A 72089-nucleotide genomic window follows, 5' to 3' on the forward strand; every position below is an offset into this window, starting at 1 on the left:
TACCATAGGAAACGTAAATGTTCGAAAAGCATTGATTTATCTCAGTTCTAACATAAAGCTTTTATCATTATCAGTGATTAAGCAGATAGGAAATCTTGACATGAAACATAAAAAGATGACATTACAAATAGCAGAAAAATCCATCACTCGTCTGTCAGGGATAACAAAAGACATTTTGGTTAAAGTTGACAAATTTATGTTCTCTATAGATTTTATGGTGATGAATATTGAAGCAAATGATGAAGTTACTCTAAATTTAGGCCAATCCTTCACGAAAACAACAATATTGATGGTAGATGTTGATGATGGATTAATGAACGTTATAGTTCAGGATGAAGAGGTCAATTTCAGTTTGTTTGAAGAAATAAAGCATCCAAATAACAAGGGAGTATGTTTCAAAATTGATGCTGACGATGAAGGAAGCATTTATATAAGAAAGCAAACTGGGGAGAAAAATAAAAATAAAAGGAGATTGGGGAGTGTCTAAAAGGACTTGACATGTCAAAGGATGTTTTCCCACTGGAGCCTAAAATAGAGAAAACAACAGTTGAAGTGAATGAGAAACTTCTGTTATACAATAGGCCTAAGTCTATAGGGGCAAGGGGCAGGGGGTGAATATATCCCAAGTTAAAAATTTATTTGAAAATTTGATTTAGAAATTTTTTGGCGCGGAAGCAAGTTTTAAATATTTCCTGGTTCCAAAATCGTCAAACTGAACCTACAATTGAAAAGCCTAGATATGCGTAACAGTACCAGTAGAATGATAATAATCCACAAGTCAATCAACAACAATTAAGCACAACAAATTGAATACTCTATAAAAGTAAAAGTCTATCTCCAATGATATCCACACACAAAAAACTAAGTCAAACAATTTGTCGAACATTTGGTGTGCAAAAAACAAAGTTTGGAATTTTATATGGTGTTTGTTGTTCTAAGAAATTCAATCACAACCAAATGGTTAATTATCAATACAACAAACACAAGATTCAAAATGTAATGAAAATTATAATGCAAACTATGTTGATCCGGTGATCAAAGCAGTCAACAATTTGCGAGTAAAAATAATATATATATATATATAGAGAGAGAGAGAGAGAGAGAGAGAGAGTACACAAGGATTTGATTAGGCAGTTCCCTAATTGACCTTGATATGGGTACGCCTGCCCTTAATTCGAATTCAAATTGAGATATTAATATAACAAATCTTACTTTGCAAATGTATGAATACAAGAGAAGAGAAATCAAATTCCATAAACCCTAAGTTTGTTCTTGACTCTATCACCTCCAAAAACCTTGATCGGTCTTGATCAAGTAACTAACCATGTCGCTTCAATTGACTTGTTGTTGCTGCTTCCTTGCAAGGCACCCTTTGTCCCTAAGATTTCACCCGACTAAATTAATTCCAAGCACATGATCATGTAACCAACAATGCCGCTTCAATTCACCTTTTGTTGCTACTTCCTTGCATGACCTCCTTGTCTCAAGGCTTTCAACCAGATGAATTAATCCCAAGCGCACACTTGTTAAACCCATGATTTGTTAACTTGATCCACCATTTCACGCTACTCCCTTTTCGACACACCTAGTCTCAAGGCTTTCACTCGATCGGATCCGAATTGCACAATCTTGTCAAAAACCTTCAAACCCTAAATATCTTGAAGGAAAACCCTAAATCGATTTTCTTATTTGAATCCCTAAAAGATCGCAACACAATATTCTTGGTACAACAAACCTAATTGGACGTTACCAATCCTAATCTAGATGGCACCCAATCAAAAAAATGATTATGTGTAATTTGATTGTGTGTATGCATAGATTGAATTGAAGATGGTGAGATGCTTGGAAATCCTGGATTTATGTAGGCTTTAATCACTCTAGAAACCTTACTAGAGAAGGATGCATGTATGAAGTATTTATATGCATGAGTGATTTAGGGAAAAAGCAAATGCAAATAACTTGGAGAAAATATGAATTTTTTTAAAAAATTATCGTATAGGTCGACCTATAGGATCAGTGCGCCAACCTATAAACAACATGTGTCAACCTGTTCAAGGTCATGCGTCAACCTGTAACAGTTATCTGCTTCCTATGTGTCGACCTGAGGAGTCAGCAAATGAAGCAGAAGCTATAGGCTTTAATATTGCAGCATATGCGTCGACCTATATATTGCATGTGTCGACCTATAGTAGTGAAAATGTTTCTATAGGTCGATTTGTAGACAACATGCGTCGACCTGTAGACAACATATGTCAACCTATAGACAACATGTGTCAACCTATATTTCAATTTTTTCACAAAAACTTATTTTTCATGCATTTTTCACAAAAGCTTATTTTTCACGCATTTTTCACAAAAACTCATTTTTCATGCATTTTTGATGAAAACTTATTTTTCATGAATTTTTGATGAAAACTTACTTTTCATGCATTTTTTATGCATGAGAGCTTTTTCAAGTTGTTTCCAAATTCTTTTATACTTCTTAATTCTAAGATGCACATAGAGAATCAGAGGATACCGTCCAATATTTATTTGCACTAAAGTATTCTAGTTTTGACATCATACAAAATACATCTAAATGAAGTTGCACTCACATACTCCCCATTTTTTATAATGGAAAAACTTGAGACGATGCGTTCGTGTTTTCAATGAAAGACTCCCCCAGAATATATGCATCCCAACTTTATCTTGCTTCTCCCCCTTAGACAGCATCAAAAAGAAACAAAGAAAATAATGATAAGTATCTAGAATCACGCATAAAACAAAATAACACATAAAGGCAGTTTGCAAAGACAAGAACATCACTATGATAACACAAACATAGAATGACATACATATTATGGGAAAATGCCTAAACATAAATTCACGCATGTAAGGCAACAATAGAACATGACTGTCATAATGAAGGCTAAATAAAATAGCACAAACATGAAATATGAAGGATACAATGCAATCAAAAACTTTTGAGATGCTACAAAAGTTACACGCGATTATGTGACATATGTCTTTGATACTCCCAAAATGTTGCACACATATGTGTTATAGCAAGGCGATAAAGATTTATCACCACACAAACCAAAAACAAAGATGTTATCATAACAATGACGTACAACTAGAATTTGCTAACATTATAACATGTCCAATCAAGTTTCATGCAAGAATAGATAGCAAGCCAATGCACCAAGAGCATATTTCAAGCATATAGGGAGAAAAACACAAAGTCACTATAAGCATATAATTGACATACATGAATAGACATTTTTAGAAGTGAACATTTATGAACTAATTCAAACATCAAGAATATCAACCATTTGGAACATAAGCAACATGTAAAGATAAAAACTTACTTACAAAAAGGGAAAATAAAAAAAGGAACGATATTACCTTTCTTATGAAATGATTAAGGATGCACTCTATATTTATTGACATCTACATCCTTACCATTTTTCATTATTTTCCAAGTTTTAATTTGTGGTCATAGAAGTGTTAATAAGCTTTGCATCTTCCATGCCAAATCTCTTTAGCAAGTGCAATATTTGGTTTAACTCACACATGGCCCTTTATTGAGTTGTTTGATTTGAATACCAAGGAACTATTGGTGTAAGTCCTAGAGGCCAATACTTTTGGTACTTGTATTGAATTATATATTAATAATAAAACACTTTTTCTTTATTATGTTTGTTTAATAAAGTACCTAGAATAGCTAGTCCATTTAATGTATCAAGTGTGACTTAATCATGAGATCCCATTAAACATTAGGACACTATTCTTAAAGTATCCATAGTAGAGCTTTGTTGTAAAGTGGGATAACATTAAAGCATTAAGACTATTATGTATATAGACTGATGATCACATCTCATGGATCATGGATAAGGAGTTATCAAGTGTTAAACATAGGTATGAATATTAAGAGTAATATTTATACTGGATTGACCCGCTATGAAAATACTATATAGAATATTATGCAAAGTGTCATAAGTTACTCTCATGGTGATAGTGGTGTATACCACCCTTCGACCTGAAACTACTATGGACCCTAGATGTAGAGTTGAGTGCCTTATTGCTGATCAAGCATTGTCCGTAACTTGATGACCATAAAAATAGTTGATGGGTACTCCACGAAGCATGCTGAGGGACATGAGTGACCTAGATGGAATTTGCCCATCCTGCGTAACAGGATAAATGTCAAAGGGCCCAATATTGAACTGGACAAGGATGACATGATATATGCCTTGTGTTCAATATAGACATAAGGGTAAAAGGGTAATTGTACACATAAGTATTATCACAAAAGGATTTGTCATATCACATGACATTTTCGTGTCTTGGGTAATAGTGATGTGTTGCTAGATATCGCTAACTGCTTATTATGTTAAATACTTGATTTAATATAACTAGCAATGGCGCGAGAACCTACAGGGTCACACACAAAAGGAAGGTTTGATGAGAGATAGAGTAAATAAGGAACATCGTAAGGTACGGTGCACTTAAGTGAATTGTATAACATCATAAGATACAATGCACTTAAGTAGACTACAAAATATGGTAAGGTACCACATGCTTAAGTGATTTTGGTATATCATAAGATATGGGCCACATACACTTAAGTGGCTTTTTAGCTTACAACCCATACAAGTGGTTCTATAAATAGAACCCTTGTGCAAAAGCATTTGAATATTAAAATATATTTTCTCTCTCTCTCTCTCTCACTCAAAGCCTTCATTCATAGCAGCTAGCACAGATATTGAAGGAATCCATTCGTGTGGACTGAGTAGAGGCGTTGTCACCATTCAACATTCGTGATCACTCCTTAGATCTGCATCAAAGGTTTCAATCGCCATAACAGGTAATGATTCTATCACTGATCATGCCCATTCGTAAGGATCACTAAAGGAGAAGTTTTTAATTTCCGTTGCGTTTTGGATCGCTATTCTCCTTCAGGAAGTAATTTAACTCCCCTATAAGGCTCATCTCAAACTCACCCTGCATAATCTTAGAAAACTCCTCTACAAGTTGCATGTCAGTGGATACAAAAATAATATCATCGAAATAAACTTGAAATATTCCTAGCAAGCATAAGCTAGAGACGGTATAACATACATGTGAAGATATTTAGATAAGATCGTTACAATCATCTTAAATGAAACACACATTGGTTATCACTTGAAATTTTCAGAAGTGAACACTCATAACATATATCATACACAAAGCAAATCATATACCTTTGAAAAATAAATAGGAAAAAGAAAGAACTTCCTTACAAAGCGAAAGTTGAAAAGATATTACCTCACCGTATGAATAACGGAGGATGCACATGCGTTTCACAAGAAACTCTCAAACGAAAGTTGGAATAAATGCAACATGTTCCGTACAACCTTTAGACAACAATGATCTTACCACTTTTCTCTTTGACAAAGTACTTAAAAGTATGATTAATAGTGTATCAAAGAAGATTATTGATTTGATGATCATCCTAATACTTGGACTTTCAATCTTGTTTAATTATGATAATCATCTTGATCCTCCTCACTTTTTCTCATCTTAGGTTGATCAATCCCTAATTTTATGAACTTGAGTATGTCTTGTGGAAGATAACCTACATCATAAAGAATAATACCTTTTCCGAAACTTCTTGGATAGAAAACATTAGTAATAATCAATACACTTTTACCAATTAAAGAACACTAGAAGTTGATTTCTTTTGGTCACACAACCCTTCTTCCTTGCCACACAGTCAACAAAATAGGGAGATGTAACATGTCACAAGTCTTGAGTATTCATAAACATTATCACATACTCTCTTCATAGATCCAAGAAATTTATCCTGTAAAATTAAAAACAAGTGCTAGGTACCGAATATTCATTGGGTCCTTGGGGGTGAGTGAAAACAAGGTCGCATTTGGGCAACCATTTAAAGGCTCCTTTAGGAACTAAAAGTTTCCTAAACTTGCATTTTTCAATAGTATGACCTTTATTGCAACAGAAGAGACAAGACAAGCTAAGATGAGATATGCCATTTCTATTAGACTCCTTTTTAAAAAAATTATGTTTCTTATTTGAATGGTTCAAATATCTTTCATACTTAGATGAATCAATAGCATAAGCAATCTTTGGTTGTGAGGCATTGTATAATTTGACTTGAAGAGCATTTATCTCTTCTTTTTTTTCAGTTATAACAACATTCACAACCAAACCTAGAAGGTGTTTCATCCTCATTTTTGTCACTTTTAATATCTATCATAGATCTCTTAATAGCTTCCAACTTCCTTTCAGATTCTAACACTTTAGCTTCCAAGTGTAAAAATACTTTTTCATGTGAAGCTAATTTGTTAAAAGCATTTAAGGACTCTCTATGAAGATTTTCAAAGGAATATTGTAATTGAGAATAAGATAAATCACTAGTAATCTCAATTTTAGAAGGAATTACTCGTTTCTTCTTCCTTCCATTTTCCATAGACAAATATGGTTTGATTCTACAGTTGAAGTGAAACTTTCATCGCATGAGGAATCACATGCACTCTCATAAGCTATATAACCTCTTCCAGATTTACTAGACTTCTTGTGATGCCCTCTTTCTTTGTTTTTCTTAATCATGGGACATTCTGGTCTATAGTGACCAATTTCACCACAATTATAACGAGAGCTTCAAAATTTACCTTTCCTATTCTCACCATCTTTTGAAGACTTGGACTCCCTTCTAAATTTGGCTAAGTTTCCTTCGGAATGCTTGACTTTTTTCTTCTGAATATACCTTTGGTATATCTTGACAAATAGCCTAACATCATCATCATCTTAGTTCTTGTCATCCCTTGCTTCACACTCACTAGGATCATTCCTTGAGGAATTGAAACTAGAAGTCTTTAAAGCAATAAACTTCTTCACCTCTTCCTTATCTTTACCTTTCTTTTTCTTCATCATCTTTTCATACTATTTTTCGTGTTTTTCCAAGCAAGTGAGTTCTTGCTTATGTTCTTCCAAACCACCAAACAAATTAGCAAGATCAAGTGTTTTAAGATCATTCACTTCTTTAATTACGGTGACCTTGGGTTGCCATTCTCTATTAAGACATCTTAAAACCTTTTTAGTAGTAATAGCATTGGAGATAGGATTACTCAGAGCATTCAATCTATTGATAAGATTTGTGAATCTCTTTTGCATGTCGGCAATGGTTTCTCCATACTTCATACGAAATAGTTCAAACTCTTGGTTCAATGTTTTGATCTTAGCTTGTTTGACCTCATTAGTTCCCTCACGAGAAACTTCTAATTTGATGAACTTGAGTATGTCTTGTCGAAGATAACCTACATCATAAAGAACAATATCTTTTCCAACTCTTCTCGGATGGAAAACATTAGTAATAATGAATACACTTTTACTAATGAAAGAACACTAGAAGTTGATTCCTTTTGCTCACACAACCCTTCTTCCCTGCCACAAAGTCAACAAAATAGGGAGATGTAACACGTCACATGCCTTGAGTATCCATAAACCTGATCCCATACTCTTTTCATAGATCTAAGAAATTTATCTTGTAAAATCAACAAAAAGTGCTAGGTACCCGATATTCATTGGGTCCTTGGGGGTGAGCAAAAATAAGGTTGCATCTGGGGAACCATTGAAAGGCTCCTTTAGGAACTAAAAGTTTCCTAAATTTGCATTTTTCAATAGTATGACCTTTAGTGCAACAGAAGAGACAAGACAAAGTAAGATGAGATGCGCCTTTTTTATTAGACTCCTTTTTAATAAATTTATGTTTCTAATATGAATGGTTCAAAGACCTTTCATACTTAGATGGGTCAATAGCATAAGCAATCTTTGGTTGTAAGGCTTTGTCTAATTTGACTTGAAGAGCATTTATCTCTTTTTTTGTCAATTATGACAAGATTCACAACCAAACCTAGAAGGTGTTTCATCCTCATTTTTCGTCACTTTGAATATCTATCATAGATCTCTTAATATCTTCCAACTTCCTTTTGGATTCTAAAACTTTAGCTTCTAAGTGTAAAAATACTTTTTCATGTGAAGCTAATTTGTTAAAAGAAATTAAGGCCTCTCTTTGAAGATTTTCAAAGGCATTTTGTAATTGAGAATAAGATAAATCGCTAGTAAGCTCAAGTTTAGAAGGACTTACTTGTTTCTTCTTCCTTCCATTTTCCATAGACAAATCTAGGCCGATTCTACACTTGAAGTGAAACTTTCATCACTTGAGGAATCACATGCACTCTCACAAGCTATATAACCTCTTCTACATTTACTAGACTTCTTGTGATGCCCTCTTTCTTTGTTTTTCTTAATCATGGGACATTTCGGTCTATAGTGACCAATTTACTACAATTATAACAAGAACTTCTAAATTTACCTTTCCTGTATGTACTTCCCTTTTCCCTTATTCATATTATTATCATCTTGCATGTTTCCCTTTCTATTGTTTTTGCTTCCTAACTGCCTTTTAATATTTTGATTCAGGTTGTTTTCAATGTTGTCATGAATCTTGTTATTACTCACAAATTTGTTTTATGTAGTACTTAAATTTCCTTTTGTTTGATTATTTTTTCCTTTCTTCCTTCTGATTCTCGTGTAATCTTTTTTATTGATGATTTTTTCACTAAGACAAGCAGCATTGTGATCTTCCATATCTCCACCTTGATTTTCATAGTACCCCTTATTGAAGGTAATTCTCTTGTCCTTACTAATATTTGTGTGTTGTTCCTCCCTGGGATTTTATTACTAATACTTGTGTGTTGTTCCTCCCTGGGATTTTTGTGATGGTCATTCAAACCCCTCGTATTGGGTTGACTGCCTTTGATACTATTAAAACCATTCATCTTGGTGATCAATTGATCTTCCCCTTTCATCTCATTTACTTTTTTGCTTTTCAATATCACTCATTCTAATGTAAGTATTGAGTGCAATCTAAGGGGGTTTGAATTACACTTTCCATATTTTTAAATTTTTACGTGATGGTTTTTAGGTTCTTATTTTTCTGGAAATATGTTGATGAACTTATGAAGCAAAGTGCATAATTTAAATACAGAAAAATAAAGAACACATCAATGTATAGTACTTCCCATTATTAACCAAGGGTACATCAAGTACCCTCACACTCCGAGAAAAATTTTCATTATCAACCTTCTAACAACAACAAAGAAGCACACCACTTCTTTAACTTTACAATAACACCAACAACTATGGTGGATTTTGAATCACCCTGATTCAAAGGAATTTTTGCAATAATTACGTGAAAGCACTATAGTGATTATATTATAAAACTGAAAGTACACCACTTTCTGTTTACAAATAATTGTCACCACATACTTGGTGATCAACTTACAACAAAATGATACTTTTTAATAAAATATTATTTTTAGACAATTTCGAAGAATAAATAATTATTCATCCCTTTCAATATCCAATTCAATAATATATATATATATATATATATATATATATATATATATATATATATATATATATATATATATATATATATATATATATATATATATATATATATATATATATACACACACATATATATATATATATATATATATATAAATCTTAAGTGCTTGCATTATATTATGAAACTTTTTGAATGATTTTAAAGTTATGCACAAAGTTCAAATATCTTTGACTCTATGATGTATAGACCTTTATATACATCATTATGAACCTCTATGAATTATGCAAAAGCTTGAAACATTTCTATGAAGAGTTTGCAATAGTATAGTATTATAATGGTTCATCAAAAGACACAATTTTGAATTATGTACAGGACTTCTTAAATCGGTTAACGGATACCTGATTTAAAAAGTGCAGAACTGTTTTCAAATTTGAAACAATTTTTCAAATTTAAAACAGTTTTTCAAATTTCAAACAACAATGGGTTTTGTAAAACCAGTTAACCAGGCCTGACATAAAAATTGTATACAACGTTTTTTAAAATAATTTTTTATGCCTTTTGTACAAAGATTTTTATTACTGATACAAGTATACCAATTTTACCTCGAGCACGAAGGGTATTTTAACTTTGTTATAGAAGCAAGGTAACGAAGGGTGACATGAAAACCTACCACTTTACCCCCTAGTTTCTGAATAATCGAGAGGATAGCTGAAAAGGTAATTCGTTTGATCCCCACCAACAACATTTTTTATCTTCAAAACTACGTAGCGTGTGCCTTATAGCTCTTGGTTTTTGTTAATAATCGAGGGAAAAGGTTTGTATTTACGTCGATTTTTGTTAATAATCAAGGGGTATAACATATTTTTTCGTTTATGGTTTGTTTAAAATCTCATTTTCACTAACCTGTATCATATTTTTACATTGAACCTACAAATTCTATGACAGAATCAAATCATTTGTATTTTATACAAAACATAACACATAATACTAAATTTACATTGTTTACAAGATTAAATGTGCAATCCTTACAATACTTATAATGACATTTGAGAGACACAAATCCTCTACCAATAGAATCTATACATGTTTGAACCTATTCATATTGTCACCTATAATGACAAAATCGATATACAATGCTTGTGATAACCAAGAAAAACTACTGTTTATAAGATTCATAATAAGATAGGAAGACACCGGCCCAACGTGATCGGATGTCATCTACATCTTCTTGTGGGAATTTTGTTTCCTCACTGAACTCCTATAATTTGAACAAAATTTAAATTATGATAAGCTAACAACAATATTAACTTAACAAATATACATAAATTAATGTATATGGATAAAGTAAATTCCTTAAGCCATGCATTGGTAATGCCTTCGGAGACAATATTAAACATTTGTCTCATAACATACTATTCATTCAAATTTGTTGGGTTGTTTTCGCAACTACAATAATTTCTATATAGTTACTAACTAATACACACAAAGTACACGTAATACATTAGAGAAAATATAAAAATATCAAAAAGTACAAGTAATACTTACATGTGGTTCTATGAACTTTGGCTTTTTTACCAACTAAATTACGAATCAAAATATTTCTTCATGTCGGTAAAATATATCACTTACTACAAATATATTCTTTTGTACTATAGATTTATAAGTCAGATTAAAATAAATAGCCTCGCGGTCAAACCACTAGTGATAACAATAAGCAAAACATATTTCTTTTAAAATTATTATTTATACAATTACAATTTATAAAATTAGTTAATAAGTTGAATTTAATTCATTCATTTAAAAATATGGATGAATTCAATTAACTAAACATATTTTAAAATTTAATTGATATATTTTAATTATTTATTTCATATTTAATGATCGCTTTTATAATAATAAATTATCTATACAGTTATAAAAGTCAAACAATTTTAAACAAAACAGTTTTTTTTTAAATGTTTTATTAAATTAATAAAAAATAATATTCTCGAGTAGTTTCTAGACCGAATAATTATAAAATTATTTTGGGTTATTCTGATAGAACATCGACCTATATACTTGAGATTTCCAATAATAAAATTGACTATTTTTCCACTCATGGCTCTAATGATATATTTGAAAAGTCTGTTTAAGAGTGTGTTTTTGCCCGCTAAAACAATTTAAAATACTTTTGAAGTTAACCCTATAAAAGATCTCGATAAAAAGAGAGCAGTTTTTATAGTATTATAGTAAGTAAAAAATGAGAGTAGTTTTTTTTAATAACCCGTATAATATATATCTAGAATAATATCATACTAGTGTTAATTATTGGTACTGACCCAACATAAGTGCCTAATGACATCACTATATACACACGCTCAAACTAAATACATCTATGGCACATGGTATATAATAAAGCCTAAAAAAATAAAATCTAAGAACTATGTGCAATATCTTAATTGTACACAAATCCTCAGCGGAAGATCACAATAATCAGCTTCCCTTGAAACATCAATGCACATCTCCTCTTGCAATATAACCTGCAAAAACAATACCTGAAAAGCAAAAACAACAACATTGGGGTGAGATAAAAATCTCAGTGAGTTCTCCTATCCTACGGATCCACTCGGCTATACAGGGTTTCTAATAGAATCCTAACTCAAGTCTTCATCTCTCGTTACTTATGTAAGGGATATTTATAATGTATGGAAACATGTCACATGAGTTCACATAACTCAATAAATCACTATTCGGATTCACGAAACATCAATCCCCGAATGGACCTACGTCTAAGTCAGGCTCAGTTCACGCATGCTCGTATGATTCGACTTTCGTGGTAGATATTAGGCCCTCTATGAGACTTAAACTCAATTCAAGTGACCGTCACCCATATGAAACTCTAAACCACTTAGGGTATGTTTCACCATATGGGAATCTAACCCATTTAGGTGTACACCTTTCCCCCATGTCCTCCATTGTTGGGACTCCAACCCAATTAAGGCACGAATCATTGGTGTCACATCCCCACTTACCGCTTTACCAAATCCTTTGAAGTGGTATATGGACAATCACATCCGGATACATGATTAGGTCTTACTAACAAAATAGGATTTTGTGAGCAAGGCTCCTAACCAGATAGAACTTTTGGAACAAATGTTCCTCACCAAATATCAATTCAGTTCTCATGGTATTCTTTAAATACTAGGTGTTCATATCCATTCATTCACGTATTATTCCACATGTTCCATACAAAGCATATTGATTCTTTTATCAGGCGAATACTTGTATGTGATACACACCTAGGTACCATTGCATTCAAGCATCAACGTACACCCATTTCCATAACCTATATTATCTTTCTAAGTTATCAATCAAGTTATAACCCTAGGTTTCTTCATTCATCTTCATAAGGTTTTAAAACATGTTATTTCACATTAAACACAACAACAATGTTTAACATACATCATAATATAATTCATAGCATTCATAATGGATATAATCTACTATAACATGGTACAAGAATAATAGTCTTTTACATTAACTTTCTAACGCATCCGTCTCCGTCCAAAACGGAGTTACAATACTTAAATAATCTAACTTAATCAAGAATATAGGTTAAAACTTAATCCTTGCATAAATATTCAACAATAAGAGCTTAGCCTAGTGGTAAAGCTTGTACCATACCAAGGAGGTCCCGGGTTTAACCCCCATTGGTGGCATATTTTAACTCGTTTGCAATCAAAGGCCAATCGATTGGTTTGTTATTCTCCTTTCCAGACCTGCATAATTTCTCCTAACAACATGGCATTTCATATACCATTTTCACATAACATGATTCTTCAACAACAAGTAAACATTCCATGATTTCTCAATACTATGAACACATATTCGTAACAACAACACAACCATGTTCAATCACAAATAACATGCTATCATGGATTTGCTCACTATTCTATGATTAAAACTAGAACTCACCTTGTTGAATAAGAAGACGAAGATGGTGAGCATCCATGAGCTTTTCCCATTCTTCCTCCCTTCCTCTTCTTTTCTTCTTTCCCCTTTCTTTTTCTCTTCATCTTCTCTTCTTCACGGTTTGTTTTCTTTCTCTCTTTCTTTTCCTTTTTCCCGATAACTCTTCTTTTTCCTATTTTTTGTTTTTATCCCTAAGGCTTCTTTCTTTTTCTACCACACAATTCCTTTACCCCTTTTCCATATATATATATATATATATATATATATATATATATATATATATATATATATATATATATATATATATATATATATATATATATATATATTATATATATATATATATATATATATATATATATATATATATATATAATGTTAGGTAGTAATACAAAATATCTCAATTGATATTTTGTCTTCTAGTACCAATTGACCAATTATTAATGTTATCAAAATGTCCCCTCTTGTACTTATTAATAATGGTCAGTCTCTTTTAATAAGGATTGATCTCTTTAGAGTTCACTGGTTACTCTATTGGTCCCAATTGACAACTTTTAGAGCACTTAAGAGTATATGTGATATTACATTCTCCCTCCCTTATATTGAAATTCGCCCCCAAATTTCTTCAACTCAAGGAAATAACCACTTCTTGCATCTTCGTCTTAGGTTAACACTCGACTTTACTTCGATTTCGAACCTCTGGCATATTCATTCTTCCATCTTACCTTCCTTGACAAACTTCCTTCTTTTGTGAACTCTCGATAATTAATGGTATTAATGATATTCTCATTCCAATGTTGGATTATATTTTAACCTTGTTCCCACTTAATTCATCGGATACATAGCTCTGAATGACTTGGTCATTTTCCTTTTGAAATCTACAACTCCCTATTTATACTGAATCCCATAAACATAACCATGACATATTATCTTGATTTAGATAAGCAACCCTCTTCGAATCTTCATGAAATAATTTGCTGAATCCTTGATTATACGCCATACTGGAGACCCTTCTCTTACAATTCCTTCAGCAATTAAGAAAAACTTTATAATCCATCAATGGATATCCTTATCAATTTCACCTAACCTGGTACTATATGCTGCCAACTTCTACACTTAATGCTTCCCTCCTCTCATATTACTCCAATAAGATAATACCTTTAGCACAAGATTTCTTTACTTCCATTCCTACAAGTAACTATCTATGTGATCCTCCATAGACTTGATTGAGCTCTTTCATCCTTCACCTTCCACTGTGCTACTCTGATTCTAACAGTGGAACACTTGGGATTTCTAGGCACTATTGGTTAGCTAACTGTGTGCATGGAAGATCAATCTTATCCCTCAGAGTGCCCACTATCCAAAATAGTAATAGGAACTTACCAACATTCACTATTAGAATAACTTTCTGCCTGATACACAAAAGTTTAGAATAGGACCAACACCCTCCAACAGGTAGATATGTAGGAGTTATACAACTACTACCATAAAAGTGTATAACATTCAGATTTTCTCTATGCTCGAAACAACTTATCCCAATTAGTTTAACAATATCTGGTTCTTGTTACCATACTCCTTATCAATTCCTCTTATAGGGTTATTATTCATTCAGGTTTCTGCCGATACAGGATCTCGACTAATAACAACATAACACCACCAAGGAACTTCAATCATCAATGATACACCACTTCCAAGGAGCTTAAAAAATCTAGAACGTAATTGTGAGTGTCGATACAACTCACAGAGTCACCCACAACAATTCACACGCATCTAGAGATAACATTGCACTTCCTATCTAAATTCATTCATCTTCATCGCCCTGTTCCATCTTCCATAATCTTAGCCCATGCTCTTATTAATATACAGTCAGAGTTACATGTTTAACTTTAGGAATATCTGATTCTTGCTCCTTCCTAGAAGTATAACTCATGAATCCTTTCAATAGGGTAGATTACCTTTGTATACAACAAGTATTACTCTCCTGGGGGTCCACATCCGAAGAATGAATCCGAGAAATCATCAAATGTCATACAATGATTAACCACTTCAAGCTTATTGACTGATCAGTAAATTTTAATGCACATTCTTCTATAATTGTACTTAGCCATTTCTCTAGTTTATTTTTCTTATTTTAATATTTTATTATGTTTTTAGATTTATGTTCATGTTTGCCTTTAATCTAATTTTGTTTTCTATTTTCATTATTAGCGGTTATTTGATATTTGTTCACTACTCGGATCATAACTTAAGCTATAGGGTTCCGTTTTGCATGTTCTCACATGCGTTGGAAAGTTAAGAGAAATATCTACAAATTTTGTGTTGAGAAAAAATTTGATTCAGAGCGCAAGAGTCTCACATAATTCGTTGAAGTTTCGTACTTTAGGAAATAATTTCTTTTGGGCCAGATTTAGGTTTTCCGACCCAATTTGAATTATAAGTGCAATCCTTATTTTGATTAAAAGGAGAAGACGTCATACTGTAGCCCATTACATCTTATTCACAATAACTTTTTTCTTTATGCGATTATGAAGAGGACTAATCTCCTAGAGTCAATCTGTTGTAACCGAATTTTCAAGGCTTTGAGTTTTTTATCCTATCAATTTAATTATGTTCTCTTTCAATTCTATTATATGAAAATTCATTTGCTTAATCTGTATTTTATGGAATAGTTTTAATTATATTTTTATGATTGCATTCCTAACTGTTAATCGTCATTTTTGTCGCTTTGTCGTTAAATCGCATTTCTAAATCATGTTTGCTTAATTCACGATTGTATTAATCCATTTATTTAATTCGGAATATAGGAATATCAATCTATCATATATCTATTGCGCTTGTCAATTGAAATTGACTCAAATAGAGATTGAAGTCGCTTAGGGAATTGGTAGGTTAAAACCAGTGATTAGCCGGAAACTAAAAAATAGTAGATTGACTTATTTTATAATCGCTTATTTTAATCACTTGTTTACTTTGTTTTATAAATCGATCCCTAAAAAATAAAGCTCCCCTAAATCGATTTCATTAGGTAAACAACAATACAAGAATCCTTGCGATACGATACTCGAATTGTCGCTTCCGCTAAACTATAGTTTTCTAATTACTCGTTTTGACCTATGCGCGACAGCGAATCAAATTGGCGCCGTTGTCGGGGATTCTTGCTATTTTTAATCGTTAGTTGAGTCATAGGTGTCGATTGTAGTGTTTTGACCCCTCCGATTTGCTGTTTTAGCCAATTCAAGTCCGTTCGTCCGACCTGGTCCAAAAACCCGGTTTTCTGAAAAATTATGTCCGATTCAAATTATGTTTTGTGTACTAGGAGCAAAAAAATTGTGCGATAATTAGTACCGTGCTCTTGGAAAGAGTTACGGGAATCCACCATAAAATTCCCAAATTCATCTTTTTTCTATTTTTTATGAATTTTTTTATTGTTTTCATAGTCTCGAAAAAATTCCAAAAAAAAATCCAAAACTATTATTTTTCCTAATTAGATTAAATTTTGTGTTATTGTATTTTTATGAATTTATTTTGATCATATTTCTTCTTTCATTTTGTTTCTGCCTAATAGGGATATTGTTGGCATTTCCGCATTTGTTGCAGCATTAGTTCTGGCTACTAGGTCTGGTTGTTCTCATCTTTTTTATTTTGATCCCGAGATAGAGAGAGCCTTACACGCATGTCGTAGAGCAAGTCAGGCTAGCACTAGTTCACCACCCATTAGCAATTCTGATTCTGACTATTTGCATAACTTATTTGATTCTGATTCTGAACTTGCTTTTGATAACATGGTTGACCAAAGAACACTAAGGCAGCTTGCTGCTCCTGATATGAATTACAATGGTTTATGTATTGAATATGCTGATGTTACTCCTCCTTTTGAGTTGAAATCTGGTTTAATACACTTGTTTCCAAGGTTTAGTGGTCTTGTAGGTGAGGATCCACATAAGCATCTTAAGGAATTTCAGGTTGTTTGCTCTACACCATTGAGACCTGAAGGAATCACCGAAGATCACATCAATATGAGTGCCTTCCCGTTTTCACTACAGGTTGCTGCCAATGATTGGTTATTATTATCTTGATCCAAATTTTGTCACAACTTGGAATGATTTGAAGAAAGTCTTCCTTGAGAGATACTTTCCTGCCTCCAAAGCTGCATCAATCAGAAAACAAATATGTGGTATTAGACAGGGAAATGAGTCATTGGCTGAGTATCGAGAGAGTTTTAAACAGTTAGTATCCAGTTGCTCTCAACATCAGATTACGAAGCAACTACTTATTCAATATTTCTATGAGGGATTGTTACCAATGGATAGAAACATTCTTGATGCTGCTAGTGGTGGAGCACTTGTCGATAAAACTCCTGCTGCTACCAAAGCCTTGATTGAGAACGCATCACTCAACTCCCAACAATTCACAACCAGAAATAATTCTATGGTCCAAATAAAAGGTGTGAATGAGATTCAGGTTTCAACAAGGCTCAAGAAACCAGAATTGAAGAGCTTACTTCTTTAGTGAAACAAATGGTAGTGAGTAAATCTCAAACAGCAAAGTTGTGTGGTATTTGTACTTCTACTAAACATCCAACCGACACATGCCGTATTCTTCAAGATGAGTCGGTCATTGAGTTTCCTCAAGCATATGCAGCTAATTTTTTTAACCAAAGCAACATTCAGAAAGGGTACAACATTCCTGACCTGTCCACCAACAAATACAACCCCAATTGGAGGAACCATCCAAACCTTTGATATCGAAACCAACAGCCCACCCAACAACAGTTAGTCATACACCCGCCACAACCACAAACCACTTCCCAAGTCTCCACCTCTGCACCTTCCAGACCTTCATTAGAGGATCTTGTCAAGCAAATGGTTGTGAACAATCTCCAATTTCAGAAACAAATAGATTCTAGTATTCAAACTTTGCAGACAAAGATTGGACATCTTGCCACTTCAATGAATGCCATGCAGCAAGCCCAAGGATCAAACCCATTTCCTGCCTAAACAGTTGTAAATCCAAAAGGCCCTAATGCTAATGTGAATGCAATTTCCTTGAGATTTGGGACGGTTACAAAACCAGCCCCATAAAAAGATAAAATAATTCTTGAGGTAACACCTGAACCTTCTTCTGTTGTGATAGAAATTGAACCCTTTGTTGTGGTAGAAACTGAAAAAGAAAAAGAGAAGGAGTATGTGCCACCAGTTCCTTTCCCATATAGAATATTGAAAAATAAAAGGACCGATGACAGAGACGAAGAGAAAGAGATTTTAGATGTGTTCAAATAAGTGCTGGTAAACATTCTGCTTCTTGATGTGATTAAGCAGGTTCCAAAGTATGCAAAAATTATGAAAGAATTGTGCATAAGTAAGAGGAGGTTGAAGGTAAATGAGAGAGTAAATGTGGGACGAAACATTTCAGCCCTTATCCAGCCTAAAAATTCACCTAAAAAAGCTACTGTTTCAGCCCTCAATCAGGCCATACCCCAAAATTGCAAGGATCCAGGAACTTTTGCTATTCCCTATACCATTAGGGATAGTAAATTCGAAAATTGCATGCTTGATTTGGGAGTGGGTATTAATGTTATGCTTACTTCTGTTTATAAAAACCTTGATCTTGGTCCTTTGCAGCATACAGGTTTAATCATTCAATTGGCGAACAGAAGCAATGCTCGCCCTATTGAGTAGTGGAAGATGTGCTTGTTCAAGTTAATGACTTGATTTTTCCTGTAGATTTTTACATTCTGGACATGTATGGCGAAACAAAGTCAAGAAGATCACCCATCATTTTAGGAAGATCGTTCATGAAAATGGCGAAAACAAAAATTGATGTTGATGATGGAACCATGTCCATGGAATTTGGTGACATTGTCGTGAAATTTAATATTTTCGATGCCATGAAACATCCCTTGGAGGAGCATTCCATTTTTCATATTGAGTTGATCTATGAGTTGGTTGATGACACTTTTTCTGAATTGTTTTTACTTGATTTCCCATCTCTATCTGGTTTTGATGATGTTTATTCATGTGATGATTGTACTGACACTAACTTTTGTGTTGTATGTGCTGAGATTGATGTTGCCTTGTAGAGTAACATTTTTACTACAGGTGAATTTGTCGATGAAGTTGTTTATGCATTTGAAGCTCTCGACATCCTGGCTGCCCCAAACACCCTATCCATTGAGCTGAAACAACTTCCTGAAAATCAGAAATATGCTTATTTAGAAAGTAATGAAAAACTCCCAGTTATAATTTCTTCTAACCTTTATTTCGATCAAGAAAATAAGCTTTTGCAGGTTTTGAGGAAGCATAAAAAGAAGATTGGGTGGACATTGGACGACATCCCAAGCATTAGTCCTTCAATGTGTATGGACGAGATTTTACTTGAGGATGGTTATAAAATAGTGAGGCAACTCCAAAGGAGGCTTAATCCTTTGATTTGATGATCATCCTAATACTTGGACTTTTAATATTGTTTAATTATGATAATCATCATGCTCCTCCTCATGTTTTCTCATTATAGGTTCATCAATCCCTAATTTGATGAACTTGAGTATGTCTTGTCGAAGATAACCTACATCATAAAGAACAATACATTTTCCAACACTTCTCGGATAGAAAACATTAGTAATAATCAATACACTTTTACCAATTAAAGAACACTAGAAGTTAATTCCTTTTGGTCACACAACCCATATTCCTTTCCACAAATTCAACAAAATAGGGAGATGTAACACGTCGCATGTCTTGAGTATACACAAACATGATCCCATACTTTCTTCATAGATCCAAAAAATTTATCTTGTAAAATCAACAAAAAGTGCTAGGTACCTAATATTCATTGGGTCCTTGGGGGTGAGTGAAAACAAGGTTGCATTTGGGCAACCATTGAAAGGCTCATTTAAGAACTAAAAGTTTTCAACTTCCTTTCAGATTCTAACACTTTAGCTTCTAAGTGTAAAAATACTTTTTCATGTGAAGCTAATTTGTTAAAAGCATTTAACGCATCTCTATGAAGATTTTTAAAGGCATTTTGTAATTGAGAATAAGAAAAATCACTAATAAGCTCAATTTTAGAAGGACTTACTTGTTTCTTCTTCCTTCCATTTTCCATAGACAAATCTGGGTCGATTCTACACTTGAAGTGAAGCTTTCATCGCTTGAGGAATCACATGCACTCTCACAAGCTATATAACCTCTTCTAGATATACTAGGCTTCTTATGATGCCCTCTTTCTTTGTTTTTCTTAATCATGGGACGTTCCGGTCTATAGTGACCAAATTCACTACAATTACAATGAGAGCTTCTAAATTTACCTTTCTTATTCTCACCATCTTTTGAAGACTTGGACTCCCTTATAAATTTGGCTAAGTTTCCTTTGGAATGCTTGACTTTTTTCTTCTGAATATACCTTTGGTATCTCTTGACAAATAGCCCAACATCAATATCATCAGAGTTCTTGGCATCCCTTGAGGACTTGAAACTAGAAGTCTTTAGAGAAATATACTTCTTCACCTCTTCCTTGTCTTTACCTTTCTTTTTCTTCATCATCTTTTCATACTCTTTTTCATGTTTTTCCAAGAAAGTGAGTTCTTGCTCATGTTCTTACAATTTACCAAACAAAGTAGTAAGATCAAGTGCTTTGAGATCATTCGCTTCTTTAATTGTGGTGACCTTGGGTTGTCATTTCCTGTTAAGACATCTTAAAACCTTGTTAGTAGCAATAGCATAGGAGATAGGATTACCCAGGGCATTCAATCTATTGATAAGATTTGTGAATCTCTTTTGAATTTCGGCAATGGTTTCTCCATGCTTCATATGAAAGAGTTCAAACTATTGGTTCAATATGTTGATCCTAGCTTGTTTGACGTCATAGGTTCCCTCACGGGAAACTTCTAATGCGTCCCATATAGCTTTGGCGGTTTCACAATGAGAGACACGATAATAATCATCAACACCTAATGCATATATGAGAATATTTTGTGCTTTTCAATCATGAGATCACAACTTCTTATCATTATCATTCCATTCATTTTCTGGTTTAGGTACGATGTCGCCTTCACCATTGGTCATTGTAATTTCATTAGAACCATTGGCAATGACATCCCATACACCCTTATCAACGGAGTTGATATGGATACACATACAGACTTTCCAATAGCCATAATTTTTGCCGTTGAAAATAGGTGCTCTATTATACGTATCTTTAGGTTCGGTAGCCATTATCTAATAAGAAAATATTAAGACCGGAAATTACCAGAGCTCAGATACCACTTGTTAGACGTTAAGCCTAAATCTAGAGGGGGGGGGGGGTTAATAGATTCTAAGTTAAAAATTCATTTGAAAATTTGATTTAGAAATTTTTTAATGCGGAAGCAAGTTTCAAATATTTCTTGGATCCAAAATCGTCTAACCGAACCTACTACTGAAAAGCCCGGATATGCGTAAGAGTACCAATAGAATGATAATAATCCATAAGTCAATCAACAATAATTAAGCATAACTAATTGAATAACTACAATATTAAAAGTCTATCTCCAACGATATCCACTCACAAAAAACTAAGTCAAATAATTTTTCGAACACTTGGTGTGCGAAAAACAAAGTTTTGAATTTTATATGGTGTTTATTGTTCTAAGAAATCCAATCATAACCAAATGTTTAATGATCAATACAACAAACACAATATTCAAAATGTAATCAAAATTATGATCCAAACTATGTTGATCCGGTGATCAAAGCAATCGACAATTTGCGAGTGTATATATATATATATATATATATATATATATATATATATATATATATATATATATATATATATATATATATATATATATATATATATATATGTATATATATATATAAGCAATCGAAAATTTGCGAGTGTATATATATATATATATATATATATATATATATATAGGGAGAGAGAGAGAGAGAGAGTACACAAGGATTTGTTTAGGAAGTTCCCCAATCGACCTTGCGATGGGTACGTCTGTCCTTAATTCAAATTATAATTAAGATATTAATATAATAAATCTTACTTTTCAAATGTATGAATACAAATGAATGGAAATCGAAAACCCTAAGTTTGTTCTTGACTCTAGCACCTCCAGAAACCTTGATCAATCTTGATCAAGTAACTAACCATGTTGCTTTAATTCACTTGTTGTTTCTAATTCCTTGCAAGACACCCCTTGTCCCAAGGATTTCACCCAACTGGATTAATCCCAAGTGCATGATCATGTAACCAACAATGTTGCTTCAATTCACCTGCTGTTGCTACTTCCTTGCACGACCTCCTTGTCTCAAGGCTTTCACCCGACTGAATTAATCCCTAGCGCACACTTGTTGAACCAAAGATTTTTCAACATGATCCACTGTTTCACACTACTCCCTTGCCGACACACCTAGTCTCGAGGCGTTCCCTCGATCAGATTTGAATTACATAATCTAGTCAAAAACCTTCTAACCCTAAAGATCTTGAAGGAAAACCCTAAATCGATTTTTTTTATTTGAATCCCTCAAAGATCGCAACCCAATATTCTCAATATAACAAACCTAATTGGACGCTATCAATCCTAATCTAGATGACACCCAATCAAAAAATGATTATGTGTAGTTTGATTGTGTGTATGCATAGATTGAATTGAAGATGATGAGATGCTTCGAAAACCTGGATTCATGTAGGTTTTACTCACTTTAGAAACCTTACTAGAGGATGATGCATGTATGAAGTATTTATATGCATGAGTGATTTAGGGAAAAAGGAAATGCAAATAACTTGGAGAAAATATGAATTTTTCAAAAAATTTATCATATAGGTCGACCTGTAAGATCTATGTGTCGACCTGTAAATAGCATGCGTCAACTTGTTCAAGGTCATGCATCGACCTGTAACAATTATGTGTTTCTTATGTGTCTACCTGAGGAGTCAGCACATGAAATATAAGCTACAGGCTTTAATACTTTAGCATATGCATTGACCTATAAAATGCATGTGTCGACCTGTAAACATCATGTGCCAACCTATAGACAATATGCGTCGACTCGTAGACATCATGTGTCAACCTATAGATAACATGTGTCAACCTATAATGCAATTGTTTCACAAAAACTTATTTTTCATGCATTTTTCACAAAAAACTTGTTTTTCATGTATTTTTCACAAAACTTAATTTTTCATGCATTTTTCACAAAAACTCATTTTTTATGAATTTTTGATGAAAAATTTATTTTTCATGCATTTTGTATGAAAACTTATTTTTCATGCATTTTTTATGCATGAGACCTTTTCCAAGTTGTTTCCAAATTCTTTTATGCTTCCTAATTCTAAGATGCACATCGAGAATCAGAGGATATCGTCCAATATACATTAACGCTAAAGTATTCTAGTTTTGACATCATACAAAATACATCTAAACAAGTTGCACTCACAACTTCCACCACCAAAGAAATTCAAAGGAATCAGAAGATTACGGGGACAGACCAAATTCTACAAGAGAATATCAAAGACTTAATCAAAATGGCTAAGCCATTAAGAAAACTACATAATAAAAAAAAGAAAAGCCATATTTTAAGCGCTTGTTGGTAGGCAACCTAATCATTTTTTTATTTATTTCAGTTTTCATTTTCAATAGATTTCAAATATGAGAGTTTACATGGCATGAATGTTGCACAAAAGAAAGTTGAAAAACGGATGTATTGAGGAGCTCGTTTAGCCACCAAATTCGGTGCTAAGCACCACCGTGATAAGCCCAACTTTTCTGTTCTAAGTGCCATTGCGCTAAGCCCACATGATAGTACAACACATACAACATTTAATGCAATTTACTCTCATTAAAACACAACCCAACCAAGATTTTTGTTGATGTTTTAAGAAACCATAACATTTGAATGGTGGTTTATGTTTTTTGAGTTTGTTTTAAAAGTGGTTTCAATTAGTAAGTAGTCATGTTATGATTTCAATTTGTCAACTATTTTCATTTTGGTGTTTGTGTTCAAGCTTGTCTTCCAAAATTGTTTGAAGAAGCAAAGTAAAGAAATAAGCATAACAACTTGCATGTACATTCTGAAATTGAGCCATTCACTTTCAATGTTTCTCTCAATTTGGTTGATCATGAAAAACTTGGTTAAGTTACTCTTGCATTTAATTAGCTTTTTGAGACTTTTGTTGGTGTAAAAACCAAGTTCTAAGATGGGTAGAGTTGATAGGTGGCAAAATATGGTACATAGACATGAAATTCTGGTATCAGATATGAGATATCGAAGGTAATGTCACGACACTAATATTTAAATAATACAAACAGGATAAAGATAAAGAATAGTAATGCAAGAGACACAAGCAATTGTTAACCCAGTTCGGTGCAACTCACCTACGTCTGAGGGCTACCAAGCCAGGAAGGAAATCCACTAAATAGAATCAGTTCAAAGACTCTCAGTAAACTACACAAGTGACAGTCTTTTTCACCTAATCTCTACCCGTATGACTTCTACCTAAGAAAGCTTAGATATGAGATCCCACTCACTCCCCCTCAATCACACCAGTGATATTAAACAAGAATTACTATGAAAAGAAGACACTCTTCAAAGACACACACTTGATCTTACTTAGCAACTTCAATCAAGTAGACACACACTCATGCTTAAAAGCTTAGAGTGACAAATTACAACTCAAATATCAGACCAGTTCAATCATCTATGGATGAACTGAATGGCCTACAAGTCACACGACCACACAAGACTTAGACCCTTATTCTCTCTCAATATTTCGCTCTGTATTTCTTGCGTATCAAATCAGGTTTTCCATGTCCTTTTTATAGAAGCATTCAGCTAGGCTTGGACATCATAAAACCCTAAAACTATTTTCCATTCAAATCTTCTTATGACAGTTGATTAGATATCTTTGGAAAATAAGTTAATCACGTTGTAATTATTGATTGATAGCATTTGCAATTAACTCATCAATCAAACATAGATTGCCATTAAAAGCACAATCACATAACAAATAATATTCAGACTGAATGTTCTGTGTACAGATGTCATGACATTGGGTCTGACATCCTGGAACAATCCTGCATAATTCCATTTTAAATATCCAGCAGGTACATGATATCAGATGTCATGACATCGGGTATGACATCCTGAAACAATCCTGCATAATTATATTTTAAACCTCTAGCAGGTACAAGATATCTTATATTAAGACATCACATGTAACCTCTTGTGAACACTCTTTATTTTACCAAAATTGCTGCCAACACTTAGAACCAACAAACTCCCCCTTTGGAAAATTTTGACTAAAACATATATCAGTCCATTTTGTTCATAAAAAAACATCAGCAGATAAACAGCATAACAGCGTTTAAGCAGCAGCAGAAGCAAACAGAATTACTAGCTATAATAGCAACTAGTAAAACACACATAAAACACATGGGTACGTCTTCTCCCCCTAAGTCTGTTTAATACAGACATCTCCTTCAGCACCTGTAACATTCAGAGTTACCCTCTGACATCTCCTTCAACATCACTTGTGCAACACAGAACATGCACAGAACATCAGATATCTCCTCCAACATCACAGAACAGAACATCATTATGTTCAACATCAGACATCTCCTTCAACATCAGATGTTCATCTGTTAAGCCTAGCTAGCTACATCAACACTGCAGATCTCCACATCCACACATTTAACTGCAGCTCTCCACATAATCACTCCTCCCCCTTTTTAGTCAAAATAGACCAAAGTGACCAATTAGACAAAATAAATGTCAATTAGTCTATCAGAGAATGTCACAAGGGATGTTATAACATATAAAATGTTAAAACATAAATGTCATGTGGTACAAACCATAATTATACACAACTGTAATAGCTGAGATAATCAGAAATCCAGGGAAATCATAAAGAGCCCAAATATTACATCATGGCATCAGAAAGGACTGCCAAAAATTACAAACATCAAACGGAAAAACAACAAATCATCCAAGCATCCAAAACATCCAAAACAACATCCAGAACAGCATCCAGAACACACAGTCTTCATAACAGGGGGGCCATCACCATAACTTAGTCTGAGGAAGTAGCATCTTCTTCACCTTCAGATTCAGAACTGCCACTAGATTGATCTTGAGAATTGGACCTTTCACTTGAGGTATGGGCATCTGACTCCTTGGCTTCACCAACCTTATCCATCTCTTCTTGCTCCAAGCTACTAATGAGAACCTCTAAAGCCTCTTTCCTAGCCTTGGTAACCCTAATCCCAGTTTCCAGCTCCTTACAAGTTTCCTTCAATTGAGCAATCAAGCCACCTTGAGAGGATGACTCCTTCCTTGTAGATGTCATGACAATATCATTGACATGACTGCCTTCAAATAACTTGTAGTGAATGGACAATGGAGGCTTCCTTCTGTTGGGGATATCAGTTGTGTTTAGAATACCAGGTTGCTGGCTTAAAACAATTCCATAAATGATAGAGGGAAAGGCAATAGGCAGCTTTACTGCATTAGTGGAGGCATGTCTAACAATTTGTTCAAACATGAACCTTCCAAAATCAAAGTTGAGCCTGGTTCCAATAGCATAGATTATCCTTCCAAGACCATTAGAGATAGTTGAGATACAGTTTGTTGGCACCCAGTTTGCTGAACCAATCTTATGCAAGATGGCATATTTTACAATTAATTTGCCAACTGATAGATGTTTTTTGCTTGGCCATTCCTTGACTTGGCCATCAGTGATTGTGCTACAGACTTCACTGTCTATAGCGTCTAACTCCACAGCTCCTTTAGTTCCTCTCCCTAGGAACTTATTAATTATAGTTGGGGAGAACGTTACACATCTTCCTCTCACAAACACCTTGTAGAATTCTTTGTTATTCTTGTCAGAAATATCCTCTAGGATATTCACCACAAACTCCTTCACTAAACCTTCAAAACATTGGGGTAAAGCAACAACTGTTTTCATCAAACCAGCAGTCTTGATCAATTCCATAACCTCCTTCACTTCTACATCCTCCTTCCCTAGCTCCCTCTCAACAACAACTCTCCTATGTATAACAAATTTCCACTTGGCAGCCCCATCTTCCAGATGGAAGGAAATGTTGTCCAAATGCACAGCTGCAACCTTGGCTAGAGACTTTTTAACAGTTTGCCTTTTAGCAGGAGAGATGTTTGGGACATCGTCTTCGACATCATCTTCAGAGTCATAACTTTCTCTGACCTTCCTCTTCTTGACCTCTACATTACTCCATGATTTGGAGGGTCCTACACCAGCAACCTTCTTACCTGTTCTGGCTGTCAACATCTCAACCACAGTCTTTCCTTTCCTGGTTTTTATTTTCCTTGCAACACTTGGTTTCAAGTGATGAACCAAGGTGTCATCTTCTTCTTCTGAACTCTCTTCCTCCAAATCAATTACTCTCTCAGTAGTGTCAGGCTTCTTAGAATGAGAAGCATCTATAGGATTCTTGCTAGGCATGGTTCTTCCTAGAGAGCACAGTCCCTCAGCAGCAATGTCTTTCTCTGATCTAGATGAATCATCATCTTTCTCAGTTTGAGGTTCCACCTCAGGTGAGGGGTCCCTTCTAGACAGAGGAGTCAAAACTCCCTTGACTGAATGACCTTCGTTTAGGATCCTAGTTACCAGGTTCCTAATGGCACGATCTGTATAGTGCATGTCATCCTTAGGAGGAGGGTTTTCAGAGTTGTTACCTTGATTGCTTCCTGCCGTGGAAGAAGAACCAGGGGCGTCGCCTGGGATTACAAAAAGAGGAATAACCTCCAAAATGTCTTCATCTAGAAACTCCATGGGGGGAGTCCTTGCTTTGTGAGTGGGTTTTGAACTAGAGGATGAGGGATGCTGTGACATTTTGTTGAACTTTTGAGAAGATTTTTGTTGCCCTAGCAGAGATGGTCTGAGCAGTTTGATGAAGATGGAAGTGGTTATGTTGAGGTAGCGTGTGAAAATGGTATAAATGCTAGTTCTAATACTAGGTAATGATTTACCATAAATGGGACACTTTATTTTAAGTGGACAAATAATATTTTTATTCCCTTTTCCACTCCACCTTAATTGCTATAAATTCTCATGAATACAAATCCCCAACTTCCCTCTTAAACATTCAAACTGATTAGCATCCAAAGCTTTTGTAAATATGTCAGCTAATTGCATTTCAGTAGTAACATGCTCCAGTGCTATGATTTTCTCTTCCACAAGTTCTCTAATGAAGTGATGACAAATATCAATGTGCTTTGTCCTGTTGTGTTGAATAGGATTTTTGAAAATGGTTGTAGCACTCAGGTTGTCACAGTACAATGTCCTGACATCTTGTGTAACATTGTATTCAGTCAACATTTGTTTCATCCAAACCAGTTGAGAACAGCTACTTCCAACTGCTATGTATTCAGTTTAATATATAGCACAAACACCATTTTCATCTTTGGAGACTTTCAAATGTGTAGGAGCAGGTGTCCTTTTATGACTTGCATTCTCCATGCCAACCTTCTTAATATTTTTCTTGGCATATTTGCTTTGAGATAGAAAAATAGAATCTTTTATCTGCTTGACTTGTAGCCCAAGTTCAATAAGACTCATATCATCCACATCTATTTGAGCCACCATGAGTTTTCCTCCTTCATTCTTCACAGATAGGGTCTTGTCAATACCTCCTCTCTTGTAGCCATTGTTAGTGAGGAACATTATGAGTCTCTCATACCAAGCCCTAGGAACTTGCTTCAACCCATAGAGGGCTTTCTTCAATCTGTACACATGCTTTGGAAGGTTTGGATAGGTAAACCCTTTAGGCTGTTCAACATATACTTTCTCTTTTAAGTTTCCATTCAAGAAGGCACTTTTTACATTCATTTGAAATAGTTTGAACTTCAGACTATATGTCACTCCATGAAAAAGTCTAATGGACTCAAGGTGAGCTATGACATTTATTCTTTCAGATCTAGGAATCAGTTTCCATACTTCATTCCTCTTGAATTGACCTAGCTCCTCCAGCATGGCATTGATCCAGAACTCATCAGTCAAGGCTTCCTTGACATTTCTAGGCTCAATCTTGGACACAAGGCAGCCATGTGAGATCACTTTCCTTGATCTAGTTGTGACCCCTTTATTTAGATCTCCTATAATGAGCTCTTTGGTATGATCCTTCTGAACTCTGATGGAGGGTCCCTTGTTGATTTTGTCATCTTCAGGTTCAGCTTTAGAAGGTTCACTCTCCTTATTTTTGTCTGAGAAATCACCTGGGGGATCATTCAGATATGTCTCAACATCGTCTGTGACATCAGTCTGTTGGTCATCAACCACAACATTAATAGATTCCATTATTACTTTAGTTCTGGAATTAAAGACTCTATATGCTCTGCTGTAGCCCAGAAATAATCCTTCATTACTTTTGGGATCCATCTTCCTTCTTTTTTCACTTCTAATTTTGATAACTTGACTTTCTTTTTCTCCTTGAAGTTTTAGACAAAGATCTTTGAAGACTTCAAACACATCAGATTTGTCTGTTATAAAATTGATCCAGGTGTATCTGGAGAAGTCATCCACCACTACATATGCATACTTCTTCCCATCAAGGCTTTCCACCTGCATGGGTCCCATTAAATCCATATGGAGGAGTTCCAAAACTTTAGAAGTGATGTCATGTTTGAGTTTTTGGTGTGACATCCTTGTCTGACATTCCCCACAGACCTTTCTTTCATCAGTCTTCAAGTTGGGAATTCCTCTAACAGCTTCAACAGATATAATCCTCTTCATACCTTTAAGATGCAGATGGCTCAATCTTTGATGCCATGTCTTCACTTCTTCTTCTTTGACTAAGGTACACATTGAAGAATAACCAGTTTCCTGAGAATTCCATATGTAACAGTTGTCTTCAGACCTGACTCCTTTCATGATCACTTCACTTTCTTTGTTAGTAATTAGACATTCACTTTTAGTGAAGTTAACATTTAGACCTTGGTCACACAATTGACTGATGCTTATTAGATTTGTAGTCAATCCCTTAACAAGTAGAACATTGTCAAGATCAGGAATTCCAGGGCAATCAAGCTTACCAATCCCCTTGATTTCACCCTTTGCTCCATCACCAAATGTTACATAGCTTGTGGCATGAGGATGAAGGCCAGTTAGCAGGTTTTTGTTTCCAGTCTTGTGTCTGGAACACCCACTGTCAAAATACCAATCTTCTTTGGCTGAAACTCTGAAGGAAGTGTGAGCTTTTAGACTTGTAACATTAGTCTTAGGAATCCATTGCTTTTTGTTGACAGGTTTGTGATGTTTAGGTTTAGGTTGATAATGAGCAGGCTGAGGGTAACCATACAGCTTATAGCAAAAGGGTTTTATGTGGCCAAACTTTCCACAGTAATGACATCTCCATTTTTGGTGTTTCCCTTTTTGATGTCTTCCTTTATGATGTTGTGACATATGATGTGACATCGCAGGTCTGCTATCAATATGGCTGCACTTAGGTTTGGATTTAGGTTTGCCACCAGTGTAACTGCACTCAACCTTAGATTCATTGAACCCAATGCCAGATTTGTCTCCTGTTATTTGATCAGTCTGGAGAATCTTGTCTAGGGTGTCAGATCCATTGTTTAGCATTCTTACATACTTGATCATCTCATCCAGTTTAGAATTCAAGAGTACAGCTTCAGTCTTCAACTTGGAGATGGTTTCCACATGTTTTGCCTTCTCATTCTCCAGTTGTGCTATCACTTTCTTCTGGCTTTCAACTTGTTGACTCTCATCTAGTTTGGCATTCAAAATCACTGCTTCTGTTTTTAATTTAAAGATGATTTCCAAGTGTTCTACCTTCTCATTCTCCAGTTGAGTTATCACCTTCTTCTGGCTTTCAACCTGTTGACACACTTCTGCACTTCTGTGACATAACTTTCTGTAGGTAGTGGCCAAATCTTCAAAGGTTACTTCATCATCACTTGAGTCTTCATCAGAACCCTATCTTCAAGTCAAGGCAGTCACCAGATCTGCAGACTCTTCTGTTTCACTTTCATCAGACCAAGTGGCAGCAAGACTCCTCTTCTGTTTCTTGAGGTAGGTTCCACATTCAGTTCTAATGTGTCCATACCCATCACATTCATGGCATTGGACTCCTTTTCCTTCTTTGGGATTTTCATCTGACCTTTTTCTTCTTCCAACATTGTTGGATTTACTGATGTCAGATGAGATGTTCTTGACATTTGCCTTAGATCTTACATCCATTTTTTTCAGAAGTCTGTTGAACTGTCTTCCCAGCATTGCTACATCATTTGCTAGATCTTCATCAACATCCTGACCACTTTCCTCCTCTTCCTCCTCAATGTTTGACATGAAGGCTATGCTTTTGGCTTTCTTTTCAGATCCATCACACATTCCCATTTCAAATGTTTGGAGGGAACCAATTAGCTCATCAACTCTCATGTTGGAGATTTCTTGAGACTCTTCTATTGTTGTCACCTTCATAGCAAATCTCTTAGGGAGTGACCTAAGTATTTTCCTTACTAACTTTTCATCTGACATCTTCTCTCCCAAGGCTCCTGAGGCATTAGCAATTTCAAGGATACTCATATGAAATTCATGAATATTTTCATCTTCTTTCATCATTAAATTTTCAAACTTGGTGGTGAGCAGCTGCAGTCTAGACATCTTCACTCTAGAGGTGCCTTCATGAGTGGTTTTAAGAATGTCCCGAGCATCTTTAGCCACCTCACAGTTGTTTATCAATCAAAAGATATTCTTGTCTACTCCATTGAATATAGCATTCAACGCTTTAGAATTTCCAAGGGCTAGATCATCCTCCTCCTTGGTCCATTGTTCTTCAGGCTTTTTATCAGTTCTAGCTTCTACTTCCTTAGTAACTACTGGATGTTTCCAGCCTGTTAACACAGCCTTCCAAGCCTTATTATCCGGAGATTTTAAGAAGGATACCATTCGAGGTTTCCAGTAGTCATAGTTGGATCCATCCAAAATAGGTGACCTGTGAACAGATCCTCCATCTCTCTCCATAGTACCAGAAAGTATCGTCCCTAGATCTCACCCAGAATCAGAGCAGGATGCCTGCTCTGATACCAATTGAAATTATGGTATCAGATATGAGATGTCGAAGGTAATGTCACGACACTAATATCTAAATAATACAAATAGGATAAAGATAAAGAATAGTAATACAAGAGACACAAGCAATTGTTAACCCAGTTCGGTGCAACTCACCTACGTCTGGGGGATACCAAGCCAGGAAGGAAATCCACTAAATAGAATCAGTTCAAAGACTCTCAGTAAACTACACAAGTTACAGTCCTTTTCACCTAATCTCTACTTGTATGACTTCTACCTAAGAACTCTTAGATATGAGATCCCACTCACTCCCCCTCAATCACACCAGTGATATTAAATAAGAATTACTATGAAAAGAAGACACTCTTCAAAGACACGCACTTGATCTTACTTAGAAGCTTCAATCAAGTAGACACACACTCATGCTTAAAAGCTTAGAGTGACAAATTACAACTCAAAAATCAGACCAATTCAATCATCTATGGATGAATTGAATGGCTTACAAGTCACACGACCACACAAGACTTAAACCCTTATTCTCTCTCAATATTTCGCTCTGTATTTCTTGTGTATCAAATCAGGTTTTCCATGTCCTTTTTATAGAAGCATTCAGCTGGGCTTGGACATCATAAAACCCTAAAACTATTTTCCATTCAAATCTTCTTATGACAGTTGATTAGATCTCTTTGAAAGATAAGTTAATCACGTTGTAATTATTGATTGATAGCATTTACAATTAACTCATCAATCAAACATAGATTGCCATTAAAAGCGCAATCACATAACACATAACATTCAGACTGAATGTTCTATGTACAGATGTCATGACATCGGGTCTGACATCCTGGAACAATCCTGCATAATTCCATTTTAAATATCCAGCAGGTACATGATATCAGATGTCATGACATCGGGTATGACATCCTGAAACAATCCTGCATAATTATATTTTAAACCTCCAGCAGGTACAAGATATCTTATGTTAACACATCACTTGTAACCTCTTGTAAACACTCTTTGTTTTACCAAAATTGTTGCCAACACTTAGAACCAACAAGACACATGAAAATCATTTCACATATTAACTTATTTCACAAGTTAAGAGTATAAAACCCTATCTTTAATGTAAATACCAGTTGTGTTAGGATAATAGTTGACTTATGAAAGTTTTACCTAATTCCAACTCATTTTATAGGTATTTGATCAAGGCAAGAGTGTGGTAGGCAAAGCAAAGAAGAAAGTCTTCACCAGGCGCACTGATCGAGCTCAAAGTGAGCAGTGCAAAAATAAAATCATAAAGTGGCGCTTCTAGCACGCTTGAAGTGAGCAAAAAAGGGACATCCAAAGAGTTTTTCTTCTAGGGCGCTTGAAGCGAGAAAAGATGCAAAATTCCATAGATTTGTGCTTTAAGCATGCTTGAAGCGAGAGCAAAGAAGGGAAATTTTCTAAGTATCCAAAAGCATGGCACGCTTAGAATGGTTGTAGTGAGAGCTCAGTTATCATGACTTTTAATGGCTAAGCGAGGTAAGGCGGTTTAGGCTGCTGACGTGTCAAATTTCTTCATGGTTAAGAAAGGTTATTACGCTTAGCACGATTGGGCTAGGCTTGCTGAGAGTATGATTTCAAGACTAGTATATATAACATTCTGAACATTAAAAAAGGGATCTTACCATTTTCTAAGATATAAACAATTGTTAGCATTGGAGAAAGTCAGATCTTGAGGAATTGAAGGTGGATACGCTGAAATCATCAATAAATTAAGATTGATGCTCATTTATCACTATTATTTTCACTTGTACCAAGATAACATGACAATGAGTAGCTAACTTCTCTCTTGTTGGGATTAGACGTAGTTAATCGTAATTGTATGTATCTCTTCTAGTCATTGTTGTATGAACTAGTTATGAATCAATATTGATGTTATCTTTATTTAATTGTTACTTTTATGGATTTCAATCGTTATTGAGAAATACATTTCATATCCCGACTTAAGATTATCATCTATTAAAAACTAAATTATAGAAATAGATTTTGATTTAATGTTCACTCCTTGTATTGATTCCTAATGCTACCGTATTGATTAATAGGCTGAGAGATCATCGATTAGATAATACAGTAGAACCCACGTTATTGTTTAGACATAAATGATGTTGGTGAGTGATACGTGATAATATCGATTAATAACTAGTATTAACATAAGGTATCAGTAGAATACATGCGATATATGTTAAGGAAATATAATCCCAACAAGTTTATCTATTTGTTCATTTTTGTAAATATTTATTGTTTTACATTCCTCTAATTAAAGGGTAGAAACATCTTGTGATGCTCGGGCAACTCCAAGGTTTTAAGGTCAAGGTTGCAGCTCCTTATTGCAAAGTTTGAGAATTTGATAATGGATGAAGATAAATCTATCTCTGATTTCAACATCAGACTTATTGACATTACCAATAATTCATTTTCCTTAGGAGAGAATATGTCAGAAGTGAAGTTGGTTAGAAAAATCCTCAGGTTTTTGCCTAAGAAGTTTGACATGAAGGTAACAACTATTGAAGGAGCTCAAGATTTAAGCACCTTGAAGGTTGATGAACTGATTGGATCTCTTCAAACCTTTGAAGTATCTATAAATGGAAGATCGGAAAAGAAGAACATAAGTATAGATTTTGTGTCCAACATTGAAGAGGACGGAGATCAAGGTGGAGAAAGTTTTTCAGAGGCTATAGCTATTTTTTGGGAGAAGGCTTAACAACTCTTTGAAGAAGCTTGACAAAAGATGGATGACAAATGTCCCAGTCAAGGTGTCAGACATCAGTCCCTTAAACATAGGCAAATGAGTTCAATGTCATGAATGTGGAGGGTTTGGTCACATTAAAGTTGGATATCCTACTTTTCTAAAGAAACATAAAGAGGGATTGTCAATCACTTGGACTGATTTTGATGATGAAAGTGAAGGAGAACTAGATAATAAAGTGATGGATTTTAGTATGACTCTTTTTGTGAGTCTAGTGATGAAGAGATGTCAGCAGAAGAATGATAACATGAAATAATATCACATTTTTGGACTCGATTTAATTAAATTTTATTATTATTTGTTTCGAGTTATTTCATTTTATTCGATATTACTTGGTATTTTTCCTTCTATTTGTCTCAGGTAACTTATTTAAAGCATAAGTGAAAAAGGAAGAAAAGGGGGTGCAAAAAGATAATGAGAAGCAAATTCCACTAAAGCCCAGCCCACAATTACAAGCCAGGAGCGCTGAACCTGTGACGACCGCCACACAAGGTGTGACGAGCGTCACGCCCTGCTACCTTGTGTTACAAGCGTAACACATGGTGTGACGAACGTCACACCCCTCTCCTATATTTTTGGCTTTTAACGCGCAACAGAGGCACGTTGAAGCCTATTCTTCCGCTTGACTCTTGGAACGTGAAGACTACCTACGGAAGGAATTTTTGGAAACCGTTACAAAAGTGGATTAATATAAATAGTTGCTTTTATCCAATCCTGAAGCTCTCTTTTTCGGCCGTGCAAGCATATTTTACAGCATTACTTTTCTACAGCTTTCTATTTTCATTAGCAATTTTTATTTCTTTCTTTTCCAGTAAATCTTTCAAGCACTTAATTAATTTTTCACACAATAGTTTCTACACCGGAGACTATTGTGTATCTTTTAATGGATCTAACCTTACGTTAGATCATAGTATTTTATTCCTTCGCTTTTATTTTCCTGTCCGATTGAAGAGTTCAAGAACAAATCCAACCGGTCTGTGGTGGAGTGTTCAAGATTGCTATTAATTATTCAAGTTCTTTAATTTATTGTTTTAATTTATATATGCCCTGCATTACTGTTTATTTATACTGTTTGCCTGATATGGTTTTATTTAAGCATGATGATTGTTTAGACCTGTTTAGCATGTCCGGCTAAGTATTTTAGATATCGGTATGTAAAGTAAGCGGAATGAAGGAGTCAAAACTAAGTTGTTTTAATTTCATTTAAAAATAAATCACTCTTTTTTATGGTCTCAATTTACAGGGTTAATCCCAAAGTTTTTGTACGAGAGTAAAAGACGTAAAGAAGTTAAAATCAATAGAACGAAAGTTTGAGTTTTTAACTGGACAGTGTAAATTGGACATTAATTCTAAATCAGGGCGAAAGCAATTTTTAGAGTTAATTAAATTCTAATCTTTTTCAAAAAGTATTTTTAAAGGTTAAATGTGAGGACGAGAGTTAAGCATTTAAGTTTAATTATATCATCTAAGTCAATAGAGCGAGAGTTTGAGACGAGGGTGTTTAAACGGTTATTATTTTAATGAAAAGAGTTTCTATAGATTCTGTTGTTTTCAAAAACTTGATCGCGACTTTATGAGTCGATTTGGGGTAGTAACTGCAAGTGCACAGTTCTATCGCGTAGTTTTAAAAGATATTGATCCCACAGGGACTTATGAATCGATATACCGTTTTCTAAGGTTACTTCGTAAAGCTAAGGCGGATGATACTTTGATTGTTTGGGGGAAAAGTAAGACTAAAATTAGATCTAAATTAAATATCAATTAAGCGCGCGAGAGTTTGAGACGAGGGTGTTTAAACGGTTATTATTTTAATGAAAAGAGTTTCTATAGATTCTGTTGTTTTCAAAAAGTGATTTTGGACTTAACTAATAAGTGACAGCTACGTTAATATAAAGTCATGGTCTATTCAACGGAGCGAGAGTTTGAGAAAAGGCTTTTAATCAATAGTGTCTATTGAAAAGATTTATTTTAAAACCAAGAAACCAACGAAGATTCGATTCCCTAATTACGACGAACTACATACCGATATCCGCTTAATTGATATTTAATTTAGATCTAATTTTAGTCTTACTTTTCCCCCAAACAATCAAAGTATCATCCGCCTTAGCTTTACGAAGTAACCTTAGAAAACGGTATATCGATTCATAAGTCCCTGTGGGATCGATATCTTTTAAAACTACGCGATAGAACTGTGCACTTGCAGTTAGTACCCCAAATCGACTCATAAAGTCGCGATTTTTGGCGCCGTTGCCGGGGACTTTTAGTTAGTCGATATCGTAACTCTTTTGTTACGCTGTAGAGACTAAGGCAATTTTTATTTTCCTTTTTTTTCTTTCGTTGATTTGTATGCCACACACTCGCTCACAAGGCGAACCGTTTTACTTACGAATCAACGACATTGAACTATATCTCTGAGTCTTACGACGAATTCGGGAATATCGTGCTGCAAACAATCTCCCTCCTATCGAAGTGCCCGACCTCAAAAATCTTCTTCCTTCGCCGATACCCGAGATGGCAGAACCAGCTCGTGCTCTTCGAGATTACGCCGCTCCATCATAAGATGAGCCGCATTCGAGTATTGCTCCACCCGCAATCGAAGCAAACAACTTCGAACTTAAGCCTTCGCTGCTACAAGCTGTGCAACAGAATCAATTCTCTGGAAATCCTACCGAGGATCCAAACCTTCATTTATCCGTATTTGTCCAATACGCTGATACTGTTAAAGCTAATGGTGTCACTTCAGAGGTAATTCAACTTCGTCTCTTTCCTTTCTCGTTAAGAGATAAAGCTAGAAGATGGCTTCAGTCTCTTCCTTCCAACTCAGTCACCACATGGAACGAGTTGAAGAAAGTCTTTCTTGCCCGATATTTTCCTCCAAGCAAAACAGCTATGTTGAGAGCCCAGATAAATGGATTTAAACAGAAAGATAACGAGTCTCTTTTCAAAGCATGGGAAAGATACAAAGACATGATAAGACTTTGTCCACACCATGGTTTAGAGGACTGGTTAGTAATTCATACCTTCTATAATGGTCTCTTATACAACACAAGGTTAACAATAGACGCCGCCGCAGGTGGTGCGCTTATGGATAAACCTTATGCCGATGCTTATCAACTTATCGAAAGCATGGCCCAAAACCATTATCAGTGGGGAAGCGACCGAACAATGGTAGAGAAACCTCAAACGAAAAGTGGCATGTACGAGATAAGTAGCCTTGATCATGTTAATGCAAAAGTGGATGCTCTGGCCCAGAAAATTGAAAGTTTAAATGTATCACCTCCAGCCACCGTGGTTGCCGCAACTCAAAATTGCGAAGTCTGTGGAATCCAAGATCACACTCCTGCAGATTGTCAACTCCTAACAAGAATCCAAGCAGCACAAGTGAATTATGCTCAAGGAAATCCCTACTCGCATACCTATAACTCTAACTGGAAGAACCATCCTAATTTTTCATATAAGAGTAATAATGCTTTATACGCACCAGGACAAGCTCCAAATCAAGCCCCAGCTATACCTCCGGGATATCAAAAGCCGATCCCATCTACACCTAACAATAACGTTCCTAGGAAATCCAACTTGGAAATCATGATGGAGAACTTCATAGCTTCTCAACAGCAAACCAATAAAGATTTCTTAAACCAGAATGTACACACTAGCGAACAAATTAAACAACTAGCAAGTAAAGTAGATGCCCTGGCTACCCATAACAAAATGCTGGAAACACAAATCTTACAAGTAGCTCAACAACAAGCGCCTACTGCTGCCCCAACTGGTACATTTCCTGGACAGCCCCAACCTAACCCGAAAAGCCACGCTCATGCAATCATATTAAGAAGTGGAACGGAAGTAGAAGGACTGTCTGATCCAAGGATGGAAAACCAAAACTCTAAAAAGTCAACTGAGGAAGAAAGTAAACCTAAGGAAAAGGAAGAGAGTAATAAGGAAACCGTAGAAAAGAAAGAACCTTATGTACCTCCACCACCTTATAAACCACCTATCCCTTACCCTTAAAGGCTTATTAAAACCAAAGATGCGGGCCAATTTAAAAAATTTGTTGACCTACTGAAACAATTAAACGTCACAATTCCGTTTACAGAAGCTATTACGCAGATGCCCTCATATGCTAAGTTCTTAAAAGAAATTCTTTCTAATAAAAGGAAACTTGAAGAGAGCGAAACCGTTACACTCACTGCTGAATGTAGCGCCATAATCCAGAATATGCCTCCAAAACTTAAGGATCCTGGTAGTTTCTCTATACCCTGTCACATAGGAAAATTTGTCATAAATAAAGCCTTATGCGATTTAGGAGCCGGTATCAGTGTTATGCCTTTATCCATATGCAAGAAACTGGAAATGGGAGAATTAAGACCAACTAAAATGTTTGTGCAACTAGCAGATCGTTCTGTTAGATATCCTGTAGGAATTCTTGAAAACATTCTCGTGCGCATAGGTCAATTCTACATTCCAACCGATTTTATAATTATGGACATAAGAGAAGATGAAGTTACACCCATTATATTGGAAAGACCATTCTTAGCAACCGCCGGTGCGATCATAGACGTAAAACGAGGACGACTCACTTTCGAAGTAGGAGAAGAGAAAATTGAGTTCATTCTTTCCCAATTTTTGAAAGCACCTGCAATAGATGACACATGTTACTTTATGGATATCATCGATGAATGCATAAAAGAAACAGAGTTAGAAAATGACAAATTGTCTGACTATCGTGTAGAAGACGAACTTAACCAATGTTTAGCAATGACATCGGATCCTGCGCAATGCCTTAAGAAACCAAACCTCGACCTGAAAACACTTCCCAAAAATCTGAGATATGAATTCCTAGACTTAGAACTTGAACGACCAGTAATAGTTAATGCAAACCTAGGAAAACTCGAAACCGAAAAACTCCTACATATCTTAAGAAAATATCCAACCGCACTAGGATACAACATCACCGATGTTAAAGGAATAAGTCCTTCTATTTGTATGCACCGCATCATGCTAGAAGAAGACTGTAAAACCTCTAGGGAACATCAGAGGAGACTTAACCCGATCCTGAGTGAGGTAGTGAAGAAGGAAGTAACAAAGTTATTAGAGGCAGGTATCATATATCCTATATCTGATAGCAAATGGGTTAGTCCTGTACACGTAGTACCAAAGAAAGGAGGTATAACAATTATTGAAAATGAAAAAGGAGAAACTATAACCAAACGAATCGAATCGGGATGGAGAATGTGCATTGACTATAGGAAACTAAACAAAGCAACCCGAAAAGATCATTTCCCTTTACCATTCATAGACCAGATGTTAGAACGATTAGCAAAACATTCTCATTTCTGCTATCTAGACGGTTACTCAGGCTTCTTTCAAATACCAATTCATCTTGATGACCAAGAAAAGACAACATTCACATGTCCTTTTGGTACCTTCGCTTATCGACGAATGTCGTTTGGCTTGTGCAATGCTCCCGCAACCTTCCAAAGGTGCATGATGGCAATATTCGCCGATTTTCTCGAAAATATCATGGAAGTATTTATGGATGATTTTTTCGTATGCGGACAAAGCTTTGAAGAATGTCTTGAAAACCTAGAAAGAGTTCTAGAGCGATGTGTAAAAGTAAACCTAGTACTTAATTGGGAAAAATGTCACTTTATGGTACAAGAAGGAATTGTTTTAGGACACATCATATCAAATAGAGGAATTGAAGTAGACAAAGCCAAAATAGAAGTAATCGAAAACCTTCAACCTCCGAAAACTGTGAGAGAAGTACGAAGCTTCTTAGGACACGCCGGTTTTTACCGACGATTCATTAAAGATTTCTCTAAAATAACTAAACCTTTGACCGGATTATTAATGAAAGATGTTGAATTCATATTTGACAATAAATGTTTAGAAGCATTTCAAACGCTTAAACAAGCATTGATCTCCGCGCCCATAATGCAGACCCCGGATTGGAATGAACCATTCGAAATAATGTGTGACGCAAGTGATTACGCCGTAGGCGCTGTTTTAGGACAACGAAAGGATAAAAAGCTTCACGTCATATATTACGCAAGTAGAACTCTAGATGAAGCACAAATGAATTACGCCACGACCGAGAAAGAACTTTTAGCAGTAGTATTTGCACTAGATAAATTTCGTTCTTACTTGGTCGGAGCTAAAATAATCGTTTACACTGACTACGCCGCCATTAAGTACCTCTTAACAAAAAAGGATGTTAAACCTAGACTCCTAAGGTGGATCTTGTTGCTACAAGAATTCGATCTGGAAATCAAAGATAAGAAAGGAACTGAAAACGTAGTAGCAGATCACCTCTCTAGACTCGAAAACCTGGAACTGGAAAGAACTTCGATCAACGATGATTTCTCGTACGATAAACTTATAGCTACTTTGGAAGAAAATAAAGCTGATAAACAGGTAGAGACCACCTTAGCTATATGTGTTACACCATGGTACGCTGACTTCATCAATTATCTAGCTGCCGGAATAGTTCCACCTAATTTATCTTACCAACAAAAGAAACGATTCTTCCATGACATAAAACATTATTACTGGGATGACCCCTTACTTTTCAAAAGAGGCCCCGATGGTATTTTCCGTCGGTGTATACCTGAAGAAGAGATAGAAAATATAATCCAACACTGTCACTCCGCTCCTTATGGTGGACATGCAAGTACATCCAAGACCTGCTCCAAAATCCTACAAGCCGGTCTTTATTGGCCAAACATATGGAAGGATGTGCATGCGGCTATCAAGAAATGTGATAGATGTCAACGCACAGGAAACATATCTAGACGTGACGAGATGCCATAAAAGGGCATTTTGGAAGTAGAGATTTTCGACGTGTGGGGAATAGATTTCATGGGACCTTTTACATACTCGTAGCGGTTGACTACGTATCAAAATGGATTGAAGCTATAGCTTCTCCAACAAACGACACACGAGTAGTAACTAGACTCTTTAAGAATATAATTTTTCCAAGATTTGGTGTCCCAAGAATAGTAGTCAGTGATGGTGGATCGCATTTCATATCTAAGATACTCGAAAAACTACTGTTTAAGTATGGTGTAAGACATAGAGTAGCGACACCTTACCATCCTCAAACCAGTGGACAAGTGGAGGTGTCTAACAGAGAAATCAAACAAATATTGGAAAAAACATTCGCCACCTCAAGGAAAGACTGGTCATCGAAACTACCAGAAGCTTTATGGACATATCGAACCGCTTACAAAACTCCCATAGGGACAACCCCATTTAAGCTTATTTATGGAAAATCTTGCCACCTCCCGGTAGAATTAGAACATAAGGCCTACTGGGCTATTAAAAATCTAAATTTAACCTATAAGGCCGCTGGTGAAAAGCGAATTCTTGACATAAACGAATTAGAGGAACTTCGATAAGACGCCTACGAAAATGCCAGAATCTACAAAGAAAGAACGAAGAAATGGCATGATAAACGTATATCAAGAAAAATCTTCAAACAAGGTGATATAGTCCTTTTGTTCAACTCTAGACTTAAGTTATTCCCAGGAAAACTACGTTCTAGATGGTCAGGCCCTTTCCAAATCACCAATGTCTTTCCAAGTGGAGCTGTGGAAATTAAAGGCAAATCTATGGAACCATTTATCGTAAACGGGCAGCGTCTAAAACATTATCACTATGCAGAGAACAATGAAGATTTGCAAGTCCTGCACTTAGACGTAATGCCTCCAGAATTTATAGATTATATTTGATAGTTTTTATGTCGAGCTTGCGACATTAAACAAAGCGCTTCGTGGGAGACAACCCACAAATATTTTTATTTTTATTTCTTCTTTAATTATTCTTTTAAATTTTATTTAGTATTCATTCTTAATTTATTTTAACTTATAAATTATTTTTCTTCTTTTCTTCTTTCGGCATTTGGCCAAATCCTGACTAAAACTCTTGTTTTTATTTTCTCTAGCTAACACTAACCTGATGGGACAAATTGATCGTATGGGTATCAAATTCAGAGGGAAAGCTCATAAACAAAAGTTTGAGGAACTAGCAAAGAGAGAGAGATGCTACCTAGTTTGTATGCTGATGATTGGGCAATGACTGCCCTTGGACTAAGAGAGAGTGTCCTGTATTTGCTGAGTCAAATAGGGTGGGAAACCACTCCTATCCGAAGACAATTCGTCACTTACCGGAGACTAACGCTAGAATTCCTTAGCTCCTTGATCTATCTACCCAGCCATGGAAAAGGAATAAGCAGAGGTTTCATTCAGTTCAGAATGTTCAACATGGAGTATCAATTTAACATTCAAGATTTTACCAACCTTTTAGGTTTCCCTACCTCTTTTGATACATTCACAGTGAGCCAAGAAGGCCTTTTTGAATATAGAGAACTTGAACATTTTTGGGGAAATTTGGCTGGAAATGACGACCCCGAGGAACATGAGTTTCTCTCTGGAAACATACATAACCCGGCCTTTCGTTATTTCCATAAGATCCTGGCCCACACCCTTTTTGGGAAGAAGTCAAATATTACTACAGTATCACGTGATGAACTCTTCATCATGTTTTGTGCTTCCCATAACCGTCCTGTGAATGGTGCCACTTTTATGTTGGCGAACTTTGACCGCCTTATCCAAGATGAACGAGCACCAATTCAAATAGGCGGATTGATAACCATGATTGGTAATGCTTTCGGATTACGTCAACCTATGCTTGACCTAAGCCCTTTCTGTGGCATTACGACTATGAGTATACCCTTCCTCTTCAACATTATGTTTATAGCAAACCTCGGGCCTGAAGAGTTTGAGCTTATAATTAACAACCAAGTTCTTTGCCTATTCACCTTGCCTAGTCCGAGGACTAGTGTTCATAACCGCAATAACTGGCTCTACAATCTGAACGGAATACCCTCTCCTGCTAGATCTACTGAATCCATCCAGGACTATGAGATTTGTGACGACCAGATTCCTTATGCTGAGTCTGACCCTCAGACACCATCTGGTTATTATGATATTGACCCTCCTCCTCAACCTGTCCCGACCGAAGAGTCGGCAATACCCGATCCTAGACATCATATGCCCAGAGATAATTATAACACCATCATTCAAGCCTTGATGTCAGAACAAGACACCCTCAGAGAAGAGTTAGCTAACATGGGACAAGAATTTCTAGGATACATGAGCAGTATGACAAATCAATTCCACGAGTTGCTAAACCGTGTTAACTCCTTTGCTCCTCCAGCCAGAGATCATGCAAGTGGCTAGCAGTTGTTTTTCTTAGTTACTTAGTTTTAGTTTAGGCTATTTATTAATTTTGTTTCACATTATTTTTAATATTAGTATTTGTTTTTCTTTCGCATGTTTGCTTTTGGTCTTCCAATGTTACATTATGATTATTTTATGAAGCTATTGCATTATTGGTTTATTTTATTTTTGATCTACGCAATTTCTATAATTACAAATAATGATATCCACTATATGCTAATAATTATTATGCCTGTTAAAGAAATACACATATTATGGTAGTAGAATAACATGCAAGGAAATTTTAAAGTATCACAATAGCAAAATAAAATAAACAGAAGCAAAACAAAATAACAAAAAAATAAAATATAATAGTAAAAAAAAACAAATTAGGAAGAACGCAAGCAGTGACCGTTGCAAACTTACTGTGTGACGAACGTCACACACTCCATCACGGTCGTCACACCAAGTGCCTGTGACGCCCGTAACACCTCTGTCACGAGCGTGACACCTTCAGACTAGGTGAACGTTAGTAACCGTTGGAGACACGACCCTTACACCACCCACTTTTTACCTTCCCCATTCATTCACCCATTTACCCACATTTATTTATTTTTCACCCACTCCCTTTCCAACTTCCAAAAAATTTCCTATAAATACCCACCATACCTTTCTTCATACACCACAAACCATTCTATAAAATACATTTCATTTTCTTACCTTTTACTTCTTTCAACCCACTTATCAGTATGGCGGGAAACCAAGAATTCAGAAATATCATCTTCCGATCCGAAGATGCTAATTATCAAAGGGAGCAGTTTGAGCGTTTCCAACAGCGAGGTGTCCTATCTACCAGGTATCCTGATTTAAATTGTTTACAAGAATTAGGACTACTTCAAGGTATACAATGGATGCTCCGCCTTGCTGATTTAACCTTTCTATGCACTCATAATCAACCTACCTACCCATCTCTCACCTTAGAATTTTTAAGTTCTTATTCGTACAACACTCCCACCGGTGAAGACGAGTACTTAACCGGTACCGCAACCTTCCGCATGTTCAACACCGAATACTCACTATCCCAGGATCAGCTGAGTGCCATGCTACAGTTCCCTGTAGGAGACCGATCTACCCAAGAATCCCTCCGAACTCCCAGTGGCAAATAAACGCCTTCGACCTCTTTAGGAAAATATCCGGTGTGGAAACCGATAATTGGGATGCACTACTTGCTTCCCATATACATAACCCAACCATCTGGTACTTTATCCGCATCCTGCAAAACACAGTTTTTGGAAGACCGAACAACAGCAAAGTCAACGCCAAGGAATTATTCTTCCTCCACTGCGTCTTTGAAATGGATACAAAGGTAAACGTTGCTTCTTTCTTATTTCATCATATCCGCACCCTATGTGCTAGAGGCCGCCAACCTTTCGTGATCGGAGGATTAATAACCTCCATAGCACTTGGTTTGAATCTAGGGGACCGACTTCAAAATTTACAAGCTCTCCCACCCCTATTTATGGATATAAGCTATTGTCGGTCCAGCCGCCTAATCAAAAACAGGGTAGGCGGAAGGTACTATCTTATGGTGAGTAACCACGAAGTCCCAAGCGTTGTTTTACCCAACATCGCCCTCACAGATGTCACTAACCCCAACCGCTTCATCTACGATCTGAATGCTCCCGAAGCTACCGAGCCTACACACGCAAACCCGCCTACAGACGAGTTTGAAGAAATGGAGCAAGGTGATCAAGGTCCTGCACAACAATCAGTCCCGCTCAACCCTTCCGATAACGCAGATGGTCCATCCTCACGACGTCGTCGACGAAGAACGCCAGCAACCAATGATAACATCATGGATGCTATTGATGGTATGCAAGCGCAGAATCTCGAAGTGATGCAAATGATGCGCCAGATGCAACAACAACAGGAAGCGGGAAATGCCATAACCGACCAGCGGTTCACTGAGTTGCTCAGCAGGTTTGACGACTTAGAAGTACATCAACGATCACCAGGTCCAAGAACAAGAGGCGGCAAGCAGCATTGATTTTAGTTTCTTTTTCTTTTTTCGATTTCTTTTGTTTTCTTTGAAACATTGGGGACAATGTTTTATTTAAGTGTGGGGGGGAAAACCTTGTTCTTTCAACCTTCCCTTTTTCAAGTATGTTATTTTCCCTTTCATTGTTATTTCCTTTTCTTAAAAAAATAAATAAATAAATTATAATACATATTTATTTTAAGTTAAGTCCCTAGTGTGAAAAATTCTTATTATCTATTCCCCTTAATTTTCTTGAGCCATAACAAAAATTTAATACACTCAATAAGTATAAAGGTTACTTATTTTACAAAACTTGAGTAAAATTAAGACAAAAATTATTACCGCCCCAACGCTCTAAACAAACCTCAACATGTTAGATCAGGAAAAAGTACCTATTATACCAATCCCTTGAACTTTTAGTTTTATAGTAACCCCGAGTAGTTTATACAAGAAGTCAACACCATCTTAATAGCAAACTACGTGGAGAGCCGATGAATATAAGTGAATGATTCCCAAAACAAAAAATATATATATATCAGGAAATACACTAATTAAGTTAGGTGATCCTTACCAGATCATTTAATCTAAAGGTTGCAGATCATACAAAAGCATGATACGAAAGATCCATTATGAGTTGGTTCAGCAGGTATCTGGTGTTGAACTTGGTAGGGCGGACTACGGTCTGATCCCCCGCAATTTGCAATGGACTAAATAACGAAGTTATCCAACTTATGTACCAGAACTTCAAGCTAAAAAGGGGATCAGAATCACTAACCGGTCACTCCACTATGTGCGCGAAACGATAAAGGGCTTAATTTGATTTCGCTAGAATGAAAACGGGTGAAATAAGAGTAAAGGAACTAGGCTAGTTATAATAGCATGACTCGAACTGGTTTGCATAAGGTGAGGTTATCTGAGGTTGTAACAATAGTTGTTGATGTCAAGATTAAACCCAGGTTACTTCTAAACAAGGTTTACTTGCAACCTAGTACGAATTGATGTGTGTTTTGAAATTTCATCTGGCTAAATTTTTAAACGATTTCTATACTATATCTTGCTTGAGGACAAGCAAAGGTCTAAGTATGGGCGAGTTTGATAACATGAAATAATATCACATTTTTGGACTCGATTTAATTAAATTTTATTATTATTTGTTTCGAGTTATTTCATTTTATTCGATATTACTTGGTATTTTTCCTTCTATTTGTCTCAGGTAACTTATTTAAAGCATAAGTGAAAAAGGAAGAAAAGGGGGTGCAAAAAGATAATGAGAAGCAAATTTCACTAAAGCCCAGCCCACAATTACAAGCCAGGAGCGTTGAACCTATGACGACCGCCACACAAGGTGTGATGAGCGTCACGCCCTGCTACCTTGTGTTACGAGCGTAACACATGGTGTGACGAACGTCACACCCCTCTCCTATATTTTTGGCTTTTAACGCGCAACAGAGGCACGTTGAAGCCTATTCTTTCGCTTGACTCTTGGAACGTGAAGACTACCTACGGAAGGAATTTTTGGAAACCGTTACAAAAGTGGATTAATATAAATAGTTGCTTTTATCCAACCCTGAAGCTCTCTTTTTCGGTCGTGCAAGCATATTTTACAGCATTACTTTTCTACATCTTTCTATTTTCATTAGCAATTTTTATTTCTTTCTTTTCCAGTAAATCTTTCAAGCACTTAATTAATTTTTCACACAATAGTTTCTACACCGGAGACTATTGTGTATCTTTTAATGGATCTAACCTTACGTTAGATCATAGTATTTAGTCCTTCGCTTTTATTTTCCTGTCCGATTGAAAAATTCAAGAACAAATCCAACCGGTCTGTGGTGGAGTGTTCAAGATTGCTATTAATTATTCAGGTTCTTTAATAAATTGTTTTAATTTATATATTCCCTGCATTACTGTTTATTTATAATGTTTGCCTGATATGGTTTTATTTAAGCATGATGATTGTTTAGACCCGTTTAGCATGTCCGGCTAAGTATTTTAGATATCGGTATGTAAAGTAAGCGGAATGAAGGAGTCAAAACTAAGTTGTCTTAATTTCATTTAAAAATAAATCACTCTTTTTTATGGTCTCAATTTACAGGGTTAATCCCAAAGTTTTTGTACGAGAGTAAAAGACGTAAAGAAGTTAAAATCAATAGAACGAAAGTTTGAGTTTTTAACTGGACAGTGTAAATTGGACATTAATTCTAAATCAGGGCGAAAGCAATTTTTAGAGTTAATTAAATTCTAATCTTTTTCAAAAAGTATTTTTAAAGGTTAAATGTGAGGACGAGAGTTAAGCATTTAAGTTTAATTATATCATCTAAGTCAATAGAGCGAGAGTTTGAGACGAGGGTGTTTAAAAGGTTATTATTTTAATGAAAAGAGTTTCTATAGATTCTGTTGTTTTCAAAAAGTGATTTTGGACTTAACTAATAAGTGACAGCTACGTTAATATAAAGTCATGGTCTATTCAACAGAGCGAGAGTTTGAGAAAAGGCTTTTAATCAATAGTGTCTACTGAAAAGATTTATTTTAAAACCAAGAAACCAACGAAGATTCGATTCCCTAATTACGACGAACTACATACCGATATCCGCTTAATTGATATTTAATTTAGATCTAATTTTAGTCTTACTTTTCCCCCAAACAATCAAAGTATCATCCGCATTAGCTTTACGAAGTAACCTTAGAAAACGGTATATCGATTCATAAGTCCCTGTGGGATCGATATCTTTTAAAACTACGCGATAGAACTGTGCACTTGCAGTTAGTACCCCAAATCGACTCATAAAGTCGCGATCAAAGAACATGTTGAAACATATAGATATTTGCTCACTGAATTGAAGGAATCTTACTTGAGAAAATTGAAACAAAAGAAGACCGTAAGTGTTCCACTCCTTGAAAAAGAGAAGTTTGGTTCAACCATTACAAGTCTGGAAGAGGAAGTCACATTTTTAAAGTCCAAACTTGACAATATGACAAAATTTGTTCGTATGTTGAATTGTGGTTATGATATGTTAGATGAGATCTTGGAGATTGGAAAAAGAAGGCTATAGGGTTTGACCTTAGTCCATGAACAATAAGTTCATATTCCACACTAAGAAGTTTGTTTCTCCTGAAAATAAAACTGAGTTTCTGATGAAGGACCAAATGTCCAAGCATGCCACTCAACATGAGTCTCCTCATAGGAATGGCAAGAAGAAATCATCTTAGAGGTGTCACCGCCGTGGAAGATATGGCCATATAAGACCTTTTTGCTATAGACTGTATAAATATCCTCAGTCTTATAGTCAACCAAGGAAAAATAGAAGGAAACAGAAGAAAACTTAAGCAAATAAAGTATGGAAACCCAAGGAAAATGTCACTTGTCTTATAGCTCATACATCTCTTAGAGTTCCCTCAAGAGAAGATTGATATTTTGATAGTGGATATTCAAGGCACACGACTGGTGAAAAGAGATATCGTGAACATTTAAAGCCCCACTCTAATAGTTATGTTAACTTTGATAATATAGCTAGAGGAAGAATCAAAGGCATAGGCAAACTGGATAGTCCAGGCTTTCCTTATCTTAATGATGTGTTATTGGTATAAGGATTAAATTCTAAATTGATCAACATAAGTCAAATATATGATCAAGGTCTGAATGTTATCTACAACAAGTCTAAATGTATTGTCTCTAGCAAAAATCAAGAGGTGATAATGAAGGGTTTAAGATCCAAAGACAACTATTATAAATGGATCCCTTCAAGATTACTTTGTTTACTGATTCTTCTTGTCCATTGGTCTGCGAGTTCATGATGGATACAAACTTTGTATGTACTCCCAAGTCTTTGTGAAAGTCAGTAAGCATATACCTAGTGAAATAGGTTCCATTGTCGGAGATGATAGCTCTGGGGAGTCCATATCTGCACATGATTTTCGGCCAACAGAAACAAAGAACTCTCTCAACTATGATTATAACAACAACTTCCACTTATATCCACTTGGGAAGTTATCGATTCCTACTATCAAGAATTTCAACTGACCCAGCACCAGAGGGAACGACCTCAGAATGTCTAGGTCATACTGATAAAAAGGCCAAGGCAAAGTCAACAATAAAAGAATTTCAGCCAGAGCGTGGTGAAGGTCAGCATGTCTCTGACACTAATCACACTTATTTACAAAGGCGATGATACCATTCATCAAAGTAGGCTAATAATGACACTCCCTTAATAGCCTGTGGGCGAGATATTTTCTACAAATGTGACTGTTGTATACTCCCTTGTGTACTTCTACAAGCACCATGGTGATTTCTAGAGAGTAGGGTGTATTTAGCAGTCTGTTTTCAGATTCTGCTTGCTTCCCCTTCGTCTAGTGGAAGTTCGTCAAACTGTAGATAACATAGTATGAATGAGATTCATATAGACAAGAAGACAACTTCCAAGGAGTATACCTCACCCGCCCCTATGCTTGGGAAGGCAAGAGTCTCTTGGATGACTGTTATATTAAACCCCAATGTCTTTGATGTGGCGATCTTGGACAAGAGGTCTGCTTTGAAGTTCTGTTTATTGGGGATCATGTTCTAATTAAAAATAAGTAGAACAAGAGGATATACTCCATACCTTTTGGGGAGATATTTTATCATTTGTAGCTCTTTTGTCTGATATTTTTCAGAGACTTGGTTGTCGACCAGTTGGGAGACCCTTATGGCCTTCAATCTAGAGGCTCCCATCTCTAGGGTGATGACCATAACAAAAATAAGGGCCTCGTATTATACCTTATTAATAGGACCCTCCATGAATTGTAGCTCGGTCAATAGAACAAGGTTAGGATGAGGCAATTAATGGGCCAGGTTGATCATGTTGGCAAAAAATAATAAAACTTAAAGAATATTTGGATTAAATATAAGAGTGGTAACTTATTTATGGTTAATTTAGAGCATTATGGTTTATGATATGACAATCAAGTCAGGTATATATATATATATATATATATATATATATATTATATATATATATATATATATATATATATATATATATATATATATATATATATATATATATATATATATATATATATATAATATATATATATATATATATATATATATATATATATATATATATATATATATATATATATATATATATATATATATGTGTATATATATATATATATATACACACATATATATATATATATATATATATATATATATATATATATATATATATATATTATATATATATATATATATATATATATATATATATATATTTGATTTTTTTTAAATAACCATATTTTTTAAATTAATTTCTAAAATATCAATATTTCAAAAAAATTATCGGAATAACCACCATTTAAAACAGATGTGCCAGATCATCTTGCGCATCCATTTAAAAGCAAGAGGAGACGTCAAGGCTGCTGGTGCATGCTTGTGCTTGCGCCCATGCTTCTAGCGCATGCATGTGATCACATGTGTGGTGCCTAACCCTTTGGCGCATGCATTTTGATACTTCTTCTATAAATAACTCACTCTTCACCTATATTTTTTCTCATAACTTTTACCCTACAACCACATTTTCTTTCATTCAATTTCAATCTCCTTCAAGTTTTTGAGTTTTAATCATGTCTTTTCACATTCACAAGAGAAATGCCGATTTAATCTTTTTTGTCGTCGGGTCTCTGATAAAGATTCAACTTTGGAATATAGATTCGTTCGAAAGTCTTAATCGAACGTTGGACCGTTGGTTAGAAGGGGAAATTGCATATGGTGAAAGGATTGGAAGGATTCAATGGCTTGAATCCACGTTCAACCAAAATGGAGAAGTGCGTGAATGGGTGGATATTAAGACTGACAGAGACGTTCGCAGGATGGTGCATAATATGTACACAATTGTTTTGATGGTTGTAATTGCTTAGTTATTGTAATGGTATTTTAATTGTTTGTGTTGTTGTTTATATAATGGTATTTCCTCACAAACTTATAATATGAAATAAATTTTGTTTTTTTTATATATTGCAAAAGAGGTACATGTGAATTTATCTTGTTGTGCTCGTTCCAACACTGGGACAGTTAGTATGATTGTGACCTGACTGACGCCATGAACTACATAATCTAATCGTTTTGTTCGCGGTATCCATTTCGGTTCGAATACGGGTGCTGTTTGGGCGACCATTTTTCTTTGTTCGCATAACTTCGTTGTGCCAGACAATGTCCCATTGATATTCTGGCCAATAATCCTTTTTTGCCACTACTAAAAAACTAATTTTGTAAACATTTGGTAGACTTATGACTTTGTAAACGTCAGATAATAAGTAGGATGAATCCCTTCGAACCTTTGAACATGTCGCAATGACATGGGAGCCGGCGTACAAAAGGCTTGGAACTTTCCGCAGTCTCACCAACCCCTATCTAGTTCTACTCTGTATTGTCCAATCGGCATGCGCTCATTATGATCCATGGATTCAGCAACACTATACCAACCTTTAGTACAGTCAAACACCGTGATCACGTGTGTGTTTGCTTTGACAGCTTCGTGTCTAATGATTTCATTGAAGCATAATTGAACAACTTCCCAGATTGCAACACTGAATTCCATTTGGAACATATGGTCTCAAACAACGCCCCTAGCCTGAAATATGTTGCCTGCACCAAAGCGGTTATAGGCAGGTTTTAGATGACTTTGAAGATAAAGTTCATTGATTCCACAAGATTTGTTGTCATGTGGCCCCAACATTGACCGTTGTCGTATGCCCTAGTCCACTTCTCCAATGGAATAATATCGATCCACCGTACTGCATCTGTGTTTGACAATCTTATTTCTTTACGGTAGTGTTTGAAAGAAGGTTCTAATAATGCATAACCTGCGTTGACAACCTTCTTCCGCAATATTTTGTCTTTGATCTCCCGCATAAAATTCTGAGCAATATGTCTAATGCAAAAGACATGCGTCGAAAGAGGATCCTGTCAGCCATTATCAATGTTTTTATATGCACTGATTATTGAAGGGTGTCGGTCGGAGATCAAACATAAGTTAGGTTGAGGTGCAACGTGCAATCAGAGATTTCTTAGAAAAAAACTTCATCCCTCAGCAGTATTCCCTCCAACAAGGGCAAAGGCGATTTGAAAAATGTTGTTGTTGCCATCTTGTGCCACTTCCATGAGTAATGTTCCTTTATATTTCCCTTACAACCATGTATCATCAATTTGTATAATAGGTTTACAGAAAGAAAAACCTTTGATGTATGGTTGATACGCCCAGAAGAGACGGTGGAATATTCCATTTCCAATAGCACACGTCTCGTCTGGTGTATATACGGACAACGTTTCCAACTTGACAATAGTCCCTAGAGCATACTGTTTAAGAGCTAACATGTATTTTGGAAGTTGTTTGTAAGACTCTTCCCAATTGCCATACACTTTTTCAACCACCTTTGTCCTAGCTATCCAAGCCTTCATATATGATGGAGTGTAGTGGTATTGTGCTACAATATGCGAGATTATTGTACTCACCTTTAACGACGGATTATCGCTAATGACAAGACAAAATTTAATCGCATATTAACTAAGAGCTAAGTTTCTGATGGTCTTGCATTGGGTTTGTGAGCATGCATGTGTGAACTGGACCCATGTTTTAAATGGATGCGCCAGTTGATCTGGCACATCTGTTTTGAATGGTGGTTATTCCGGTAATTTTTTTGAAATATTGGTTATTTTAGAAATTAATTTGAAAAATATGGTTATTTAATATATATATATATATATATATATATATATATATATATATATATATATATATATATATATATATATATATATATATATATATATTATTATTTATTTATTTAATTGAAATAGACTGACAATGTAAAAGGATTTTACACTGTTAGTTAATCCTAGACGTTGGATATTAAAATAAGTTTGAATTTTATTTTAAACATCTATAAAGTAATGCAAACGGGTGATGGTGATGAATCGGCAGTGTAAATCTTTTTACTCTGACAGTATATATATATATATATATATATATATATATATATATATATATATATATATATATATATATATATATATATATATATATATATATATATATATATATATATATATATATATATATATATATATATATATATATATATATATATATATATATATATATGTAAGACATGATCAAATGACATCAAGGTGTCAAACTTAGTAACATGACACCTCCGATAATTCTTCACCACAAATTTGTATAACAAAATTTATTGTTGGATTGAAAGTTATTATCATATTGAGTATCTCTATAAAATTTAACAATAATTTAAAATCATTTGATATGTTAACGAGATGAATAAAACTTAACGGCTTACAAAAATTTAACAAAACCGTTAATTTTGATCATTATTTTTAATATATCAAATAACTTTCGATTTTGATGTTAAATTTTATGAAGATAGTTTATATGATAATATCTTTCAATTCAAAGGTGAATATTATTAAATTTTACACGTTGATGTCATTTGATCCTGACATATATATATATATATATATATATATATATATATATATATATATATATATATATATATATATATATATATATATATATATATATATATATATCCCACTTGCTATAAAAACCAAGTAGACATACTTTGTTTTCCATCAATTTAGTGTGACTATCATGCTTTACCTAAGCAAGTGGTTTCTTAAGTCTTCAACAACATTGTCTAATGTCGGTATTTTACATATCTCCAAATCTCATCTTTAGATAATTTCTCAAATGACATAAAAACAACATATACATTTATGGTTGGACCACTAACTATAAATTAAAACTATTAAAATAAAAAAGAAACATTTATATGAAAAAAAGAAGGCATCCATATGAAATAAAATAAAAATGAAGGCATATATGATAGATTTTTATAGAAGTATAGAAGTGTGTGTGAATGTGAATGGATCCAAAAATAAGTGAAAGGGAGGTGGTACTTTGAGAGAAGGCAAGGCAGTGTTGTGGCGATTGTCAGGCAATTCACTCTGAGATTGATCAGACCCAATTGTCCATCCATAGATGTAATGTAAGAGTCCCCACTTTTTCCTTCCCCTCTTTGTTTTATAGGTCCCACTACAACACCTTCTCTTCATTCATCACATCACACACACCCTTCTCTTCTCTTCTCTTCTCTTCTCTTCCTCTTCACTCATTTATTTTTCTCTCTAGTCTTCTCCACAACTTCAGCACAAACACACCCTTCACTCTCAAAAATATTCTCTTCATGGAAAAAAAAATCACTGATAGAGAAACACATGACTTAATGAATGTTGATTCTTTCTCTCAACTTCCCTTCATCCGCCCTCCACCTAAAGAAAAAGGCATCCGCCTCTTCGGTATCGAGTTCGGCGGCCGAGCAGCCGCCGACGACATCGACGACTCCTTGGAGTCTCTCGAAACAACATTCGAGGTTGAAAACCACAACACCATCAAAGACACTAACCCCAACACCACCAACAGCAGCAACAGCGGCAACAACAACATGGAAAACAACAGAAGATTTGAATGTCATTACTGTTGTAGAAACTTTCCAACTTCACAAGCTTTAGGTGGTCATCAAAACGCCCACAAAAGAGAACGTCAACATGCAAAACGACAACACCTTCAATCAACTATGGTACATGCTACATCTTTCTCTGATCCACATCTCTACCATCACCACCATCATCACCAACAACAACAACATCCTTTCTACAGATTCACATCATCCTCACCATCCTCATTATCCTCATCACCTTCTTATCCAACATGGAACTCAAACTCAACCACTGCAAGATTCTATAACCATCCAACTTCTTCATACTCTCAACAACCTATTAATGGTAGTCCTTTAGCTTTCTGGAGAATCCCAAACGGCACCGTTCAGAGTAACCCTAGTTTCAACCATGAACGTCCTTCGCCTTTACTTGCTTCCGAGGAAAGAGCGAATCCGTCACAGGACGGACACGCACATGGAGTTCGTTCTAATGTTTCGCATAATCGCTACGTTTATGATACTAAACGTAGCGACCATGTTAGTTTAGATCTTCATCTTTAAATAACCAGTTTCATATTTAGTTGTTGAAAAATCTATTTATAAATTAAGTTTGGTAATAACATCTCAATTATTATTCATACTATATAGTATTATTAATGTCCTCAGCCAAATAACTTATATTCTGTTGTAAATTTCTTCTCATTCTCTTCCTTATATTAAATTTTAGGGTTTTCACCTTGAACACTGAACCTTATTCTTAATAAGTTCTGGCAACAACTATATGGTGATTAATTTTAGAGAAAATTTATGTAATGTTAGGTTGTAAAGGGTACAATTGAATAGAGTTAGGTTTTGGGTGCGGATGAACATCTTGTCTAAACACACGTGTGGATAAGACAAAGAGGGTGTGTGTGTGTGAGAAAGAGGAGTTTTTTTTTCTTATTTCAATGTTACAATGTACTGTGATGATGATAAGGTTTGATGATGTTCTGCTAAAATATTAAAATATTGCAGAAACGAAAGTGATATTTCCATGTCCATTTTAGCAGGACTCAAAAAAATTAATTTCATTGATTCAATTAATGTTACATGTGTACATGCTCCTTTTGTTTTTTTTCAGTCACTAGAGTGTGACAGGTACATATATCCATGAATATGATCTTTCTGTATCAATATATCAGCTTAGTATTATGTCTTTTCTGTATAAATTTAAGATTCAAGAACCTTTTATTCTATGAGATTTATATAGCTAGGGCAAATCTCAAGGGCATAGTAGTAATAAATGAGAGAAGAGAAGGTAACATGTTCTTCAAGAGCATGTTCATTGTTCAAGAACATGTTGTTCTTTTTCTTTGTTCAATTTAGTATCTAGTTTAGGTTGACCCCAATTAAAACAATTGGTTGAAGGTATTTAACATAAGTGGTCCTAAGATGTTACGATTATCAAAGAATTTTCTTTTTAATTTTGAAAACAAATGTTAGTTAAGTCATTAGTAAGTCACTCTCATTTCATCAAATGTCTTTCAGCTCTTCAACCGAACTTTTTGTCAAAAAGAATTTCGGAGTCTCTTAGGTCATTAACCGAACTTCTTGTCAATTTTTTTGTTGGAGTCACTTACATCATTAGTAGAAATTTCAAAACTTTTTGTTAAAACTTTTATTGTATCTCTTAACTAATCAATCAAATTTTCTTGTTAAAAGAAATTTGGTGTCTCTTATATCTCATTGGCCGAATTAGAATTATATGTAATGAGTGACAGTGTTTGGCAATGATTTAAAAATTGAAGTTGACAATAGTGAATAATTAGTACTAAGTTGATAGGTAGTGTTGACCCACACATAAGCATATGGGTCAGATATTTATTATGCATTGTTTTGCAAAACACAAATCATCATCATCATTCAAAGGAAGTATAGTGGTACCAATTAAAAGGGTTTTTTTGGGTTTAAAATGGCAAAACCAAACTTGAGAAAAGGATGTGTTGTGTCTTTCTTCCTTTTCTCTTAAACAGCTTTAAGGAACATATGAACATGGTAGTTACACTGTCATCTTTATTTTCACATCTTCTGTACCATATCTTTTATATCATTTTACTTTTTTTTATAAAAACAAAAAATGATAATAATATTATAAATAAATAGTAACAAAAATATGTTAACAGTAAAAACTAGAGATAGGTTAGGTTTGTTAGTTTTGTGGTGAGTTAGAGATTCCTCTACAACAACAATAATAGACTGATAGTTATAGTACTGATGTTTCTGTTTCTGTCTACTTTAATCATCTATTATTTTTGCAGCACTAAGGTCAGAGATTTTATTTTTCTACCATGGAAGGACACTAAAATTCAGATAAAAATACAATCAATCACATACACATGTTAAATGTCTATTTTCTTCAAAATTTTGACCGACATGACATTTTCAAACCAAAAAAAACATATAAAATTATTAAAGATAGTGATTACAAGAATGAATTGATATTGATATAAAAAGTTTAATGTATATGGATATATTATATAAATTTTAAGAAGTTTCTGATGGTAAGAAAAAGTATTTAACTATAACTGTACATATTACAGTTCTAACTATGGCTTCAAGTACCTGTCCTATGTCCCATTTCTTACACTTATTTTTGAGTTCAATTCACGAGAAAAACCCGACAATCTTATTGGTTGGTAAATATTAATATAACTTGTTTATAGTGGCTTTTGTTTGTTGGTCATCTATGTGGTCATCATCAACTCAAACAGTATTATTCTTGAAAGGATCAACAACGTTTTTGAAATGCACATAGCTATGAGTCTTTAGTAAAATTCAATGAATGTCACTAAAAACTTATATTTAGAAAAACATGCATATTTTTTATAATTCATTGAGAATAAAAGATAAAGAAGAGTAGTCTTAATTAGTTTTTTTATCAGTTTAAAGATTACCATATTAGACAATGATATAAATAAATCCTACATCACAGATTAATTTTTATAATTTGTTTATCAATTCAAAATTTTAAGATATTAGGTTTATCAATACTTTCACTTTTATAATTTGTTTTATCTTTAAAAATAATTTATTTATATATTTTTTAAAATAAATTTTATAAAAAAAATAGTAAAAATTGTTTTAACTAATTTTTTATAAATTAAAAAATTAATTTTGATGTTAAGTAATAAAAATATATATTATTGAAGATTAAAATATAATTAAAATCACAAAATTTTCAAAAAACTGTATTTCAAAAATAATTTTTATAAATAGTTATTCAAAATAGTTTTAAATTTCATCAATTTTTTAAAATTTTGATGTAAAAAAGTTAACATAAAATAACATTTAAAAAAAACTATTATAAACAATTTTTTAGTTAAAATAAAAAAAAATCTAAATTTTTTCTAATAAAAAATATATAATATTATAATTTTTTTTTAAATGAAACAAAAATATTCACTTTTTATTTAGTGTAGGTTTCTTATTCACACTTTAACACATGCTAAATTCTTTTTGAGAAAATGAATAAATACACTTTAATATGTTAAATTTCTAAAATATTTGTATACAGTCAATTAATGAGAAATTTGTATATCGTCAAATCACATTTTTATTTTTAAAATACTTACATGAATAAATCTTAAAAATTTTATTGGACGATGATATAAAACTATTTTACCTTGATAATACACTGATCGGAAAAATAGCAAGTGTACTATTTTTACCGATGTAGTAATAAGGAGTTTTATTTCCAAGTATCGATCTCAAGGATTGCGTAGGAAATACTTATTTTAATTTGATTCTATCAGAACAAAAAGATAATGGTTTGGTTGTTTAGAAATAGTAAACACGAAAATAGTAAAAATAATTGATTAAGATAAAAGATGCTAGGGTGAGTGGTTGAGTTACCCGGTTATGAATTCAGTCAAGATTTCCTTAATACATATGAAACATTCAATCACCTAACCTCAGAATGTTCTTACTTAAGTCCTTAAGGAAGAAACTATTAAACTACCAATTCTTACTCAAATGTCCATTCAATTAATCATTGGTTTTAATCATACAAAATATCAAGGTTTACGGTGATTTACGAAAGTTACTAGTCCTAGATGATGCATTCATAAACCCAATTGTGTGAAAACCCTAACAATCACGGTCCTGTTATTGAAAGTCGTAGATCAATTTGTATTTGTCCGATACAAACGCATAATAACATCACACAATTGAATTGAAATACGTAACATAGTAATCAAGAAATCATTGGTTCAAATTCATAGCATACGATAACATCAGGACCACCCCATAGCATCAGGGGGTTTAGCCTCTCATAGTACTTAAAGAACTCATAAAGTAAAAATTAGACATTACAAAGAATTAGGAGAGTTTGATCTTCAATGGTTGATACCGTTGAATCTCGCCGTCTTCAAATTCGTCGTATTCGCTATCTTCTCCAATGCAATGCTTTCGTTCGTCCGTCAAAAGGTGTCCTCTTCTTTCTCTTCCAAGCTTTCTTATAGCTTCAGATGACTCTCTTCCAAGCTAAAGGTCCAAACTACCCTTAATGAGCAGCATCGGTTCACACAGCAAAAATTAGGTTTTCCAAGCTGCGTCCAATCAACACGGCCGTGTGGTGGCACACGGGTGGCCGTGTTGTTCTTCATCATTAATTATTTTCAGCATAAGTTACAGTGGCAACAACACGGGCCGTGTCCCTACACACGGGTGCCCGTGTTAATGCACTGTTTTAATCAACACGGCCGTGTGGTGGCACACGGGTGCCCGTGTCGATCTCTGTTTTTCTGCTCCCTCTCTGCTCCGCTTGATCAACAACACGGGCAGTGTTGTGGAACACGGGTGCCCGTGTTGACCTGCTGTTTTTTCATATTTTTGTCCTTCAGAGTGTCTAGAACTTCACTATTCTTGCTTTTAAACCTGTAACAATGACACTACCAAACGAAGCATAAACGAGATCTTTTTGACATAAACTTGTAATCGAATGCAATGCAATACCAAACCAACAAAACATGCTAATTGACTCAAATGCAACTAAAAACAAACATAAATCTTACCAAGGTGATGAAAATATGTCGGATTAGCGGCGGAAATTCAATGGAAATGGTGACCGATCACACACTATTTTTAATCTCAAATTTTTTCTCTTAATTTTTTTTCGAACTTCAACCCCAAAATAATTTCTCCTTTAAAAATCTTTCAAAAACTACATTACAGTTAAAAATAATTTCTTTTTTAAATGATTTGATATGAATAAAATATATGTTAGTTTTGTTTTAATTTAGAATGAATGAATGTTAGTAATGTATGAGTTATATCTTTCTTAATTTGACATGAACGAATGAATGTTAGGAATGTATGAGTTAAATTTAGTAATATTGTATGACTAAATGAATATTAGATTTAGTATATTTTTTTATCGGATTAAAAGGTTAATAATGTAATAAAGTAGTTTTTATTTCTTGAAATTAATTATATATTTTTTTAGATTTAGTTTTTTTATTTTTAATTTTAGTCTATTTTATTTTTTCAGATTTAGTTTATGTTTATTTTCAAAATTATTATATAATTTAGTAAGTAAATAAATTAGTTATTATACAGTTTAATAAATAAATTTTTTATTATACGATTTTAATAAATTAGTTAATAAAATATAATACTATAATACTGTTTTTAATTTATTATTTTAATAAATTTAATAATAAATTTACATTAGTTGTTATGTGTAAAGAATTAATTTTATATAAAATTATTTTAAAATAATTAAATATTTCTTAAAATTTCAGGTGTTACTTTTAATGTTTTTTTACTTTGACGTATGTCACGAGTATTCTCTTCTATATCATGTTCCTTTTTATTTTGTATGTGTTTCGCTATTATTTATGGTAAATATTTATGGATATCCCTCACAATGTTGTCATGAGTAAGACCATCCGCGTAAAATTTGCGACCTCGCATATTATTGAATTGCAAAGGAAGAGGCTAGGTGGCCGGAACTTTTATCCTTAGAAATATATGTATTTTTGATAGTAATTGAATTTTAAATAATCGGTACCTCAGAATGTTAAGACAATTTCTTTACCTCGTTTACCTCATCATCTTAAGACATTAGACTTATAGACTTTTTCACTTATAAAATCTATTTTTCCATTTAATACCAATAGGTTGGTTAATTTTGATTACATGGTGTTTTGGGAGGTATGAAACCTACCTTCAAGTATTTGGGTTCCAAGTAGAGACAAATTCGTTTTTTATATTTTTCCATATTGGATGGATGTTTCTCATATTTTAATTGTTCAAATAAAAATAGAGAAAGCAATTCCACATACCATAAAAAAAATTCATTATGACTTAGTAGTTTGGCTAATTTAGTAATTTGCAAAATTAAAGTTTAACTCATATATAAACAAAATTAAAATTTTATACATATATAAAATAAATAATATAAATTTTGTATAAAATCCCACATAGATATCTTGAACTGAATATTCCCCTGTTATTTCTAGAGTTCATTTGTCTATAGTTTTGCCCTTATTATCATTCAAAAAGAGAACTAAACAAAAAAAGAAGTGTTAAGAGAAGTCATGAAAAAGCCCCACCAAAACTAATGAGAAAAAAAAATATGAATAAAGACAATGGCACAATACTGCCGTAGTGTTAACATCAATCCAACTATGGGAAGACCCCACAAGTAAATGCAACATATAAAGTGCATGTGATGAGAAGAGAGCAAAGTCCATAATGAATACACACACAAACACAAAACACATTATTATGAGTTTAAAGAAAAAAGGACCACTTCAATTACTTTGAGAGAGGGATAGAACAGTGGAATTTAAGAAACATCGGCCCACACCTCAATAAAGTTTTGAAACGAGGATGACAGTTTCTACAGTAAGTTTTCTTATTATGCCAACCTGCCCATAAGGCCCAAAATCCTCTACCTTTCTTTGTATACTTCCTATGTGTGTCATTGAAACTACTTGGTTAACATCTTGTGTCTATATAGTGAGTCTTTTGTTGGATCCTAAGTGCTTTTTAATCATCTTTTTGCTTCTTTTTAATGTTTCAATTATTTGTTTTCATCTTTTGAAATTGTATTTTTGATCCTATAGATTTATAAATTGACCCGTTATGTAAGATCTCTCTGTTTCAACATCTATTAAAAATGTTGAATTAGCACGTTGTTAAAGATGTGACAAACGTTTTCATAGGTTCTAACAATTTATAGATTGAAATAATCTATATAAAAATTTGTTCTGATTTTAAATAGACCTCCATTAATGAAGGATGCAATTAATCCCCTTGAATTAATATATGGAAATGTCATATATCAAACTTTAAAAATATTGTTTAAGAATTTAATTAAAATATATTGACGGTATAAAAATTTGTATATAATCAATTCATCATCATCTCTTTAAGTCAATTTGATTTGTCTCATTTTCTATGAGAAGATAATATTTTTTTATGAAATCATATGTTATTGACTATCAATTCAGAGACAATCGCTCAACATATTGAATCTAATGTTGAATCTCCATTCAACCTTATAAAAAATATGAAAATTATATATCCGATCTTACGGCCGAATAATTTGAGGAGATCAATTTCATCATCCACTTGCAAGAGTCACATAAATTGTTAGCACCGAACATAATTCGAAACCAGAGTCATTAACTTAAACAATTCAATTATCTATTAACTATATAACAAGCGACGGTCATTAACTTAAACAATTCAGTTATCTATTAACTATATAACAAACTAGTAGTAACAAATGTAATAACCACCATGAAATTTACCCACTAAAGAGTGGGGAAAAAAATAATGTTGAAAACATATGGACCACAAGTGCAGTGTGAATGACAGTGGTTCAGTTGATCTTTCACATAGAGTAGGCACACCCACACACAACGCTGTCATATATAATTGGTCTATTGAACCAGAACTACATGTGATACCCACCTAAAGAAATCAATTCTATGTTACCCTCTTTCTGTGCACATGTCATAGGCTAGTACTCAAATTAAATACATTATTCATGTACAACCTTCCACCATCAAGTGGGAGAGACTCCTCTTCTCATTATGGCAACTCAACAAATATTATTTTCCCAAAACAAACAATATTCATACAATTATTATTGTTTTTGTATCTCTAGATATTTTATACCTAGCTAGTTCTATGTCAAAATGGTGCATACATTATACTTACATTGTTTAATTTTCATCTACCAAATATCCTTCAATTAACAACTCTGTGTCCCACTTTTATTTCCTCAAGTATATCATTTTACTATTTATGTCATTTCTTCCCATCCATCATGGATAGAAACTAGTAAGGGAAATTTTTATTTCCTTTGTTTATATTCCTTATGGTGACTTTCCATCTTTGGTCTTTAATTTGTTCATTCATTTTAATCATGATAGGGAGGAATTTAAAGCTTTAGATACCAATATAGATAGACACAACATTGTTAGGAAAATAGCCTACTCAAACTATCCAATGGTGGTAATAATACATATAAATAAGTTACAAATAAAGTATAGTGAACGTTAACATAAAAACAATTGTAAACATAGACACAGACAAAAAAAAGACCACTTAAAATATGTCTTATTTCAAACATTATTGCATTTCTTTTACTAAAAAACTAATTTTATTCATTCTTCATTAAATACAATACAAATAAATATCACTACAAATTAAAAAAAATGGATATGCAAACGAAATTATAACATTCAAATTAATAGGATGATGTAGCGGTGTATTCGTCGCTATATGATCTATCGATTAAATCATAAGCTATGAGATACGTTGAAATTTTCGAGTCGCCACCGCACTTTTATTTATCCAAAGGACTGGCTAAAAAGCGAACAAAAGCCTAAGAAGTTTTACACGTAGAAAACTAATAAAAAGATCAGAGATTCTGGGTAAGGGGTAAATTACGCAATGGGAAGGTGTTAGGCACCCACTACGTCCTAGGTACTCCTAGGGAGCCCTTTTCACACTTGTTATGCTAAATTATTATTTATTATGACAAAAGATTGTGCAAACATGATTGGGATGGTGAGAAAAGAATATACAATTTTATTATTATTGGGTTATTGGGTTATTGGGTTCGAACGGATGAACCCGTTGCCTACGTACCTTCCATCAAAGGTAAGGATCAGAACGCCGTAGTTCGGCTAAAAGATTTCCAAAAGTGGGTTAGGTTCAATTTTAAACACAAACCCTAGGTCTTACGTTATCCACGGGAGAAAACTCAACCTTATACAAACAACAACGTCCACCATGTGAGAACAACTTCAACTGGCCAGAGAGGGGTTAACCCTATAATAGGCGAGGAAGACTTACAATTCAATCACTAAAGACAGAAGGTGAGATTAACATCAACCACTAAGATAAATCAAACCTATAGCTCATGTATGAAAATATTAATGGACAAAGCCAAAACAAGTGAATGAGTGAAGTTACTGATTATGATTATGAAAATGGAGTCAAAGTATGATTAAGATCAATTTAAATAAGTATTATGAAATGGAGTTTTGAAAAAAAGGTCAAGGACTTGAGTCCAGGTTTTTAGTTAGAAAAACATGAAGAGGTTTGCACAACACTTATGTCAAATTTGAAAGGTAAATGTGTGAAAAGGTTCTAAGACGTAATGAATGATGAATGGATGAGGATGGATTGTAAAACTTCTTAGAAGGTTCACTTCTTGAAATCATATGGGAGATGATTCAAGTGTGTCCTTTGGAATAGGAATGGACAAACAAAGCAAAAGTAAAGCGGATATCGGATGCCAATCAATGGTCTTATACCAATCTCCTAAAACAAAATGGGATGTCAGATGCCACTCAATGGTCTTACACTAATCTCCACAGGCAAAGAAATAAAAGCGGATACCGGATACCAATAGATGGATTTACACCAGTCTCCTAAAACAGAACAGGATATCAGAAGCCACTCAATGGACTTACACCAATCTCCTCAAAAGAAAAAAACAAAGATGAGAAGTGGAAGTTAATTGCCAATCTATCTGGACTTAGGTTAACTCCACAGTATGCTCACAAGAAATCCAATGCCACATCACAGGGACTTACAATGGATCCTCACATACAAGAACAAAAGCAACAATATGATCACAGGAATGCAAATGCCAACTTACAGGGACTTATAATTGCAACCTCTCATACAAACAGATGAAACAAACTATGATCACAGGAAAGCAGATGCCAACTTACAGGGACTTATAACTGCAACCTCACATACAAACAGATAAGACAAACTATGATCACAGGATGACAAATGCCAACTTACAGGGACTTATAACTGTATCCTCACATACAAAACAGATAAACAGAAGATATGAGTGACCAATGAGGTCTTACACTCTATCCTTCCATATCACAGGAGCAAATGCCAAAGCAATGGACTTACAATTGTCCTCAATGGGCAAACAACAATGATAGCATCACAAAGATAAATGAGATGATCATGCATTAATGGCAATTGATGATGATGATAAATGCATAGCATATAGGCAAACAAGTGCACATGAAGCAATTAATCAATCAATGAATATCAAACAGCACACTCTATAGCCAAACAATGGGGCTCACACAAGAGGGTTTGACTTTAAAAGTCCACTGTAATGGGTAAAGGTTGCTCTTAACCTGGCCATTGAGGGGCTCAGGTGAAGCAGATGAATAGGAGATGAGGAGTATGCCTCATTGCTTCTATCTCATATCAGAGAGAGCATCAAAGAAAGTGTGGGAGTTCAGAAAGTAGGAACTCTCTCCACATTATTGACTCGATTAGATCTTGGGTATTTATCTCATTGCTTCAACCAGGTACTGGGAGCAAAGAGAGGACACACTGAATAGTGGGGGATAGATTACTTATCCCTACCTTCCACCAATTGCCTTACTTGAAGGACTTTTCCTGCTTAGGACAAATATAAACAAACACAGGCATTGCCTCTTAAGGAGGACTTCAGACAGTTTGCCCGGTCAAATAACAGACCGGGTCTCCAGACTACATGAAGAAGAAGTAATTATACCTCAAAGCAAATGCTATAAAGCAAAGCAAGCAAGTAAGCTCAAAGAACTTAGGCAACTAAAGCACCTGAAAAAAGTCAAACTCATTAGTAAACAAGTCAACAATCAAAAGCAAAAGAAAATGAACCAATAGTCACACAGAAGGACCAATTGTGCAAGGCACAAAGACTCAAGCATATGAGTCACCTACAAAACAAGTGGTTAGCACATGATAAACAAACCAACTCAATCAAAATTGAAAGGTCTTTGGGGCATTGGTGCTCAACCTGAAACAAACAGCTCAATTGTAAGCTCAGAAGACCACTAGGACTAGCCTAGGGTCAAAGATGAAAGAAAAAGGCCAAGGCAGCAAGCAATATTCAATCAAAGTCAACTCCAATCATGTAAGAAGCAAATACAATTGGATTCAAACTTACATCATGCATCAAGGTCATTTCATATGCAAAAGGATGCAAAGCATGGCAAAAGAAGCATACAAAAGTCAACAGCAAAGACTTCATTCAAAAGTCAACTCAAACATTTTCAAAAATTATGAAATAAATCACACTCAATCCTAACATCTAACATGGTATACATGTAAAATTTCATGGCATTTGGATGAGAGGAAGGCAGTCAATGAAATTCATGAAGTCAAATCAAATTCAAGCAAGCATGGTGAAAGTCAACAAGCATAGGTCAACTTCAAAAAATCATATCAATTTGAAAACAGAAGATAAATGAATGAGATTAACATCAATGCAAAGCTTGAGATGTCTAGTTATCACATATGAAATTTCATGATCATACAATAAGATTTGAGAATTTCACAAAGGATTTGGCAAGGCATAGCACAAAAAGTCAACAAATGACCAAGTATGGAAGAAAATTCACAATTAAATGGAAAACAGCATGATTAATTCCAAGAAAATTCATACATCAATTAGACATACAAGGGATCATTCATGCAAAATTTCAAGTGATTTGGATAAGGGGAAGCATGTGAACAAAAATCATACATTTGCATATCATTGGTGTGACACAAATTGTCACACCCTAATTCAAAAATTCATATCTATCAAACCACAAATGAGAAATCCACAAACTTTATATGGAAATGAAGATCAATGTGTCTAGTTTTACCACAAAAAATTTCAAAGGCAATGGATGCAATATGACAATTTCACAATTGGAATGGCACAAGGTATTGTTTTGGCATACATGTCAAGAAAGTAATTATCAATTAAAATCCAGCCAATGGAAAAATCATTAAAATTCATAATTAAATACTAGACTCAATTGTGAACATCATGGAAAAAGAATCATAATTTTTGGATAAAAAATGAAAGAGCAAATAATTGTGGAATTTTGATGAATAATTGATGAAATATGAACAAACAAGCATGGCAAACAAGGTCAACAATGGCATTGTGGTAATATTTGCCTTCATTTAACGAAACGACATCGTTTCAGGGGCGCCCAGGAAATGTCCTGATTGGCTCGCCCCAATGAAACAGTAACCAAAGCAATAACAAACAAACACCTTCATATTTTCTGGGTTCATGCAGCATTAGGGTTTGGCAATTAGCAAGGCAACATGTTCAACTTCATCATCATTCAAACAGCAAAAACAAACAGCAGCAATGGCTCATCATCATTCAAACAGCAAGTAAGCAACAGCAATGTTCATCATCATGAACTTACTCAACAATAAGCATCAAGCAAGCAGCATCAAACCACAACAAAACCAACACAACAAGTGGAAATTCTGGGCAGGGCAAGGTTTCGAAACAGCATGGGATTTCATCACCCTACTTCATCATTATGTCGAAATCAAACAACAGCAACAGGGTTTGAATTTCATGTTCATCAAAATCAACATCAATTTACAGCATGGCTGGCAGCATAACAGTAACGACATGTTCATGCAAATACAACAGTGTTCATGATTATCATGCATTCAGAATTTTCACAAAAATCCCAAAGACCAAAACAAAATATGTACCAATGTTCAGCATGGCAAATGAAGTGAGAAATCATGCAACATCCACACACCCATACATCAAACACAAATCATGCAAGTTGCTGACCAAGTTCATAAAGTTTAAGAAACAGCAGGGCATATGCAGCAAGGCAACATCGGTGGTAGGGTTTTAGGAATAGGGCAATTGCAGCTAATACCAACAAATAGGCAGCAAGGTTTAGCATGGTATCAAGGTAGGTTCATGAAATAACATGCAACATTGAACAACCAAACATAAGCAGAACCAACAATGATCATGACCTATGAAACACCATTAACATGTGCATTAGCTAGCAACACACATAATCATGAGTTCATGTACTGGGCAGAGTTATGATTGTGTAACAGCAGCAGGCATTAACAGCATGGCAGCACATTCATGTTCATTATCATCATGTAATCATCATCATAAAACATTTAAGTAAACAGCATGGTATTCTATCATGGCAATCCTCATGGTAGCTAAACAATCATCACTATACATCGTTAACAACAAACCAACCGAAATCCTGAGAAAAAAAACTGGACAGGGCATGAGTTTGGGCAGCAGTATCATTGAGGTTTTGGCAATGCTCTAGCAAGCACTTAACAAGCATACAACACAGTCATATGGATTTTCCAAACATGTTTCTAAAGTTTTCAAATACTGCAGCAGGGTAATAGCAACATGGTATAGCAGGACATTGGTACAGGAGCATCAATCAATACCAACCAAAACATGAAATTCAAATTTCTGGAAATTAAAACATGTAAAGCTCATGAACAGCAGGGTTCTATGGTTTTGGAAACAACAACATCATGGAATTTCAAGCAAATTTTATGGTTGATCAAAAACAGCACAGTATACATCCAGTTCATGTGTCATCATCATCAAAACAACACACAATGACAATAGCATTAGCACTTATGTAGCATCATGACACTAACACACACAACCTATTTCATGAGGATTTCTTGGCAAACTAAAAAAAGCAAAACAGCAGCATTCATCATCATGTTCAAGAATCAACTATGAACAAAAATCTCAGAAACAACAGTCAAGCATACAAATAGCAACATCAAACATCACATAATATAGATATGGTATCCTTTTCCTCTAATTCATCATGATCACACCAAATCGATGGAAAATGCTATTGGACATAAAAAAGGAAAACCAGATTTCTCTCCATATAATTGATCACTTAGCATGATTTAAGTTGTAACATGTTCAGCATACATCTATCTACCCTAAGCATATCATGGCATGGAGAAAAAAAAGTGATTAGAGGGTTTACTTGGTTTTGAAGAACTTATGATGCAGTGCTGTTTTGGTGACTATGAGTGCAAGCAGTTGGAAATCGTGCTTGGTAGTGAAGGATGATGAGAAGCCTTCAGCTCAAGAATGCTTGGAAGCTTCCAAATCTCATCTTGCCATGACTGGTCCTTCAAAGAGCAGAGTTAGAAAATGACAATCCAGTTGTGATTTGGTGGTTGGAACAAGCTCAATGTTGGTGATAGATGATGGAACAACCAAAGGTAGCTTGAGGGTTTGGAGGATTTGACAGAATTTTGATATCTGGCCAAAATGCAAGAAGAGAGAATATCTGTTTTTCTGTGTGGTAGGCTGCAAAAACTAGGGTTAGAAAAATGCAGAAAATCCACTTATATACCACTGTTTAACAATGCTTAATCAATGCCTAAGCTTGCTTAGGTTAAAAGAAGGCAATTGCACATTTGCTAATTTGGTCAAGTGTATAGTGGAGGTGTGAATTTGGCATGGTTTTGGGCCTCAAGACAGGCTGTGTACAGACTACATGTTTGCTGTTTTATGGCTGCACATGAATTGCTGTATGTGTTTTGCTTATGTACTTCCATTTGCAACATTGCCAAATTTGTGTTTTTGGAAATGGAGGTGTATTTGTCTGCACGAATTTGGGCTTGAAAGGCTGCAAATGACCAGCACAAATGCTGTTTTTGGTCTGCTAAAGGAATGCTGTACTTGCTTTTGCTCTTTTCCAACCAATTGCTAAAATTGCCAAGATTGTACTATGGTCCAAAATGGTGGTAAAATGGTGATGTGATGATGATTTTAGGCTTTGAGCAAATCAAAAATAATATATGAAGCATTTCCCAATTGGCAAAAATGAGAAAAAAGTCCTAAATCAAAAAGTCAACTGTGAGTCAAACTTTGATTTTAAATGCAAAAGGTCCAAAAATGCCATTTTGAATGGTAAGGTTTTAGGTCATGAAATTTATATTTTTGGAAAGAGGATGAAAAATGTGATGTGTAGGAAAAAACCCCACCAAATTTGGCCTTATGGTTTGAGAGTTATGGCTTGTTGAAGTTCAAAAATTGGTGAAAATGATTTGATCATATCTTGAAAACCACACATGGGATTTTGATGTTCTTGGACTTTTTGAAAATGGGAGAACAAGATCTTCAACTTTCATGTTGGGCAAAAATTCATTTGGAGCTTGTATCATGATGTAAGTTTAAGATCAAGAAGTTTCCATTTTTGGCAGTTGAAATTACAGGTCCACTTGCTATTTCTGGAAAATTTTCTGATTGGCTTGATTTTCTTCCATGATGAGGTTTGACATGATATATGAGGATTATACAAGCATGAATGAGCTCCTTCAAATCAATTCTATCCATCAAATCCTTGATTAAATCAACTGTTGACCAAGTTTGACTTTCTGTTGACTTTTCTAGGGTTTTGGATGATTGAACTTCTTCTGATGAATTCCAAACCCTAATTCCTTGAGAACTTGACTTCACATGATGTCCCAAGATGTATGAACCTTTGATTAATGATCATGATGCCCAAATTCCACAAGAATGGCCATCATCCATTGCTTTGACTGACTGTTGACCATCTTTGACCTAATTGCTGATGATTGCTTCAACTGCAAGCAACAAGGTTAGACTGACAATATTTTTGTACTTTTTTGAATGATAAACATATGAAAGCAAAGATATACAAATGCAAAGTATGCTTGGTGATCAAGAAACAAACCTACAAGGCAATCTACCCACTAGGAGGAAAGCAAAGGCATGCATTGATCCTTGAGGTTATGATATGATATGATATG

The 72089-nt window shown here is 34.6% G+C and overlaps 2 protein-coding genes and 1 non-coding gene across 3 annotated transcripts in view; 2 read left to right on the top strand and 1 right to left on the bottom strand.

Annotated features, from left to right (window-relative positions):
* Positions 1-487, top strand: part of LOC127094710 (uncharacterized) — a 621-nt gene extending 134 nt beyond the window's left edge. Inside the window, exon 1 of the mRNA XM_051033504.1 lies at positions 1-487. This exon is cut by the window's left edge and continues 134 nt beyond it. Coding sequence (XP_050889461.1) covers positions 1-487 — 487 coding nt within the window.
* Positions 488-38087: 37600 nt separating this feature from the next.
* Positions 38088-38194, bottom strand: LOC127098874 (small nucleolar RNA R71). The gene has a single exon (XR_007793558.1). It is a non-coding gene; the product is annotated as a small nucleolar RNA R71 (small nucleolar RNA).
* A 17147-nt stretch (positions 38195-55341) lies between these two features.
* Positions 55342-56596, top strand: LOC127096727 (zinc finger protein 8). The gene has a single exon (XM_051035281.1). The coding sequence runs from the start codon at positions 55707-55709 to the stop codon at positions 56517-56519; it is 813 nt and encodes a 270-aa protein (XP_050891238.1). The 5' UTR covers positions 55342-55706; the 3' UTR covers positions 56520-56596.
* Positions 56597-72089: the final 15493 nt, after the last annotated feature.

Source organism: Lathyrus oleraceus, chromosome 6 (assembly GCF_024323335.1).
Source record: "Lathyrus oleraceus cultivar Zhongwan6 chromosome 6, CAAS_Psat_ZW6_1.0, whole genome shotgun sequence".
In the NCBI taxonomy this organism is placed as follows: domain Eukaryota; kingdom Viridiplantae; phylum Streptophyta; class Magnoliopsida; order Fabales; family Fabaceae; genus Lathyrus; species Lathyrus oleraceus.

Coding starts and splice junctions, on each gene's coding strand:
- LOC127096727 (XM_051035281.1), top strand. CDS start 55,707: ATGGAAAAAAAAATCACTGATAGAGAAACACATGACTTAATGAATGTT.